Below are 72,089 nucleotides of genomic sequence, written 5' to 3'. Positions count from 1 at the left end.
TTTTCTATAGAATTCTAACTGCTTATGGATATTGTACGTGCTCATCAATGTGTACCAATGGCCTCGATTTTTCGTCCTATCAACTGACAAGGTGGAACCACGCCAGAAGATCCCGGCAAACTTTTACGGCCAACACCGGGATCGAACACGGGACCTCCAGGTTAGCGAGCCAGATTTACAATGGACCAAATGTTGAAGCTGAATCAGTGTCTACAGAAACGGGCCCAAAATAAATAAAATATTAAAGATACATTATGTTAGTTCGAAGCTAAGTCTCGCTCCTCCATTTTCATCTTAAATCAAAATATGGCTGAACTGTTATAATCTATTTAATATCGGAGAAATCGGATGCCATCGAGAGTTTATTATGGCCTGGATAAGTTAATTAATATCTAATTTATAATTTAAAAAACATTTCAGGCCTAAAGAAAGACCTTCAATAGACAGTTTTAGCTCTTGCATAATGTATGTTTACAGATACATTATGGGAGATTAGATAAAGAGCTGACAGTTCTCATTATAATAGTTAAAAACTGGATAATGTAAAGGGAATTTGCTGAAAATTTCAGTCAAATTGATCCACTCTGAACCAAGATTTTAGCGATTGAATTTTCGGACTGGCTTCGATCATCATTACTAAAGTCGGTACGATAAAAAATATAGCCTCGATTATCCAATTCATGAATAAACAGCAAATCGGAACCTAATCCAATAAACATCGCAGGCTAGCGATGACATCGAGAGTTGATTATGATCTGGATAAGTTAATTAATGTCTAATTAATAATTTAGATAACATTTCAGGTATAAAGAAAGACTTCCAAAGGATCATTCTATGTCAAGTGGGCCTGGGGTGGGAAATCGACCCCCTCGGAAAAATCTGGAAAAATATATGTTATTGTACATGCAAAAACTAGAAACTGTGCAAAATTTGTGGTCTGTAGCTTAAAAATTGACTGAGATACGGGTATTTGAGTTTCATGGGTTACCGATAAGTTTTCGAAACAAAATATGTATCGATAATTTACTTGAGTTTCAGATATCTTGTTTTTACCTTTCTAGTAAAGGTAAATTACGAATTTGCAATCAGATGGCAGGTGAGTAATAGGGTTCGCATGCTACTTGACCATGAACACCGAAAACAATTTGGTGTAATTGTATATATTTTGGATTTTGTAGTGCTCCAGGGGCTACAAGGCAATATATATAGACCTATCTATTTTTGAACTATAAAAAACGAAACGAAATAGGGCCCCCGAAAACAATATTTATATGTGTGTGCGGGGGAGGGGTGGGGTGTCAGCCCCTCCCAGTGTCACCGGGTAATATTGGGCTGGGTAATATTGCTAGAGTCGATTTGTAGCATGATTTTTTGCCATTTGCGAGGAGCGCAAAAACTCAAGGGGGCACAAAAGCTTAAAAAAACCATGACGTAAAGCTCGTAATTGCGCTCCGCAGTACATTTCAACGTAATCAATTTGTAACCGCGAAACACAAATACCGTCCCGAAAAAGGATTTGGGTTATTCGATATTGGGAACAAACAATCCCGTCTTAAATACAGCAGTCGGTTCAACTTGACACTACACAAAGGTACAAACTTGACAGTTGGAATTCGAAGAGGAAAGGGCGTCCGCCTTAAAAATAGGCCGAACCCTGGTGTCTAATAAAGTAGCTAAATATAACTCATTCATGTTGAAAAATTGGGTAATTTGCATAATTTTGTAAAAATATGTATTTTTGATCAAATAAAGTATTTTAGTGAAGTTTGAACATGATTGGGTTATTTTTTAGACGCCAGCAGGGTTGGGCCTAATCTTAAAGTAACTTTAAGATAGTCTAAAAATGACCTTGATAATCATTCAAACTCATTCAATACTCACTTTGGTTGTACAGATATAGGTCTGTGCCAATTTCATATGTTTGGGAATCCGAATCTTCAACGTCTATATTATATGTCTTGCACACACTGCTTTGTTCATTGAAGGAAAACGCGGTACAAAATGGTTCTTCTGAACATTCTAGGGCGCACACTAATTTACTATCGTAACTATAAGTTTCTAAAGTCGGTTGTCCGATCTTATCCGGTTTAGCATCATATTTTAATTGTTCCGGAATACATACTTCGCCCTCGCTAGCCAGACATATCGATGATTTAAAGATGGTAATTATCAACAATAATTTAAAGACATCAACCAACATGTTGTAAGATCGTGTGCACAGCTGAGTAGGTTGTCTTCTTTTCCAACTTTACTAAGCAACTGTAATCAAGATGTCTATTCTTTTCTCTTCATCGATATATGTTTACATGAAGGATATAACAATTTGTTGTGTTTCGCCATACTTCTATAAAGACTATTCCCTCTGGGCCTTACTGAAAGCCCATTGAAGTCATTTCATTTCAATTCATGCCCTAAGAAATAAATCGCTTGGGGGTATACTAGTTGCTGTGACGAAGTCTGTGCGCAATTGACTTGTTGAGATTAATCTGTACATTGAACAAATTGAATCTGTACATTGAACAAATACCAAAACAAGAACCCTCTCAGGAGCCATTAGATCTTTGTTTGATAGTTGATTGTTCAAAATAAACAACGCATATTGAGATCAATTTTAATTGTCTTGATAAACTTAAGAATAGGGCCCACGATCCCCACTTCGGTCGATTATTCATCAGTAATTGATACAAGTCACAACAATAAGATAATCCACATTCATCGATGAAGAAGCTGGACATTGAATTTGATAACACAATTAAAGATACATTATGGGAGATAAGATAAAGAGATGGCAGTTCTCACTATAATAGTTAAAAACTAGATAGTGTAAAGGTAATTTGCTGAAAATTTCAGTCAAATTGATTCACTATGAGCCGAGAAAGAAGCGGGTGAAATGTTTGCATAGTCTCGGTCATCATTACTAAAATCATTAATATAAACAGCATTGTCTCGATTATCCACTTTTTTTATATTTAATTATCAATGGCCGTTCGCGGCATATAGGAATCTAATCCAGCCAACATCGAAGGCTAGCCTTGACATCGAGAGTTTATTATGATCTGGATAAGTTAATTAATGTCTAATTGATAATTTAGATAACATTTCAGACCTAAAGAAAGACTTGTAATAAGCAGATTTTGCTCTTGCATAATGCATGTTTAATTGTGATTATAATGGATTTTTTTTTTATTTGTATTGGATGGTGTCTCATAAGTTGGGTATGAGGACTGATCTAATATCATCATAGCACTATTGAGATATTTTCGTTGGGGCAGTTTGTGATTTAACAGATTATCTCCAGCTGGGTATGGTGCATTCCGTGTATTATATAATTGAGTGCTGTGTCCTATATAATGGTGTATGGTGCCTTCCATACAATATAATGGAGTGTGGCGCAGTCCACACTATATAATTGAGTGTTGCGCGTCCATACTGTATAATTGAGTGTATTGCATTCCATACTAGCTATATAATTGAGTGTGTTGCATTCCATACTATATAATGCGATGTATTCCATCCTATATAATTGGGTGTGTCACATTCCATATTTGGATGAAATCCTTCAAGCGGTTTCAGAGCAGAAGTAAACATTAAAGTGTGTGTGATATATCTATCATTTTTGATTTTGTATCATGGATTAGGAGAAGACTGTAACTGACTATCTATATGATGTGCGCGCATTCTGTATTGAGAAATGAAATGAAATTGGGTCTAACGCTTTACTTTTCTGCGAAAACGCTACGGACCAAACGCTTCAAGCCGACATAATAGAGGGACAACACGACACCACCGAGTAACGTATGTATAATTGTCAAGTTGTCCGTCTATCACTCCATCTGGTGGCCGCCCCGTTGCGCTTAAATGTTGAGTTGTCACCCAGTCGTCCAAAACGTGAACTATATTCGCCACCACATCGCAGCCAGTATCAATTTACCCACGGCGCACGTGGAACACCCAAGGTCCTTGTGAAGTTAGAGAGAGAGAGAGAGAAATGGGGTTTAACGTCCACTCGACACAAACTAGGTCAATTCGGGACTAACATATGGTTCAATTTCATTTCAATAATTCGCTTGCGCGTAGGGGTCTTTAGCAGTGGGAGGAACCGGACCCGGAGAAAACCCACGAGGTTGGACAGGCGACCCTACTCCTTGTCACGTACAACCGGGATTTCGAAACCACGCCAGTTGACTCAATGACAGACTTAATGATACAGCGCGCACGTGCTAACCACTAAGCCATCCAACCCCCCTTGTGAAGTTAGAATACAAAAGTTATATCAGAAATTAAGTAAAATTACTCAACTATTTTTTATTATTATATAAGTGTTGCGTTTTTTTATTTTATTGACATAATTTGATTTGAATATTGTAGCAATTGTGCTTGTGTGATATATCATTTGAAAGGAATTAAATCAACTCAGTTGACCACTATGACGCAGAAATGACCGAAGTTTAGTATTGTTGGACACTAAAGGTGACTTTCTGGACCTTTCGGATATCGTTGCATAGGCCTGTACGGACCCAAAGAATGTTGGGGGAGGTAGGAACTGTCTTTGAGCGGACGATGTCCACTGACATTTCCTGTCTGGCTTTATATAGCCGCAATATAAAAATACGGTAAAATACCCCTCTTCCCCACCTGTGTTATCGGGCTGTTTTAGAACCCTAACCTTCTATTTTTCACCGCGATTCTTTATTTTCCGCCAAAAGGAATCATTTATCACTATATTTGACACAATTTTTTAATAATTCAACACCATTTTCAAGTAGAATTTAGCGATAAAATAAACATGCGGTTTGCGCATGTTCGGGTCTCGTAATGGCTGATCCATTCAAACGTATTTTGTGTATGTTTTTAATTGCAGAATTCTACTTGAAAATGGTAGAATCAAGGTGAAAAATGGTAGGTAAGGATTACAAAATAGCCTTAGAACAGAGGTGGGGAAGAGCTGTATTTTTATATTGCATAGGGCCCGATAGGAACTGTCAGTGGACATCGTCCGCTCAGAGACAGTTCCTAAAAAATCATGTTTACAGAAAGTCGCGCCGGTCATCAGTGCGTGCTAAATTTAACGGTCGTATAATCGGGTTTCCCTGCTATTCCAGGCTGTGACTACAGCAACTTCAAATTGGTCTAATGTAGCCTAACTTAGATGGGTGACCTGAATTCCAATACACCAATCAATCGTTTACAGTGCACGGAGACGCGACCGTCGGGAGAAAATTTTGAAAATATAACGACCCCGTAAATACTTGGGTGACTGGCCTGAATTTCAAACAACCAATCAATCGCGGGGTATGGGTGCCTCGCTTTTCCCTAGAAAATGTAACTGCTGCAAATGCGTTTTTCATCTATTCTAGCCCGTGAGTAAACAAACTTCAAAGCTGTCCAATGGTTTTGCAACCGAAATCGCAATCTATGCCAACCTGAATACCGACCATCCAATGCTACAGAAAAAAGTATTTTAATTCATAGTCAGTACATTAAAAATTCGTTGTACATATTCAAACAAAAGAAAAGTAAAATTAGTGTTTTATTAGATTTCGGGCACTTTACTTGGCAAACCAGATGGTATATTAAAGATACATTATGGGAGATATTTATAGAGAGTTGGCCATTCTTGCTATAACAGTTCAAAAGTAGATGATGAAAGAAGAATATATTGAAAAATTCAGTCAACTTACTTTCTGAACATAGTTATCATCGTTGTAATATTTGCCTAGAAATGGTAGCGAAATGTGTCTTCACCTTCTCTGAACGTTTAATTGACAGGCGTTAACTCCACCTACATATCTCGATTATCAAGTAAAGTTTTCAACTGACGTATTTTCATCAGGTTACCCCTTATCTGAATTAATCAATTAGTGAAATCCTATTTAAATCCGAGCTGTAGCCGAGCCATCCGTGGGTCTACAGAGTTGATTTTGGTCTTGTTGTTTAAATAAAGATCTAAATTATAATTTCTATAACATCTGAAGCCTAAATTAAGACTTGCAATAATCAGATATTGATTTGACAGGTTAAGGTCATTGTCAATGACCCGATAAAAATTCCATTCAATTTCTCGAGTTGAATGTGTCCAATTATAACGGATAGGGTGGCTATTCGTGGGCTACAAAGTGATGTATTCGAAAAAAACTGATTGATAATATTAGAAATTTTGAACCCTAAAAGTAAAGTTTTAAATGGAATTACATTCAATGAACTAATATATATACTTTTTATTTATTTAACAAAATACAATTTATATTTTGGTATATCTTATGTTGTAGAAATTTAATAATATTTATCATCGAATTGTATCTTGATTCGTATGATTTCTCAAAAATGGAGTTACCTCCCCTTGATAAACGACGATATAAGAGGACACCAAATTAGTTAACAAGATTTCCATTCATGATTGAAGGAATTAAATATCAGAAACTTTAATAGTAAGTACAGGGCGACCGCACTATACACGCAAACAAAACCCATCAACTATATCAAATCAAATCAATTGACCCGGGACCCAGTCTAATTGACCAGTGCGCAATTATAATACCTACAGTCCCGGGTGTGTAATGATACACAGAGAGCAGAGAGAGAGAGAGAGAGAGAGGGAGGTCATTTGGGGACTATGGTTCAATTCTATTTCAATAATTCGCTTGCGCGTAGGGGTCTTTAGCAGTGGGAGGAAACCGGGGAACCTGGAGAAAACCCACGTACAAGAGGGGAATCGAAACCACGCCACTTGACTCAATGAAAGGCCTTCTGATCCAACGCACACTCATTAACCATTCGACCCCCCAACCCCGCATGTAATAATACAGACTTCATTCAATTATGGTGGCTGATAGTGCAGTCATGTGAAATCTCGCCCCTTTCATATCCCGATAACACAACATCACAACATTATTAACGCAATCATTATACGACACCTTATTATTATTATCGTGGTCTCGACTTATCGCCTTTAGTCTATTTCTTCTAGACACACACAAGAAACAAAACAAACATATAACTTCTGCAGACACTACGACAGAATATATAAATATAAATTAGACTGGTACAAAAGAGATAATTGGAAAATGTTGATGAATTATATATTTTCTCAAACTATTGAAACATTTTGCGTTTAAAGGGAAATAATATTTGGTATTATATTCAAGGAATCTAGAATTACAATAGCAGGACTAAAGTTAGCAATGTAAATTCCTTGAATAAGAAGTAGGCCTATATCAGGAGGCAGACCTTGCCTCATGTACGACACCCATTAATAATTATCGATCACTGGAACGATAGTTTAGACCGGGTATATGTCATACAGTGTGCTATGAGTGAAATTTTGCCCGGACAGAGGCTGCTACAGACTACTTTTATATCGAATTCCAAATGTCAAGGGACCTTTTACGTGCACGCCAATGTGTACACGGGACTTCGGTTTTACGTCCCATCCGAACGACTATATGTTGTTCCTTGCCAAGCCCTCGGTCCTGCACCACTGACTAGGAGGAACCACGCCGGAAAATCCCGGTTAACTTTCTCGGCCAACGCAGAGATCGAACACGGAACCTCAGGGTTAGCGAGCCAACGTCTTACTCACTGAGCCACTCTTTAAAAGTAATGACCATGCCAAATTGGAACAAAATCCATTAAGTGTTCACAGACAAAACAAAAACCATGATGTTATTGACATGATTGATTATGACGAATTTGAACAAAATATGTTAACAATGTAACCTGTAGAATATTAACAGACATAATATTTACAAAAGAGTTGGCGTGACAAGACCACTGGGCGTAGGGCATGGACCAAAATCAATAATTGTTGTCCTTCGGCTATAAGAAATATTTCAACTTCCAAGATGAACCATTCAGTTCGGCGGTCCGTACGCGAGACACAAAATGCGAGTAGAGTACCAAGCGTTTCAAGACGATCGGTTAAGAGAGAGAGAGAAATGGGGTTCACTCGACACAAACCAGGTCATTTCGGGACTAACATGTGGTTCAATTTTATTTCCATAATTCGCTTGCGCGTAGGGATCTTTAGAAGTGGGAGGAAGCCGGAGGACCCGGAGAAAACCCAAAAAGTTGGACAGGCGACCCTACTCCTTGTCACGTACAACCGGGGATTCGAAACCGCGCCAGTTGACTCAATGACAGACTTTATGATACAGCACGCACGTGCTAACCATTCAGCCCCCCCCCCCCCCCGATCGGTTAAGAATTGCGGCCTCAAAATATTAACAAAAAAGTGGTTGTGGCACACACATCAATAGGTGCCGTCCTTGGGATATAAGGAATAAGTATGCCAAGTTAAAAACTACATTATGGGAGATTAGATAAAGAGCTGGCGTTTCTAACTATAATAGTTAAAAACTAGATAATGTAAAGGAAATTTGCTGAATATTTCAGTCAAATTGATCCATCCTGAAACGAGTATTTAGCGATTGAATTTGGGGATTAGCCTCGATCATTATTACTATTAAAAAAAAAATATAGTCTCGATTATCCATTCTTTGATTTAATCAGAAACAGCTGACCAAGTTCTAATCTAGTAAATATATCAGGCTAGCGATGTCATCAAGATACGATTATGGTCTGGATAAGTTAATCAATGTCTAATTAATAATTTAGATAACATTTTAGGCCTAAAGAAAGACTAACAAATGGCAGATTTAGCTCTTGCATAATGTATGTTTAAAAGATGATCAAATCAGAACGGCGGTCCTTACGCGAGACACAAAAAGTGGGCTTTTCACCAACCGTTCGAGGAAGGCTAGGAAACAATAGGTGTTGTTCTTGGGTAGAGGCGATTAGTGTGTCAAGTTTCAAGACAATCGGTCAAGAATCAATCTGATTCAAACGTATCCTATTTTGTTTCGTTTTTATAGTTCAAATTTTCGTTTTATTTCTCTGTACTACACTAAGATCTGGAAGAGTTGTTATATACTATTCAAAAAAAGTAGGGGATATTTGATTTTGGGGGCATAATACTAAAATATGCAAATGACTACGAAAAAAGTCACTATAGAACCTAACAGAAGAAACATTTCCAGTTACATGTTACGCCCAAACGCACCAATAGCTACCGCATGGAATGCAGGTGATGCTTGGGATCATCATGGGGGTGCAACCCAAGATTTGCACGACTCTGACTTTGAATGTTACAGTCACTGTGGCATTGAATTCCAGGGTGGAAACATCAGTTTAATTGTTTTAGTGACCAGAAAACAAATTTTGATATGCGTCGGCTTACCCAAAATGAAAGGTTACGTGCCCTTGGCATGCTACAGATCGGCACAACACAGGCGGTTGTGGCGCGGACGATGAATGTTTCTCAGTCTGTCATAAGCAGGCTATGGTCCAGATACCGTGATACACAATCTGTACAGGACAGACCACGCTCAGGTCGACCAAGGGCGACAACTCAAGCCCAGGATCGATTTATCCGTACCTTGGCCTTGAGAAATCGTGTCATCACAGCAAATCAGATCAGCGCTCGTCTTCAAACAGACACTGGTGTGAGAGTGAGTGGCCAGACGATTCGGAATCGACTGCATAGGGGTCACCTTCGCGCCCGACGTCCTCGCGTGATCCCTTGTTTGAGAGATCATCACATTCAGGCAAGACGTCGTTGGTGTAGGGATCGTCAACACTGGGATAATCGACGCTGGAGCAATGTGATGTTTTCAGATGAGTCAAGGTTCACTGTTGATTTTTTGGACAGACGTAGGAGGGTGTGGCGTCGTCGAAACGAGCGCTTCCAAGACGTTAACGTCATCAGACATGATCGATTTGGGGGTGGTTCTGTTATGGTGTGGGGAGGCATCACTGTTGCTGGAAGAACGGCTTTACATGTTGTTGCAGGGCGTGTTACAGGCCAGTACTACCGGGACAACATCTTGGCAGTCCATGTTGTGCCGTTCGCACGACGTCATGGCCGCCGTTTCATCTTCCAGGATGACAACGCAAGATGTCACAGGGCCAGGATCGTTACAGGTTACCTCCAACAACAGAACATCACCACATTACCTTGGCCAGCACTGAGTCCCGACCTCTCCCCCATCGAGCATGTCTGGGACATGCTTGGACAGAGGTTACGTCAACGTCAACAACGTCCTGCCAATGTCCAAGAACTTGCTGCTGCGTTGCAACAGGAATGGGACAATCTGGACCAAAATGACCTTAGACGTCTCATTAGGAGTATGCCACGTCGGATCAATGCTTGTTTGGCAAACAGAGGAGGATTTACCCGTTACTGACTTGGTTGTGATGCTGTGGTAACTTTGCTGTTTGACCCCGGGTATCATTTTACCCTTATAATGGTCAGTCTGTGCCTTACTTAGTCTAACGATCATTTGGAATAAATCGATGAATGTGAACTTCATTTCATTTTGTCATTTGTTTCTTCGTCAGTTTCATTAGGTGACTTTAATAACACTTAAAAATCAAATATCCCCTACTTTTTTTGAATAGTATATAACCTGCGTTCTGGATAGCGTAGGGGGTTAGCCAATGAAACCATCCGTTACGGCGACTTCTTGGCGTTTGATGCACGGAACTGAGGGTAAACCACTAGAAACGTCAACGCTGATTGATTAATCAATGCCTGGCGTCATAGGGTCAAAAGCAGTTCCTACGACCCCTGACGCGACCTTACTGTACAACCGGTCAGATCTTCATGTAGTGTAGGCCATCAAAAGTATAAAATAACGAAACGAAATATAGATCCTTATTTTAATCAGATTGGTCAGTCATTGCGGCCACAAAATAATAACAATGATAAATAGAGTCTTTCTTTTTAGACTATAACCATTTACATTCGGGTAATTTACTGTTTAATTATCATACATAACATGCGTGCATTACATAACTTTAAAGATAAATATCATGTTTATTTTAGTTATAAAATCGAATAAAATTAAACACACATTATGCAAGAGCTAAATCTGTCTATTGCAGGTCTTTCTTTAGGGCTTAAATGTTATGTAAATTATTAATTATTTAACTTATTCAGACCATAATTATTAACTCTCGATGCCATCGTTAGCAAGCGGAATTTATCGGATGTGATTAAGTTTTGTGCGGGATATTACCGTACCAACAGTAGTAATGATGATCGAGGTTAGTCTAGATCGAATCGCTAATATCTCGGTTCGTCAAAGTGAAGCAATTTGACTGGAATTTAAGTATATTCTGGGGTTTTTTTTTAAAACTTTTATAGCGAGAACTGTCAGCTCTTTATCTGATCTTACCTAATACCCCTTTAATGGGTTTATTCAAAACTATGTACAAAATATTGTTAGTTCAGTTGACTCCCACAAATGGAAACTAGTATTAAATTTGCCTTAGTATATAAATTTCTTTTTCGCGGGAAACTAATTTTGCCAACTTTCGGAAATTCGGCATCATCTAAAATCGTCCGTGATCGTGTTCGTTTAAATGCAAGTGGTGGTGACTGAGGTTTTGAGAAAAAATATGAACTAAGATAAAATTGTTAAATTTCTACAACAAAAAATAAACCAAAATATGAATTGAATTTTGTTAAATAAATAACAAGTACATTAGCTCATTGAACTTTAGTTTTAGGGTTCAAATTTATAATATTATCAATCAGTTTTATTGGAATACATCACCCACGAATAACCACCCTCAACGGTATAATTGGACACATTCGATTCGGGAAATTGAATGGAATTTTTGTCGGGTCATCGACAATGGCCTTAACCTATGAAATCGATAGTAATCATACACGATAAAGGATTGAAGCTTATATCCGTGTTACGTATTGGAAGCTTTGACTGTAGATTAGCATATACGGTGTATTGTATTAACACGATTATATCCAAGATTGTTCTGAACGTGACTATTAGGGGACGGAATTCATAACAAATCTCAACATGCCGAATTAAGATGCATAGAGGACGTGGCGCTCTAAAGTAAATGGAAGCCCCTGCCCAACCCCCTCCCAAAAATAGCTTACGTTTATATTGAAACTGATATTATTGACTATTCTTTGATTTTAATGGTAAAATCTCAAATCACTGGATTCTCATAGGTTAGCAATATTTGTCAAATATGAAATTGTTGTTCAGTAAACTTCAATCCAATCAGTTGTTTACGTGTCAACGATACATTGACACACGAGCCATTGGGGCAATCTAACTTTTCGGGCAGATGCGTAAAGTGAAAAATAAATTAATATATCATCTGGTTCGCCTCATTAAGTGCCCGAAATTTTATAAAACACTAATTTTACTAATTGAATACAGCGAATTTGTACTGTGTTGACTATCGGTTAAAACATTTTGTCTGGAGTCAGACTGATTTCCGACTGGGCCAGATGAACTACACAGCCATTACAAATGAAATAAACAACAAGAATTGTAATATCAAATCAAGTGAATGGACGCCGGACCCAGTCCTTAGTGACCCGTGCGCAGTACAGACGCCATATTTTTAAAACAATAATTCGGGCGGCAATCCGGATAGACTTTCGGAAAACGCTAAAAATTGATAAATAAAAAGTTTCATTTTAGACTATATAAATCTTTACGTTCTGGTATTTTAATATTTAATTTGTACATTACTACATAACTTTATAGATAGATAGCATGATTTAACTAGCTGTTCAAATTATGTAGATAAATAAAAGTACTGTGTGATTTCGCACTCCTTTTCTTTTTATCAGTTTTTATTTTTAGTTTTTAGTTGTATCTCCGTGTGAGATAGTCTCGGTGATTATGGAGATGACTAACTCACGATGTTCCCGCCTGATGTCCTCATTTTAGTCGTGCAAGACTGTGGGTCTACACATTAACCTGCAGTTGGAAAGCGAATAAAGAGTTGGCAGTGGTTGGTGCCTATGTATGAGCGATACACTTCAAGCTATATACCCGTCTTCTTCATTATCCCAGCTGATGCAGTACCTGGGTTAAATGACTAGTACAATCATATATTACCGGAAACTTTTTAGCAGTCTGTTGCCAAATCTATTAGAGTTGCCTCCCTTTAATAAGTCCTTTATTGTGGTGTTCAAAACGAATAACTGACTAGGTATACTTTAACGAGAGAGAGAGAGAGAGAGAGAGAGAGAGAGATAAATGGGGTTTAACGTCCACTCGACACCAATTAGTTCATTTCGGTACTAACACATGTGCCTAGGTGTCTTGAGAAGTGGGAGGAACCCGGAGAACCCGGAGAAAACCCACGAGGTTGGACCGGCGACTCTACTCTTTTCACGTACAACCGGGGAATCGAAACCACGCCAGATGACTCAATGACAGACCGTATGATACAGCGCGCACGTGCTGACCATTCGGTCATCCAACCCCCTACTTTAACTAGAAAATCGAATAAAATTAATGGGTTTATGGAGTTCTCAAGAACGAAAACGGAATCCACCTATGCACATCGATGTGAATGTAAGCGATGTCTTGTCAGTTTAAAATAGGTTACGGGTATAGGCGGAAATTCTAACGTCCGGTCTATGAACAATCAGGGTCGAATTAACGCGGCGGGAGGGGCAAGTGTTCAAATTAGAATTTTATTAATATAAAGCATACAATTTTATAATATTGTTGTCGATATATGCTGTGGCCGGGACGCTAAAATTCATTCCCTTCATCTGAACAAAAAGCCCACACATGGAAACGAAAGCAAATTGCAAGATACGCATTGTTTATCGCATTTTGTTAGGAACGGTTAAATTGTGTCTATCTTTATGTCGCTGATGATAAATAGAAAAAAAAGGCGTACATATTTCAAAAATTGTTAAAGTTAAAATTAGGAGTTAAGGACGGATCACTTAGCAAACTATCGTTTATTAGTAATCTACAATATATTTCATAATAATATAACATTACTGACCGATAATAATTTCAAGATTACAAGTTGGCCTGGGTGGTGTGGCGGGTGTGTTACTGTACTCATTGACGACTGCACTTGACAAATCATCTAGTTAGTTTATTGGTTAGTGCCGGCGTGGCAAAAGTAGCCTAACAATTAGCCAAGCTTGAGAAGAGACACGAAGACTTTTGATTCCTAACTTGACTTCTTTATTTTTTTATTCGAAAACGCTTACTATGTTTCGAGTACTTTAAGAAGTATATAATATAAGCTACCATTTGAATAAAATTGAAAATGTTTGTTTAGTCTAGGCATTTATGAAAGATGTCAAACGGATTAGGACCCAATTATTATTTTACATATGGCGGTCGTTCGTGGCAGAGATCTGTTTTCAAAGTAGATATTTATCTATGTGCAGTTGGGGCGGGGGGGGGGGGCTGCATTGAGGCGAACACCCAAGGTCCCGTGTACAGTTGGTGCGTACAGGGACACAGCGCATTTTAAAGACACCTACGGCAGTTGGCAATTTCTCCCATTATGCACTACATGGTGTATACCCATGTTCATTAGCCCGGGTGGATCAGCAAAGTAGGACGTTAAACACTATTTCCAAACAGAAACATTTACATATGATCAGAAATATCAACCTTAAAAAAATATTAATTTACAGGACCAGCCCAGAGCGAAATTTGAGCCCCAAACTATACATATATTCCTGAAGCAATGGCCCCAGAAATCCCTCTTTAGTGGGATTAATTAGGTCTAATCAAACGGAACATAGCGATGAGCATGCCAACTGTGCCGTCCCCCGTTTAGTGTAAAACGTAATTAACAATACCATTTATTTGGCGTTAATTAACGTTTAAATCATAATTTCGAATACAAAAGCAATATGCAGCAATACACTATAATAATTGCCTTTCCTGGAATCCGAGGATGAATTGTTCACCTTCGTCTTTAAAATCCCCCCCCCCTCCGCAAAGAAAAAAAACCCCAAAACGAACAAATAAAAAAAACAACACAAAGAAAAAAACAAAACAAAGATATGTTATGATTTTACGATAATTATTTTAAAACGACATTCTCATCAGTATACTAAAAAGTACAATTTATTTGACATAAATATTCGCCGCTTAAAAAAGGTAAATTTTTGATATAATATTAAGAACTCGTTTTAGAGAGATTGTTATCATAGAATTTGCATGACGTAGAGTTAGGTAGCTTATCAACTTTGTAATTCATTGCACTACAATTCTATATCATAAAAAACATTATAAATTGTGACATTTATGTGAAATCTATAATCGGGTTATCTCAAACGTGAACTAATTACTAAATTGGGCAGGTGCGACAACAGTGGGCTGTTAAATAGAGTTATCGCTCTTATAAATTCCCATAATTCCCAAAAGGTTGAGGGTGCGGTAGTGTTTTGATGAACTGTCTGCACAAGTTTGTCGGATGTTAAAAGTCGAGTATGGATACTTAAAAGCAAGGGAATTGTAGCAAAATTATAAAACAATTCAACAATGTCTTTAAAACTTGTTGTAATTGGCGCTACAAATGTTCCTAACCCAGAAACATTTGGTCAATGCGATCCTTACGCATCCGTGTTGTTTCAAGGTAAGGCTACCGGCATTATGTATGATGAGTATTCATTCATGTAAACAAAGTTCGCATACCGACAAAAATGCGAGAAAAAAATGACAGCGGTGTCTATCAATAATTGATGAAACCTGAATTACTTTTGTTATCATTTATGTTTTAATATTTTGTACTTGCAGGACAGAAAAAGAAAACACAAGTTGTCAAATCGGAGCTTAATCCAACTTGGAATGAGGTAGGTTTAGGATAGTGAGAATTTGGTGTTGAGGTATGCCGATAACTCATACAGTGTCGGTAAAGTGTGGCGTTATAAGCCGGGCAAATAAATATAACCTCAGGCGATTTATACCTGGGAGTTGTAGATATTCACTGAGACGTATATAACATCATATATTATCTTTATCCCTGAGTTTAAAACAAGCAGTATAAGCCCTTCTATACATGTACAAAAGGCATTTCCACACGGTTTCACTTGTTAATATGACTTAAAGCATATACAATAAATTAAAAGTACTCACAACTATAGCTTTGTCAAGCACACTAAAAACAAAAGGCATTTACACATGGTTTCACTTGTTAATATGACTTAAAGCATTATATACATGTACAATGAATTAAAAGTACTCACAACTATAGCTTTGTCAAGAAAAATATGCAACATTGTATAATGATGAATAATGTTATATAGTTTATTCAATAGTATCCATAATACACAAGCAAATTGATTGAATAGTAGTACCAGGAGGTCATAAAGAAATATTTCTTTCAATCTACAAATACATTCAGAAATTGCAAATCAATAACACACATCTATAGATAAATATATATGTATATTTACATAAATGATGTGATAAATATAAAACTATATATACCCAAAATGTGCATAGAATTACTCTTAATTTTTATAAAGTTGTCTTGAAGAGCTTTAATGATTATAATGTGAAATTTTATTTTATTTTAAAGAACTTTTCCTATTTTTCAACACTAGAATTAACTGACTACAAAATAGAGTTTTATTATTTTAAAAGGGATTTTTATATGTTTGTAACACTTCTTAAAGAGCTTAACTGACTATGAAATGGAATTGTATTGATTTTACTAGTAATTTTCGTATCTTTTGACACTATCTTCTATTAATTTTAAACATACATTTATCTTACATAATGTCCCAATTTTCATAGATAAGGATAAACATATAATAAACATGTAAGCTTGACTGAATTTATTTATTGATTACTATTTATATATGCATATTAACTTTGACTGAATGTGCGCAATATACATAGAGCTCACTATTATTGTTACTAAATGTATTTTATATAATTCACAGCAGTCGTGATGTTTTAAAAATACAATAATTAATATTTATTACACATTAAAATTGTGTTTATTTTATAATAAAGGTTGAATTGAAGAATTATTTTTGCTTTTGTAGTTAATAATACTTAATTAAAATTTGTTAAATGCCTTATTTTTCATGAAGTACTGGATCCATTATAATGATATAAAATATGCAATTTAATTAAGAGTTTTTTTTACATAAAATAATGTAATATATGCATGCACTACAGACCAAACATGTACATGTACACATGTTCAGTGTACTGTCAGGTGCTACTTTGAGAACATAAATAGAAAGATAATTCGACCCCAACATGAAGACAAGCTACCTTAAAAATAAAAATTACTGTTAGACTAAAAATGATTAAAGTAGATTTATTTGATAACATTTTGAACCGTTTGGTTTATGGAAGTTGGGTTATGTTTATATATATATATAAATCATTGATCATAAGAATGTTTAATAAAATGAAGGTTGATCTTTTTAGTAGAAACTTGTAAACACAATATATAAACTCCTCTACTACACACATAAATAAAAGATGGTCTTTTATTGTAGAAGATTGATCATTGATTAAATCTTGCTAGGTTTTTAGTCAGGAGAAATAGGTCAGTTAGTATTGTGTGGGATGAAAGCAAACTTATGTTACTGAAGTGTATGTTGTGGTGTAGGTATGTTCATGTACCAGTAGTCAGATTCATCCTTTGTACAGTTACACACTTAATTTTAACATGTAGTAGGACTGCGGATGTAGGCTTCTAGTTTTGGTAGTTTGGGTGTACATACAATATGTGTAGTTTAACAAGCTGGGATCATAATATATAAAATTTAAATGGCTTCTGGTTAAGTTTTACCATAGTTTTACAATCCTTGTGTACCTACAAAAGTGGGAGTATATATATATATATATGAATGGATTAGATATTATTGAAATGCCTTCTGGTTAAAGTAGCTAAGTCTCTAAATCAACCAGGAAAAGATGAGCTTCTGATATCCAATATTTAAGACAATATAAACATTTTACCACTGGTACACGAATCGTGTACCATAATGCATTTCAGTGCCATTTGTAACAAAAGATTCGAAGAACGAGGTCAGACATATTCCACAAGTCATGTCAAACAGTGACGCCATATTCTTACCTGGGGAGCATGCACAAAAAATGCTATCAGTGTAGACTGAAATAACCAGACACTAGAGATTGCCATTCGATTGAGACTTCTAGCGCATTTCGCCAAATATAACTGATTTAAAATTGGAGTAAAAATGGAAACGACTGAATGTAAATCAGTTTATATACATTCATATTACATTATTATATGCGTTGTGACCCATTTATGTCAATTTATAGGTCCCAAATATTAGCGATTTAGCTCCTTTAAATTTTGTTGTCTGGGTGTACATATATAGTTGGGAGTATAAACAAAGGGAATAGAATGTCTCTGCCATGTTTGTTTTTCTGTTTATTTCTTGTATATATACATGTATGCAAATACAATTATTACTGCATGTAATATCTGCTAGTTACGTTTGTAAATAATTATTACTTATTACTTTCATTTTTAGCAAAATCACTTTTAAGACGCTGGCTCAAAAATATCACTTTTAAGAAGCAAACATTATCGTAAATAAAGCTATTTCATACACACAGACTTCTTTGCCATTCTTCAAATTGGGCTATAAATGAATGTTTCACACACTAGGAGACAAAGTTTATTTATCTATCATATCAAGAAAGGGTAATTCAGTATAGAATTGATTACTGGACTATATATCATTTAGATATCCACTACTCTATACTCCACAACTGTTTACAATATTTAAACAATCATAAATAACTTATATATTATAACTCGTATTTGATCATGATTCATTTGAAGGGGACGAAACTCTGAAGTCTCTTTTACACATTAGCAATAGCATGCATGTTAAAAGAACCCTTGACAATTAAAAAAATTAGGCCATAGTGCCGCTGTCTGGGCAAAATTCCCCTGATAGTGCACTGTATGCGTATTTCCCATCTTCATTAGCCTTGTTGCTACAGAAAAATGGGACGTTAAACACCATTTCATGATCATGTTTCAGTTTAATCACTGGATGCACTATGAAAATAAACTAGCCAATAGATTATATAAAGCTACGACCGTTTAAAAGTTTAAACTTTCTTCTGGCTTCAAATTTAGACATTTATTCACATGACAAGCTCTCTTCTAGACCATCGGATTGCTAAGATTTTAAATGGATTTAAATCATCCCCGCCATACAATCCCTTAAGGCTTTGAATCAATAATAAAGGATTAGAAACTCTTTCATTCTCCATCAGAATAATTGTGAAGGATTTTCTAATTCTTTTATTAAAAAATCAAAATAATTATGAAGGCGTGTGCAATCCCTTCATTCTTCTTGCCTGGGTTATTTTATATAATTATATATGTGTGTATATATATATATATACGGTACATGTATGTGAACTTATAGTTACATCTGTATGTAGATATTTATTTATAACTGGCCAATCTGTATTAATTATCTGACTAATTATAATGTCATGATTATTGATTTCCCGACATATTTAAGCATTAATTAGACTACTTGAATAAATTACTGATGACTGATTGTATTAAAGCACTGATGCAAAATTAATGTGGAAGATGATCAATTTTTATACGCCCACATCCACTCAAATTAGGTAATTTTGCTACTAACATGAAATATATGTTTATGTCAATCATTCACTTGCCCCAGATATGAAATCTTAGCATGCATGTCTGATGTCTGAAAATAGTAAATTTTTACATGCCCACATCAACCGATTTTGGTAATTTTGGGACTAACATGAAATATTTTTATGTAAATCATTCACTTTGTTCCAGCTGTGATATCCCGGCAGGCTTGCTGGATGGCTGAGTAGTCTAATTCTGTGCTAGTCTGTGACCAGGAGTAAGAGTTTCTGCCTAATCTTGATCACATGTTTTCTGTGCTTACTCCAGTTTCCTTCCACTTCCCACTTCTAAATGCACCTGCAATACAAGTGAATTGTTAAAATAAAGACTATGTACCACAGTATTATAGATTATCCCAAAATGGACAGCAATGGTGAATGGGAGTAATGTTGCATCCTTGGCAAAATACTCTCGTTCATGACACATTTATAAATGTGAAGTTAGTTTAAAAGATACAATTTTTATGATAATAGCATATCAAAAACATATAAATTGACAAACTTATTAGACAATTTGTATATGAATTTGATTACAATACATGCATAAATATACATGTAGATATGAATTTTTGGGGAAAACTTGTATTCCGCAGTTGAATTCCTCACTCATTATTATCTGTTAGCAATTTACAAATCTTATGTCATACAATATTTTATCACTTCCTATATCTTTTTCTAAATAAAACAATGACAGGTTTGTTCACGCAAATGATTCATGTATCTTTACATATACATAGTTGTACAATATATGGGGTAAAAACCGATGTACAACGCACACTTCCCCGTCTGAACTAGATTCATGTGTATTCATGGCAATAAAATTTTGGATCATTTTGCTGTTCGTTTGACATCAATGCATTTCATACATATATGTAAATGCAATTTGAGAATTATCCATTAAGGGAAATGATTGCACAGTTTAATGCAAGATATTCCTAAACATACACTGTAACCCAGGTATCATTTAATCTTGTGTATCTAGCACTAATTTCTTTCACATTCGTTTAATATTCAAATCTTTGTTTAAAGAATTGTAAAATTCATAAAATATTACTTAGGTTAGTCGTACATGTAAATGCAATTTGAGAAATATCCATTAAGGAAAATGATTGCACAGTTTCATGTGGTACATGTACTGCAGTTGTGCACAAAAAGCTCACTTTAAAACTGATTGGAAAGACCAAGCAAGAAGTTGTATTTTTGTGTACAACTACAATACAACACGAAACTAACTGCACAATTCTTTTCCGTAATGGATATTTCTCAAACTTCATTTATGACTACCTGTGGCTTTCTATGTGGATAAGTATAATAGGTGTATATATATATCTGTATTATGCATATTGTGTTCTATTGCATGTTTATAATTAGTGGCCTACATATTTTAAATATTATCTTACAAAAGTAACATTAGACCTGCATTATACATAGACATGTAGATACATTTACATCTTAAATACAGAATCGGAACAAACCACATGGTAGATAAATAAGAATTTATTTCTTGTTTTTTTTATTCTGAGCTTACTACTTTCATTTTGTAGAGAACGTATCTTCTTTAAAATGGGAAACATGCCAAAATGAAAGTCAAATATATAGTCATTTTAATATTAAGTCAATTTCTGTTGAGTTCACTCAAATATTGATGTGTGTCCAAGTCAATAATAATACTTTCATTCCATTATTATTATATAATTGATTATGTTCTATATAGCTAAGTTATTCAATAACAGTCTTTGATATAAATATTTTGAATTTTTAAAAATATTTATTGACTGTATTCCCTTTACATTTTATCCGTTTATATAACCATTCATATTATACATGTAATATATATACATGTATGTATGCATGAATGTGGCCAGAAGTACATGTAATAGTTTAAGATTACTCATTACATTCCAGTGTCAACCCATACTTGAAATTTGTACTTATGTTTAATCAGGATGGTATTTATTAATATGAATATATGATATAGCTGAAGTGTAATATCCTATTACATGTAGGTACACATTACTCTTTCACTCTACCACCCCCCAACCTTTTAACACGATAGCAGTCTTCATTAGCCCAGTTTTTCCAGAACAGTAGGATGTTAAATTAATTGCATGTAAAAGAGCCCTTGACTGTTGAAAATAAATATACTCTTCAAAAAAAGTAGGGGATATTCAGAAACAATACAAAACTGTGGAAATGCACTGCTGTTTTTATTAGAGATAACCAGTGTATGTTAATAACAGGCCAATTGCCTACACATGAACATAAACAGTTCATATGGGCGGCTTATCTGACGGCCCCATTTCACTTGCAAAGAGATACACTGTCAAAAGTGAAAATGGATGTTTTTGATTTTTGTCTTAATAATGAGTAATTGCTGTATTATAAGGTTTTTTATTGAGTCAACTGGCGTGGTTTCGATTCACCGGTTGTATGTGACAAGGAGTAGGGTCACCTGTCTAACCTCGTTGGTTTTCTCCGGGTCCTCCAGTTAAATCCCACTACTTATAAAGACCCCTACGCGCAAGTAAATTATTGAAATAAAATTGAGCCATGTGTTAAGCCCGAAATGACCTATGTTAAACACATCTCTCTCTCTCTCTCTCTCCCCCCCCCCTCAATCCCTCCCTCTTGTCACCTAATTGCATACACCTTAACTTTTTCATTGATGCACAGTTTTAAAGAACTTTCATTATGTTGAATAAATACATTACATTTATTAAACCTACATTCCCAAAAAAGTATTTATCGGATGCTTATGTCCAATAAAAGTATGGCAATTTTGGTATATATGGAAAGTAGAAATATCCAATCTTACTAGAAAAATAATGGATTCCCTGAAAAACCCTCATGGAGTGCATACAGGACAAAAATGTACGGGTTTCCCTAATCGACAGCCCGACAATTAGGAGTGTCTGCACGCGTGACGTCGAAGGTTGCACGCGGAGATTGAGCGCTTGATGTACATGTTGATAAAGTTTATGAAGAGTTAGACGTACACGACTTTCTGAGATAAAAATCACGGAAAAAGACGCGGGCAGTGGATAATCCGAGAATTTAATTAGACTTCGATATTTGTAATAAATAGTCAGTGATAAACGCAACATCGTCTTTTGTATGCAATGAATTCTCGAGACTCCAACATCGCACCCGTTGTGTCATGTGACACAAACATGACCTCTTTTGAACGAGTTTTTATAGCCGGTATTCCCTGACAATTGCATTTTTTTGAGAAGGATTTGAAGCAAAATTATGATAAATTAATTAGTTTGAATATGTTTTTAGTCCAAATATATCATCAAATCACCCAGTTTGTACCCGGGAATGTATCTTTAAAGGATGATATAAATAAGATTATATGAGGTTTCAGAGTTGAAGCAATATTGCTATTTGTTATCCATGAAAGCATGATAGATTGTCCATCTTTGTTTGTTTACAAGTCTAGCCCACTATTGTTTTATATGTATTAAATTGTTTCTTGGTTTAAGGCCATGATGAATAAAGAAATGTTTCGACAATGAGTAAGCTTGTTTTAAAATAATAGCTGGAAAATTCTTTTAAAACTTTAAAGATTTTTTTAAGAAGTTTGTTACCAGTCATTGTTTGTGGTTTTTTTTTAAATTGAAAGGGACTGAAGTCTGGTTGACATATAGATTACTTGATATTGATTAAATGATTTATCTTTATGAAACATTTAGCACTTAAACCACCTAGAGCGACTGCATCCACTATTGCCCCAAACTGTCAGAAACGACTGTTCAAACATGTGCCTCAAACCATCCAAGTCACTTGAATATCTGGAAACTATTTAAAGATACGTTGTCCAGAAAGTATTTATCGGGTGGTTATTTCCAATAAAAGTATGGCAAATTTGGTACATGTATGGAAAGTATAGACACCCAATCGTACTAGAAATATACTGGATTACATGAAAAACACCTATGCTGCAAGCACTGGGCAAAAATGTCAGGGTATTACTAACTGGCAACCGAACTGTTGTCTGCCAGCTTATAGTGTGGTGGCTTGACTCCAGTGGCGGCGCCAGGGGGGGTGGGGCAATCTGGTCTGCCCTCTGTTTCCCCCCCCCCCCCCCCAATAATTTTAGAAAATAAAAAAAAGTATTTGTGATACGTTTCGGTAATCAAAACCTTCTACGGTGAATAAATCCCACATCCCCACTCAGTCATAAACTTGCATGTTGTAGAGCATTTCCGACAGTCTATTTTTCAAAATTTTCTTGGTGAGGTCCCCAATTGACTCGCTACTTTGGCATTCACAAGGGGAATTCGTTGAGGTTCGCAAGTCCGTTCGTTTGACATTTTGTTCTCTAGTCGGATAAACTAGTGATCAGGCGACGGAAGGTATCTGGTCAGATCTATTTATCTCGTCGATCGGTGCCCCCTACCCCTAGTTGAAGCTTGTGCCTTTGCCCCCTTAACCTTGGACTTTGCCCCAGCTTTGCCCCTCCAATCACCGACGGCTGGCGCCGCCACTGCTTGACTCAGGGATCGGTTGTTATTTCTTGATCAAATGGTTAGGAAGTTTTGGGAACATTGAGGGGTTTCAACGTACAAAAGTCTCTGCAATGAAATGGCAGAAAAAGTTGTTGACAGAAAATAGTTAGGAATCTACTTAGGCCTCAATATGTATGGTAAATGGACTAAGTAATGAAAAATACATTCTGAAAAATGGACTCAAACAAGCAAGATGACAAACATGGCCTTTAACATCAGTTTATTTATAGCTTGAAGAATTTACCTGCCTACATGTATACAAAGGTTTGGGATGGATTTTTTAGTCCAAATACATGTATATCATCAAATCACACAGTTTGTATGCGGGGAAAGTATCTTTAAAGACTGTATATTAGTTCTGTCACTCCGGTGGTTAGCGGTGGTCTAGAGTGCAGTTGTGTTGGGCAGTTTCGTAAATAAGCTGTAACACTCACATAGAAAACATTTGAATTTTTTCAAGGAATCAAGGTTGTTGAATAATATGTACATGTACCAATGCAATTTAAATTGGTCAGTTTATTCCTGGATACTCCCCACCCCTGCCCGTCCACTGTGGCGTAAATAAAATTGTGGATGATTTAAAGCAGTGATTCTCAACCTGTGTGCCGCGAAATTTTGAACGGCACACTAAGAAAATGTGAAAAACCACGTGAGCCCAATTGAGTATTCACTAGTGTCTACTGGTAAGTTCATAGCTGTGATTTTCTTTATTCAGTTTGAGTCATTCTATGTGTCTATGACTAGTCAGTGTCTACATTTGTATGCCGTCTATAAGTTGCCATGTTTTTATTTTGCAAAATTCAAATATTTTTCGTATATTATTTAGCCAGGTGTGTGCGCTATTTTTTCATATGTTCCAAGGTGTGCCGTTGGCAAAAAAAGGTTGAGAACTACTGATTTAAAGTCTTTTATATATTTTGCGGGAAACATTGGATTCATGAGCGGATGAACCCTATCAATTTTCAACATTCTGCGCCTTTCTGTTTCTGATTTCCACCTCTGCATCACATACATGTAGAGGGCCTGGCAAGGACAACACCTAGTTGTTCACCGCGGATGGTACAAAAAAAAAACCTAGGTCCTGTAGACATGTTGATGTGCATGTAAAAACCTTGACAGCAGTTCTTTTATAATTTCCCTCATAGCCAGATGAAGAAAAGTAAAACATTAAACCCTGTTTCATACATTCCTAAAACAGCTAAAACCTGCCTTGTCTTATAATTAGTCACCCTATTCAGATGGCTAACATAAGCCAGCTCAAAAATAAAGCTATCTTAAAGACAGGTAGCAAGCTTTTTTTTTAAAGAAAGGTTCAGTAATTACTTTGCTTTCAATTAGCATACTTGTAAAAAATGATTTTTTTGGGCATTTGAACATAAATTTAGAGATCAGGCTCAGAGCTACAACCAATAAACTTCCAAAATACAAAACACAGCTGACATTCACATGAAATTAGTTTGTTTATAGAACATTTTAAAATAATACATGATTCTGTGTGCACCCTTTAATTTTGTCCTCCACCTTTCAAAGAATGGAGGGAGCCATGGTGAGTCAGTGAGTAAGACAATTGGCTTGCTAACCTGGATGACCCGTGTTTGATCCTGGTGTTGGTTCGAGAAAGTTCATCTGCATTTTCCGGCGGGATTTGTCTTTGTAAGTGGTGCAGGACATACAGCCGGGCTAGGGACAAGGTACATGTATAGTCTTCAGATGGGACGAAAATCTGATGTCCCGTGTGGAATGCACATACAAGAACCCTTGGCAGTTGGAATTCGATGTAAGTGTAGGAATAGTACCACTGTCTGGGACAAAATTCTCTTCATAGCCGTGTGATGTGTATGCCGGTCTCCATTATCCGAGTCAGAGCAGAACAGTAGGACATTAAACCCCATTTCATTTCAAAGAAAGCTGGAGACTAATAAGATTGGTTTGTTTGTTGGTCGTTCTGTCTGTCTGGCACACTTTTTGGAACACAATAAATCTGTTGCTAAATGAGGTAAAATGTTCATTAGTTGAATACATCGACTGGGTTATATAATGAGCATTTCCCACTGAGGCTAATCAGGGACGAGCAGTTGTATTTCTAGAAAAAAATGTTTGAGTATGTAATTAATGAATTGACTATTGGCTATTGGTTTTAAACAGACCTATTATTCGGTGGTTAAATCTGTGCAATAAAATAATAGATTATGTGAGACTTTAAGTAATATTTTGAAACAACAGAATGAAATATGTCACACAGGGCCAAAATTTTAACTAGTATAAATAATGTACGCTTGGCACATTGCCTGTACCATTATTTTAAATAATGATACCCCAACATCAAAGAATGTCATCACATCTGTATTTTACAACCTTTTAATGTATGTATCTTACTTATAAATTTAATAAATGTTATAAAATATCACATAAAAACAATAAAGATACACACATTGGGGAACAGTTAGAGGTAAGATGACCTAGAAAAGAATGTTTTATGTTTAGTTAATTGTAGGTGGGACATATAGGAGATATATGTATATACTTTTACTGGTGTATATACAGTGATATCAGATAACGGTATATAAGGGTGTGGGATACTTAACTATATGTTTAATAGTTTATCAATGATGTTTATACTGCTATAAACCTCTTTATAAAAATACAATACTGCAGCTTTGAATTGTCATACCATATTTATCAGAGGGAGTGGGTGGGGTGGGGATAGAAGAGTATGAATGGTCATAAGATCTTGTGGATACAACCCTGCAATAAATGTGACAAACTAATTGGTTTGGGGTGGTTATAATTAAGGTCTTGTGAATTCGAACTAGTTCGCGACAAGCAGAGGTGGGTATTGTAACAACGGTCGATACATATTGTCGCCATTATTTCGGTCCATGCTTGGTTGAATACTAGGCGGAAATGCAGCTCTCTGCAAATTATCCTCCCAAGTATTGCCATATCACAAAATAACTATATGTTAGTCTCGAAATAACAGAGGTATTGTGTTAACAAAACGTCATTACAATCTGTGCCTCAGTGAAGAATAGATCGAAATCATCCCTAGCATTGCATATACACCTATACAACAAAATAACTGAAGTGTTTGTCTTGAAATGACCAGGGTATTTTCTTGAAATCGGCATTACAATCTGTTTCATGGCCGAGAATATGCAGAAATTCTGCTCTCTGTTCAACATTATCCTCTGTAGCATTCAACACATATTATAACAAGACGTAAAAACAGTTACTTTTTTGTTACAATATTGTGTATTATTGATTTGACACCTTTACGCAAATTTTTTAACCTCAATAAAACGAGTTTACTATTGCGGAAGGCAGACATCAATATGATTTGATTTTTTTTTACGCTTTTATTCTTATACTAAAATCTGTTTCCCCAACTTTTAAATATTCATATACTTATATCAATAAATTCTAACTGAAGAGAAAGATTAAATTTGAATAATAACAGCTGTGGTTAATTGTACTTGTTATATACAGATTTATAATCAATAGGTATATATTGTATACTATGGTGTAAAGCACATTACAAAGTAATAAATTTAAATTTAAATCTTGTATTCTTTGATGAAAGGGAAAATAAGGAGGGAGGGGAGATAATGCTTAATGAGAACGGAAATCTAACATGTAACATGTTCAAGCCCTTTTTTCTATGATAAATGACAGGGATATAATACTTTGAGAAAGGAAATCGAAGGAGACATACCGGTACATGTAATTCCAACCGCGTGGGTTTTCTCCGGGTCCTCCGATTTCCTCCCACTGCTAAAGACCCCTACACGCAAGCGAATTATTAAAATAAAATTGAACCATAAGTTAGTCCCGAAATGACCTAGTTTGAGTCGAGTGGACGTTAAACCCCATTTCTCACTCTCTCTCTCTCTCTCTCTCATACATGTAATTACATGTTTTAGCCTATTATTTTATCACAAAGGAGGGGGATGCATTATAATCACTTGAAAGGAAATCTAAAGAGACATCCATGCATAACTTGTTCAAGTCCTGAAAAAGGATAGTAAGGAGTACATGTAGGACATAATGCTTTTAATAAGGAAATCTAAGGAGAGAAACATGTACCATGTTCAGACTTATTATTTTATCACAAACGAGGGGGACATAATGCTTTGAGAAAGGAAATCTAAAGAGACATTCATGCGTAACTTGTTCAAGTAAGGAGTACATGTATAGGACATAATTTTTGGAGAAAGGAATCTATGGAGAGATACATGTACCATGTTCAGGCCCTTTATTCTGTGATAAAGGAGAATAGGGAGGGGCACATTATGATTTAACAAAGGACATGTAAGGAGACATACAAGCAATATGGTCAAGCTCATTATTTTATCATAAAAGAGAATAGGGATGGGAAATAATGCTTTAAGAAAGTAAATTTAATTCTTCTATGATAAAGGAGAAGAGAGGAAGAATTTGAACAATGCTTTGACAAGTGCAATCTTATTGTAGTACATGTAACATGATTGTAATCAAATATTTAAATGAGTTGAAATGTTGAATCTGATCTGTGGTATTTCAGTTATGGGTTGTGGCCTTGGTGTGGGGGACAGTGGGGTGGGTGGGGGAGTTGGTGTGCAGGGTGTTCTAACACATGTGTTGTTGATTATGGTGGCTAAGTGGGTAAAATGCTGGCTTGCAAGCCTGGGGGTCCCCTGTTTGATCCCTGCATTGGCCGAGAAAGTTATCAGGATTTTGTGATGTGGTTTCCCCTTGTGCCGTACAGAGGGCCTGACAAGGACAGCTACATGTATCTAGTCTTTCAGATAGGACGAAAACCGAGGTCCCTTGTATACATGTACATTTCAATTCATTTCTGTAATCTGAGGCATTGTTAAAGACTTCTGTGCACAAGCTATTTATTGAATAAAGACCTGCCAAGTGACAGAGTTAGTCTTGAGTAAATCCCCTCTCTCTCTCTCTCTCTCAGTAGTATTGGACAGTAGTATTGGCTTGTGTCGTTCCGATTATAGATTTGGGAATTTTTTTTTTAAGTTGTTGGTGGACTTCTCTGCTACTGAATTTTGAGATTATTTTTATCGTCTGAGACATCTTTACCTGACATGTATTGTACCGGGTGACACAAAAAAAGCGTTCATCACCTAAACTTGGTCGACGAAGAGGGGTCTTCAGGGACCTCCAGTGGTTCCAGCAGGATGGTGCCACCCCCCACACCTCAAATGAATCATTGGCATGGCTACAGCAGTGTTTCCCTGACCGACTGATCAGCCGCAGGTGTGACCCGGAGTGGTCGCCGCATTCACCGGACTTGAACGCCCCAGATTTTTATCTGTGGGGATACCTTAAGGACAGGGTGTATGGCAACAACCCCCAGACTATCCCTGATCTGAAGGCAGCAATCACAGCAGCAATAAAAGCGATCCCAAGGGAAGAATGTGGGAGGGTCATTGAGAACTTTGCCCGCCGGATCCAAATGTGCTTGCACCACCGGGGAGCTCATTTAGAGCACATTTTTTGAGCGCCAGTTAAACAAAGAGTTTTTGTGGTACAGACTTGAAACTTTGGAGATGTCTGCTACATAGACCTAACCTAATGTAGCTGAATTTTTGTGTTAATCTAAATAAAATTTTGGAAGTTATTCGATTTTTATTGATGAACGTTTTTTTTTGTGTCACCCTGTACATGTAAGACATCTTCTGCTAAATTATGCAGTGCATGTAATGAACAAATGTTGCGATTCATCTTTAACAATACCATTTGACATTATTGTGCAACATGCACAGGTATGAGAAATATAGATGAAATGCAATTAAATGAAGTTGAATGTTTAATAAAACATCTTCATCTTTTATTTCAGACATTAGATTTTGATTTACAAGGAGTACCAGCTAGCAGTAACGATGAAGTGGTTATAGAAATCAAAGATTGGGAACGGGTTGGTAGAAACAGGTAAAAACTAGATCAGTTTTCTCATTTAACAAATTACCAATAAATACTTCAGATAATCTCAACAGTTCTATGAATGGTAATTGCAGCTACATTTTTATATGCCTAAATTGAAATGTGGTTGTTTATTGTCGTTATCCCTTTCTGTCAGTCTGTCTAGTATCCGGCATACGCGATTAATTGTGGACAATCTTAGCTGGAGACTGAACTTAATATCTGATTGATATTCACATTTATGTGGACGCTTAGAGACCCAAGTTATCATCTGATTGACTTGAAATTAACACACAGTGTTTAAAGCCATGAGATGAAGAATCCTATTGATTTCCAACAATATCCAATAATTTCAACAACTAAATTCTTATGATTTCTGATAATTACTTGATGGGTAAACACTCTTAATCAAAGAAAAGATATGACAACACTTGTTGACAGCTTGGACGACCCGTCAGTGACGTATGCTTTGTTGCCAAGCAACCTTACAATTATCTCTTGTCCTTAGAAATATTATTATTTTAACATGTTAAATTTTTCATTGCCTCTTAATCAATAAATAAATAATTCATAACTTTAGCTATAGCCATCTTTAAATTTTTATGACAGGTAGGCTAACGAAGAAGACAAATTCAACTGCTACCCCTGTGAAATCCTTCCTTTAATACTGGACATACCATATAGATATTGAATAAAACAAAAAAATGTATTGTTCTAGACAACAGATATAGGATGTATTTATTCTGCTATGATATTTATATTCTAGAATAGTTGTATTGATTTTAAAGCAGGTGTTGACAATATCAGTTTACTATTTTATTAAAAACACAACTGTCATTTGTTTACGTCACTATAACTTTCTCAATACATGTGGGTTTGAGATATCGATCAAAGTAAAATTACTAATGCACTATGCCAGGATTTTTCTAAGTGGGTGCTCAAGTTTGAATGACTGCAGGTCATGTAGTGAGCACTGAAGGTGCAAGTTTTCTTGTGTGGATGAAGGGCATGTTTAAGTTTTGGCATCGTTTTGTGCAATTTTGGGTAGAGGTGGGCGATATCCTTGGAAACGGATATCGCAATATTTTCAGACAATTTTGCGATATAATTATAATGAAAAAAGGACTGTTGTTTATTTCATAGTTTATAAATTTTATATAAAAAATTGAAAACCTAAATGGGCATTGTTGTTCAAGTTTGTGATCTCTTATTTCTTGTATAAAATCCCTTCATGATGACGTACAATATCAACATGCATTGAAATGGGATCAAAGAGAGGTCTGCACGACATACTGCTGCATTCTCTAGTTCTATCTTTTTGATCATCATGCAATGGAATTATTCCATATTCCAGTGGCATGTTTTATCAGTTTCAGTGTTGTATATTTATGTCTGTTTGCACATGCGCAGAAACAGTGTTCTTAAAAAAACCGCATTGTTGAGAGACCCAAACTCTCAAGAGACTCAAACTCTCGAAAAATGTGTGAATAAGGCAACTAAAATAATCGTACCGAGTGTCAAGCAAATTAATGATTTAATTGTTCACAACTCAAATAATATTTTAGAGTTTTTTTGCCAAGTTCTTTTAAACAGATATCGGCGACTCCAGTATTTGCAAAATGACTGAGTATCGGCCAATACTGACTTTGAAACCGATTATCGGACCATCACTAGGTTCACAGATCTATCAAAGACTTGCTAAAAATGTTGTTTTTGTACGATATGAACTAATATTATAATTAAGATTATTTACATATGATGTAGAGAGCTGGACAATATTTGTTTTTTCGATATAAAGACCGTCAAAACTACCATAGCGTTTGATTAATTTTATGGAGTTGTTGTTGGGTTCCAATAACATGTACTAACATGAATGAAAACATTACAAATTTCATTTCAATAAAAATGTCATTGCTACGATAAAAAACAAAGTCTTAGTTTCCCATTTTAACTAAGCTGATTAAATGACGCAGGAGTTATAATCCACTGAATATCCCAGCCATTAATTAATAGCCTAGAGAGTTGATTAGGGGCTTGTCATGTAAATAAATAACTAAATTATAATCTATGTAACATTGTGCAGAAGATCAAGCTATTACATAATGCATCTTTAACTATTTGAGTGGGTATTCTTTTAGCATCTTTTAAGACTATGTTGACTCATCGTGAGGAAGTTGTTTACAAGACATGAAGATTATGAATGAAAGCTATTGTTTTCATTGCATAACTTGTTTGTTAGTTTTTATCATGTGAGACGTGATGCATCATTAACTTCTAGTCATTTGACATGTTCATGTTAAAAGTGACTAATCTGGTGGTCGGATTATTGAAATTTCTTTTACAAGGGAAATAACTGCGTTATAACTCACAGCAAAATCTTACATAAATTGTTTAAGCAGCATTTAGTAACTTATATTGGATATATTTGTGTTAAAATCATTTATCACCCAATAATACATTCTTCAGTAGATATCGCTTTACATGAATTTGATTGCTCTGCATTGAGTTGTCACCTGGTCAACATCACATCATATTGCCAAAGACGTGGGTCTGTCACAGTTAAGAACTCCTCCATGGTCAGTGATGTAGCCCAAGAAGGCCCCGAAGAACATGCTTCTATTGTTGAAGATGCCCCAGCACCTTCCCAGATGGACATAGTGAATGAGGTCCATCAGTCAGCAGTGCAGTACTCTTGTGACAGTGATGAGCATCCTTCCAGTAAGGCTGCAAAGTCCCAGAAGAAGCACAAAAGAGAGCTGGGGATGGCTGACTTCACTGAGGAGCAGGAGATAGTTGTCTGGCTTTAGGCCCCCAAGCAAGATTACCTCCACAACAAGAACCCTCAAAACTACATGAAGAAGGAACTGAACGATTCACTGTTGGAAAAGAAGACCAGGGAGATGGGCAAGACCGGTGACCAGCTGAAGAAGCAGTACTCTCTGACCAGACTTTGGGCAGTATTTGGGTAGCAATTGAACCACATTCGAAAAACATTCTTACATAGGTGTAAGAATTTAGATCAATTTGAAATTTGCTCTTGAATGTGGCACAGATTTTGAGAATTCTTCATTTTTGATTCCTACTGTGACAGGGTACTATAATTTGATAATGCTTTCCCAGTTATGCCCCTGATGATAACATGATTATATAAATGTATTTATTATGTATTGTAGATTAGGACCACTGATTATTAAATGATTATAAATATGTATTTATTATACATTGTAGATTATTAGGAACACTAAAGGTAAAGTTAGGTGACTTAACACGTGGTGGTCTTCAATCTAAAACCCTCAGTGAAAATCTGTTAGATGCTAATGGCAGACCACATCAGGTAATAAATAATATATAATTTTTAGCAATAGAATCTTTATGATAATATTATATTCAATGTAATAAATTCTCTGCTTATTAAAGCAACCCCCTGTTACAATCTTATACGTCCAGAAAGTCGTCCAGAAATCAGCTTCCTTAAACATGATTTAGAACCTGGATTAAATAAACTTAGTTTTCTGACTGAACAGAGTAAATGCAGATGTTTGTTGTGTGGGGCTCAGAGATCTGCAAATTGTCCCAATGGGTCAGCGAGTAGAAAAGGGTTATAAACTACTGTTAATGTGGTTTAAACTACATGTACATGTAGCTAAGTCTCTAACTCAATATCATCCAAAGTCTTCGACATTGAAAACACGAATTATTTGTCAATTTAAATCAACATTGATGTTGTGATTTTACTGGGAAAAGATGGGCTTCTTATATCCAATATTTAAGACAAAATAAACATTTTACCATTGGAACACAAATCGTGTACCATAATGCATTTCAGCGCAATTTGTAAAAAGGGACTTGAAGAACAAAGCTAAACATATTCCACAAGTCATGTCAAACGGTGACAACATATTTTTATCTGGAGAGCATGCTCAATAAATGCTATCAGTGTAAATTTGAATAACCAGACGCTAGCGATTGTCATTCGATTGAGACTTCTGACGTATTTTGCCGAACACAACTGATTTGATATTAGAGTAAAAACAGAAACGATTGAATGTAAATCAATTTATATACATTCATATTACATTATGTGCATTGCGACCCATTTGTGTCAATTTCTAGGTCCCAAATATTAGGGATTTAGCTCCTTTAAGTTAGATTGACTATTGTAAATTTTGATTACAATTTTTTGGCCTACACCCACACCCTACTTGCAGTTATTGAAGATAATTGTGAGTTTTTAAAGAATTTATCATGCTAGACTCTATATATGGTGCTGTTACCATTGTTGAAGCATTCTGTACATGTATATAGTTGAAGATGTATGATAAAAAATATTTGCATCACAGTAATAAACAACTCCAATAGATCTCAAAGTTATGTAAAGACCCTAAATTGATATAGCCATCCATAAACTGTAATTGATTAAATTATTATTTAGATATTTCAGCACCATAATATATTCATTTATAGTAATGAATAATGTTTTTTATTTATTTTCAGTCTAAGTTAAATTTTAAAATTACGTATATTCCCCCAGCTGGTAGTCAATCTGGGGACTCAGAAACACAAGGTTCACAAGGTTTGTATATCTTTACTACTGTTTGATTGTGTGTGGTTATGTCTTACAGGTATTACATGTTAGATTTGTATTGTTCGTTGGGTAGCAAAGTGGTCTAAAAACATGTGCTTGAAATCAGGCAGGGCTAATCAAGATGGTTATACCTCATAGAGTGTGCTAAAAGGAAAATTTTGCCCGGACAGTTACACTACAGTCTACTCTTTTTTCGAATTTCAACTGTCAAGGGTTCTTGACATGGCCGTCAATGTGTACACAGGAATTCGGTTTTCCCTACCATACGATTGAATATAAGGTGTCACTTGCCAGGCCCTCCGTCCTGCACCACTCCCAATTAATGTTCACGGTCAGCAAGCCAATATCTGACTCACTGAGCCACAGCTCCCCAGTCAGAATCCAGTGGCATATTTTTTCTACCCTTGCCTTACAATATGGGGTTTCTGTGCACAAGCCATTTATTAAAATAAAGATATGTTAGTCCAAAAATAACATAGTTTGTAATGTGGGGACGTCATGATCACTCTCTCATTTAATGTAGAACTCCAGGAAAAAAAGTGCCACAAATTATTGTGACATTACATGTGAAGAGGCAAGTTATCTCCTTAATCCTGTATTTATTGTTTAGACACCAACTCAAATACATGTAGAATAATTTATTTGAAGCCAACGTATCACTGCCCTTGAAAAATTGAGTACTTTGAACTTTAAAAAGATACTAGTATATAATTAGAGTAATATTAGTTGTTTTTAGTTGTTTCTACTTCAGGGATAAAATATTGAAATGACTGTATAATAATCTTCAGGATTGTTAAGCCTGCTTATAATTATTGTCATATATTAGATCTGTTGGGCTGACAGGGATATGCAACAAGTTTGTCCCAATAAAATGGATTTAGACTGATTGAATTCGGAAACTGCTCCAGGGAAATTATGCTCCTGTGTAGCACAATAAATTCCAATTGTCAAACAATTATTATACAAACATACATTGGGGCCACATTATAGTGCAGTGTGCTGTAAGGCAGATTTAAGTATAACTCACAATAGTGCTAATAGCCAATTCGTTATTTGGTTTTTAGGATGTGTAAATAACACATTAGAACTGTTTGCAATGAGTAAACCCTAACAATAGCATTATAGAAAAACCTTACTGCATTGTGAGGATCTGAAAATAATACAGTGTTTGTGAAATAAGAGTTCGGGGGGGGGGGGGGGGAGGTACCATACTCAATATATCCTAACATTTGTGTTATAGAAAACCCTCATTTTATTATTAGTAGTGTTTGCTAAAAAGGGGTGACAACCTCAGATCCCAAATTTAGCATTATACATATAGATAAACCTTACTGTATTATTAGGGGTGTAATGAGTGTGCCCCAACATTAGCGTTAAAGATAAACTTACTGTATTATTAGGGGTGTAATCAGTGTATCCCAACATTAGCGTTATAGATAAACCTTACTGTATTATTAGGGGTGTAATCAGTGTACCTCAACATTAGAGTTCTTGATAAACTTTACTGTATTATTAGGGGTGTAATCAGTGTACCCCAACATTAGAGTTCTTGATAAACTTTACCATATTATTAGGGGTGAAATCAGTGTACCTCAACATCAGAGTTCTTGATAAACTTTACTGTATTATTAGGGGTGTAATCAGTGTACCTTAATATTAGCTAGATTTCTTGATAAACTTTACTGTATTATAAGGGGTAAAATCGGTGTACCTCAACATTAGAGTTCTCGATAAACTATATTGTAATTATTGTTAGTCTGATTTATGCTAACCAAATATAATCGATTTCATTAGATGGTTTGTCAAAGGAATTTATCACAACTGACATTTTACATTATATTTGAATATTCATCAGATTGGTCTGATATTTGTCAAATTATGATTTATTAATTGTTCTGTCATTATGGCTTCTGTATTGGTTGAAGACGGTACATTTTTATACGGGGTTTGTGAATGATGGTTGAGACGATGTTCATTTTCAAATGAAATAAGTTTGGTCATATGAAGTTTGAACTGTGCATTTTAATATTTAAAGGAAGTTTGAATCTTGAAACCAGTTTGTGGAGTTCTTTATCGTGGTAGTGATGTTTGGTGACAGCTAGTTTAATTTCAAACGTTTGATTATGGCTAGATTCATTTAAAAATTGAGTAATAACAGGATTTATTTAAATATTTCGGATTTTAGTTATTACATAGTGTGTACTTGTGTTTTCAATTTGATGATTGTCTGTTATTCAGTTTAAAGGATGTCTTTGTAATGTAAGGATTAGTGTAAGTTTTAGAGTGACAGATCGTATGTTTTTATTTGTTTTTTAGTCTGTTTTTAATTTCAAATCTATGTTTTAATATTAATTAAAGTGGCATTAGGCAAGATAAGATAAAGAGCTGGCAGTTCTCACTATAATAGTTAACAAATAGATAACGAAATCAGAATATGCTGAAAATTTCAGTCAAATAATGATTCAATTTTAGGCTAGCCTTCAACATCATTACTAACGTAAGTGCGGTAATAAACCAAGTCTTGATTATCCATTTTTACATTAAATTATCCATCACAAAATGTATTCAAATCCAATAAATATCGCAGGCTAACGATGGCATCAAGTCTTGATTATGGTCTGGATAAGTTAATTAATATCTAATTATTAATTTGAATAACATTTCAGGCCTGAAGAACGAACTGCAATAGGCAGATTTAGTTCTTGTATTATGTATGTTTAATGCTTGGTTAGCCATTAGAAACAGACAGCAATTAATTATATCTGTCAGTCAATTTAAATTATGACAAAACTAGAAATAAATGCAGTTAAATTTATAATTTTTATACATGTATATGTAAAAAGTCTTCAAAATGAAAATAGTAAGTAGCTACATACAGTGTCCATTGTGAATGATTAGCTTTGTGAAGTATGGTTTAACTTCTGATCAAAACAAGTAAGTAATTTTGAGACCAAATGAATACCTTTATTTTATTCTGAAAATGGCATATTTCAGTTTGGTAGCTGTAAAAATGCTTCTGTCACTGAGTAGATTGTAGATAAATGGCTCAGTTTTGCAATATTTCCCAAAATTTGGGCTAATCAAATTTTTTCCAGAAATTGCATTGGAGGAATTTTCTAAAATTTTGTAAAAAGTGAAGATATTGTGTTTTGTTGTTTATATTTGTAGTATCTATTTAGCTTCATTTCATCCATCCCGAGTACATTGTTTATCTTTTCCTTTTTGTAGCTTTTACATATTTGTGTGAAAAGTTGAAATTGCCTGTTGTGTAGGTCACATTTGTTTGTTAGATTTTACATAGATATTTCTATGTTTTCTCATAAAATGATACTTTTCTATTCTTTGTTTTGCTCAGTTGTGTTAAGCATTTAAATTTTGTTGGGGTATTGTTTCCCAAGGAAACTTTCCTCTACAAGTTCACTTCAGTTTGGACCACATACTTACAATTTGAGACAGGTCATTTCACGTCAGTAGTTTCTTCATTAGTGATATCTCAATAAAACTATTCTAATGATTTCCTGTCTGGTTCTCCAAAAGTTTCATTTAATCGACAAAACAGTGCAGCTTGTGACATGGACTTCAAACAGAGCCAGCTGCCCTTCATTGTCTATCTGTGGAACGTAGGACAGATCATAGAATCCTCACAACAGTCTACAAGGCACCTCACAAACATATTATTGTTAGTTAATACTTAACACCCACCAAACAGTATTATTTTGGTTAAGTAAGGAAATTATTGAACCTTTTACTGCTCTTTTGATGATTTTACATACCTAATTAAAGTTTTTGATGGCCGAGTTGATAATAAATGATTTTAGATTTGACTATTCAGCAAAAGAAAGCATTTTTAAAATTAGATTGTATGCTAAATTACGGATGGTTTTGCCAAGCCGTTGCCGAGATTGACATATTTTAACATTTAGTTTATGAGATCTGTTAATGGATTAAGAGATTAGCAAATGATTTTTAGAAATTCTTTACAGAATTTTTGTTCAGATGAATCTAAGGTAATTTTGAATATATTATTCTGATAAATTGATGTTGATTATTTGATACATGTATTAGAACAGAACAGAGGTATACATGTAATTACGAAAAAACTCCTTTGAGTAACACAGCGCAACAACTTTTTTTAAAGACACTGATCATCATTTGAGATGATTTCAAATCTCCTGCAAACTGCAATATTGTGAAATTGAGTCTTTAAGGGAATATCAGGCCAAAAACGATTCACTTCTTTTCAGTATTTACAAAGATGTGATGAATTAATAACTTAGCAACAATCAGCATCTTTTTGAGTACAGATAATAAAAACAGTCCAGTGCAATCTATTAGTGTATTGTAAAATCTTCTGATGGGCCTCTTGAATCCAAGCTGGGAAATTATCTACTGTCAATATTTCCTTTTTCTTTTCTTGAATAAACAAGCATCATGCAAGCGTTAAATCTGTCTATTGCCGGTCTTTCTTTAGGTCTCAAATGTTATATAAACTATTAATTAGACATTTATTAACATGAAAAGACCATAATCAACTCTCGATACCATTACATTTGAATCCGATCTGCTATTCAATGCTCATTGATGATTAAACACAAAAATGGATAATCAAGACATGTATTTTATCATACCGACTTTAGTAATGATGATCGAGGTTAGGCCTAAAGTTCAATCGCTAATATCTCGGATTTAGAGTGGAGCAATTTACAGCATATTCCCTTTATATTATCTAGTTTTTAACTATGATAGTGAGAATTGCTAGCTCTTTATCAAATCTCCCATAATGCCCCTTTAAATGAATTTTGAGTACATTTTAACGTAGGTGAAGCCATAACTATTAGATATTGTCTGTCAAACGCAAATAAAGATCAGCAGCTTTAAACCTTAAATTCTGCTCTTATCTGTGCTTGTATCAAATATGTTAATTTATTTTTATTTTGAAGTATCTACGAAGAAAGTTTTTGTATATGTATGAGATTTTATTGATTTAAAAGTATAATAGATTCGCTTTGCAACAGATTGGATTGATTTCTTAATATGTATTACTAACACATATAGTTTGTTGAGATTGATGAAAATAACACCTATTCGTGTAGAGGGGATACAGATTTAGTTTATACTACCGTGTTCATATCATGGGTAAGTTTTACTAATAGCTTTTGTTTCTTAATTAGTTTATTGAACAGTCGAAAAAGTTTCGTCCTATTTAGTATCATTTTGTTATTAACACATAACATATTTTAATATAAAATCTGTAAATTTAATGCTGTTTTCAACCTACTGCGATCAATTATTCTAGATTTATGGCAAGTCGTTTAAACTCAATTTGTTTCAAATAATAGACGCCCAGCATACAAATTTCAAGAAAATTCAATTGTATTGTGTGATTCATTTAAGTATTTAGTTTGTGAAAAGGAATTATTTCAAAGGTGTTGGGAAAAGTTTTAAGAAAATTGTTTGGTGAAAAAATTGGTGGTGGATGTTAATGCATTCTTCAGTTGAATTTTTTAATAGGATTGTACATAGTTTGCTTCTTTGTCTTTTCTTGAAATGTTTTATTAACGTCAAAGTAGGTTTTGAAAGCAGTTATCTGAACATCTTATGAATATAATGTGTCCAACTAGTTGATTTCAGAGCCAAAATTGGGTGAAATATTTTATGTGATATAATCTTGTGTTCCTCGTATTCAATGATGTCTTGAACATCGACAACAGGAATGCATGTTATTGTTGATTTTGAAAATAGTTATCTGAAAATATTTTATTTATACAAGCTGATTTGATTATCTAAAATTCAGTGAAATATGTCATCATTAAAAGCTACTTATTTGCTGTTACTTTGATCATCAAGAACAGGAATGATGTAATGTTGATTTTTTAAAAATCTTTAATTTATATACACGTCAAACATTGTGATTCGCTGAGAGTAAAGTATTTTATACAATTGATGATACTGGAATTAACTGACATTTTAAACATCAAAAAGGAATTTATGCATCTTTTGTACATAGTGTAAATTGTCAATTGTGAATCTACTTTGATTAAAGAACAAATGATATTCTGATAACTGAAAAAAAAACCCCCAAAAACGATCTAATACAATATGTCTGAAACACAAAGTGATGATCCTGTAAAGGTTGAACCTGAAAAAGTTGCAGTAGTAGAAAAACCAATAGCAAAAACTGAAGCTAAACCTGAAGCTGCTGCGACACCGCCAAAAGCACCAGCAGCAGCCAGTAAGTTCAGTCATAGAAAAGTATTGGCATGTATCAGAACGTAACTTATTGCCGCTGATTGTACAAAAAATTACTTTTTTTAGCTTGTGCACACTCTAGAGGTCACAATTTTTGACTGATTTTGATGAAGTGTATGTTTATAATCTAAAGATCTTGGATCATTTCAATACTGGCACTTCTTATATTATGGCCCGATTGTATGAAAAATCATGTTTTTAGCTTGTGGAACCTAAAGGTCACAATTTTCTTTGGATTTTAAAGAGCATTTATACACCAGAATTACGAGTAAGTTCAAATTTGGAAAAAAACTTCCCATGGCAGCTCCAGTTTACAAAAATAAGTGTAAAAGTACATGTATGTAATATCAAGGTAGTGGACCCTTTAGAGGTCACAATTTTATCCAGTTTTATGAAACTTAAAATATATGTTTATATACCAAAGATCTCAGTTTATTTTGATATTGGCATATATCGGGCCGTAACTGTCTAGATTATGGCTGATTGTATGAAAAATCGTGTTTTTAGCTTGTGGTCTCTCTAGAGGTCGTAATTTTATCTGATTTTGATGGAACTTAAAACATAGGTCTATATCCCCAAGATACATGTAGCGGTTCTGTTCGATATTGATGCATGTCAGACCGTAAGTAACATCCTGGATTATGGCCCCTGATGGTATGAAAAGTCATTTTGTGGATGCTCGATTGAATTCTGTCAAATCCAAAACTAGTGACAATCGAGTAAAAATGAGGATTTGGGGCAAAGGCATACGACGACTGCATGAGCAAATATCTCAACCAACCATGACAATTGAAACAAATTTGTTGTGTTTATTTACATCACAATTCTACTAGCACCACCTCCGATGTCGGGCCTGACAGAACTGTGACAGGACTGAATTTCACGTCACTCGATGGCAATTCCGTCAATTCGGGACGTTCTAGACTAACAATCGAGCACCCCCATAATTTCTTACTTTGTTCTCTATCCACCTCCTTCAAAATGGGGGTGTGTATCTTGCATGGCAACCACATGTTTTGATCTTCATTGGTCAACTAATGAAATTAAATCAGTTTCTTGATTCCAATAGGAAATATATTATTTTATTAATGAAAAAGCCCTTTTGTGACAGAAAAATAAGTTAAACAATATTAGACTTAAAAGTATCATTGCATAATTTTAGCGCAATATATATCCCTTGCACACTACAATATTGTGAAAGATTATTCTCTAATATAAATATCGGACCAAATATTGTTCTATTTCGTTCAGTTTATACCAAAATATGTAGAATTGAAACTTCATCAATCTATTAATTTAAAGAAAAATCACTTTTCTGAAAAAAAATAAGTTAAACAATGTAGACTTTAAGGACGTATTTTTATCGAATAAACAAAGACAGATAATTTATTGAGAAATATTTTGAATATATACGGAGTGTTGACCCTTTTCTCAGAATTGTTTTGTAGCAGTCATGAATATTATTCATAATATGATGTACTACACTATAATTATGCACCAAAAATGCTGAAGCCAGTTGTTATGGCCAGTTGATGTAAAAATGAATTAAGAGCCTGCGTTCTGAAGATTCTTTCATTTATTAATGAATGATATCACTGCTCTTGATAAATCTTTAGACACAATATTTTAATGAATATTGTTATTCAGACTGCATATAATTTTGTGGTGAATCTTTGCCATTTTTCTATTGTGATGATCAACTCAGTACAAAGAAATAAATATAAGAAATTTTAGTTCATCATTATCTCCAATGGGACCAATATCATTCCATTCTGCTTGTGTCCTTCTTGGATTCAAAGTTAATTAACAATTGGTAGTATTTGTAGTGGTCATTAACTTAATTCTTTGCAGTCCTTTTGCCCTAGTCCAGTGTTGGACAAGAAAGTTTAAGATTTTCAAGACTGTTTTCCCTTTGCCATGAAAAAAGATGAGATCTTGTGTACCATTGACAGCATGTTAAACATCCTTGTCTGTTGAAAATAGAAATAAGAGAAGGCGATAGCACCGCTGTTAGGACAACATTTCCTGAATAGCATAATGTATGGTGTAGGCTTGTTTTGGATAGCCCAATTGGTGCAGAGAAGTAAGATGTTAAACCAAATTTCATTTCAATTTGCATTCCTTCAGAACACCCGGGGTTCACTAAATAAAAGAACATGGGATAACATTGGTTCTTAATTTAATTACAGGACAGGTCGTAGAACAGGGCGATGACGATGATTCAGAAGAAGATGAAGAAGAAGCAGCAGGTGACCAGGGGGATGGTGGTGGTGGTCCTGGAGTATCGAAGAGAAAAAAGAAACGTAAAATGGGCAAGCGCAAGAAAACAAGATCAAGTCTTTCAAACAAACCTCAAGATTTTCAAGTAAGTTTAATTTCCTGTTTTCTTTAAACATAAATTATGCAAGAGCTAAATCTGTCTATTGCAGGTCTTTCTTTAGGCCTGAAATGTTATCTAAATTATTAATTAGACATTAATTAACTTATCCAGACCATAATCAACTCTAGATGGCATCGCTAGCCTGCGATCTTAAGTGGATTGTGATCAGATTTACTGCATAACTTTCCTTCTCGATTAAATGGATAATCGAGACTATGCTGTTTAACGTACTGACTTTAGTAATGATGACCGAGGCTAGACAGAAATTTTATTCCTTAGTTCTCGGTTCATAGTGGATCAATTTGAATGAAATTTTCAGCAAATTGCCTTTACGTTATCTAGTTTTTAATTATTATAGTGAGAACTGCCAACTCGTTATCGAATCTCCCATAATGTATCTTTAATAAACGAATGACATCATTGTTCTCCAGAATCAGATTAAAACACAGATCTATATTTCATTTCGTTTTTTTTATACTTTCGATGGCCTACACTACATGAAGAGCTGACCGGTTGTTGGAATAGGTCACGTCAGAGATCATACGAGCAGCTTTTTACCCTATGATGTCAGACATTTGATTAACTAATCAGCTTTGATGTTACTAGTGGATTACCCACAGTTCCGTACAAAACATGTCTGTTTTAATCAGATTGTGTTCTCCTGAAAAATTGGTAGATAATTTCCATACTTTTTTCTTTCAAGAAAATATACATTTCTGTTTAATTTTTGATGTGTAAAAACAAAACAGAATCGAGTAATAATTGGTTGCCTTCACAGGACATTCTTTAAAAATTTAATCATTCTCAATATGAAAATTAGTGCAAAGATCAACAGAAATTTGGCTATAACTGTACAGCTTTTCATATAGTCAACAGGTACCATATATAGTTGACATCACCTTTTTTACTAAAATTGATCCAAGTTATAATACCACTAATTACTCTATCACCATATATATATGGCCTTTTATCTTTGCATGTCTGATAATATTTTAAAGGCATTTAGTAACTAGATAGAGCAATACACAAAAACACATACTTATAGAAAAAACAGCTACCTGTTGTCATGTATGGTTTTATGAATTGTTCTTGTATTTTTTTTTGTATATATTGACCTCATAATTTTTGTATTACTGTATTAGCTTGATAACATTGAGAGAATACTCTTCGAAACGTCGCCCAAATAAATAAGAAGCTGTTTTTTCCATAAATATGTGTTTTTGTGTATGCATGTCTGGGGTCCGATTTTGGGGTTTGTACATGACAAGGAGGAGGATCATCTGTCTAACCCAGATTGTTTTCTTAGTGTACACCTGCACACAAACTTTAGAAATATACATGTACCATTTGTTAGTCCCAAATTAATCTGCTTGCTATATAATGAGTGAACTTTAAATCCCATTCTTTACTTTTAGTGCTTGAATAATATTGACGATTCTGCGCGTTTGTTTCATGCCGCATTTGATTTAAACAAATGTTTTTTTTTAATAATTTCGAAAGACCGGCTATTGATTGACTGCCTACAGAAAGTTTGGGTATATATTGAATAGAAACTGTTAGAATTAAGTTAACCACATTAAACTGATAAAGTAACAGCTGGGAACTTATTGATTTGATAATTGACAAGCTTTGCACTGGAGACCAACAACATTTAATCACAACATATACATACTTATATCCATGTAGGTGTGTTTAATCGTATGTACAGGTGCACAAATATGGAAAGAGTCTAGATTGACAAATACCATTTACTCTTCTGTGAGAGTCAGTTTACAATAAACAGGAGATAATATCAAGACATTGGTACCAATAGAATTATACCTTTACATCCATAAAATGTGACAGGGACAGATCAAGGATTTTCAGGGGGGTAGTGTGGGTGGGGCAGAAAATGCAGATGAAGTGTTGCTGTGACAATTAGCAAGTGTCAAAGGTGACAGCACACAAAGACTCCCTAAATTAAGCCTAACAATCCCACAACCGGGACTGGGCCTGCAGGAGGTGATATACTGAAAAAACTGCCCTGTCAATAAGTTATTTAAAATCTTAGCTAGCAAGTTAAAATTTGAACAGTTTTGTACATCTGCACAAGGGGGTCATGGATCGTCGGTTGCTATTGGCACTAGACATCCAACTAGAATGTCCCAGGTTCGAATCCCAGGCAAAATTCTAACTCGAACATTACACATATAAATATTGAAATAAAAATTGTTGACTGAATTGTTGACTTGACGAGTCCTTAAATCCCATTTAATTCAATACATCTTCAAAAGTTATTTGAGTTAAAAAAGATACCCCCCCCCCCCCCAAAAAAAAAAAAAAATTAGTTAACTACATGAAATTTTCAAGTCAAATATAATATCAGGTATTCTAGCAAAAGTCATAATACCCTGCCTCTTGCACAACACTCATCCCTACTTAAAGCTAACTGTAGAGACAGTTTGGATTTCAGAACAAATGAAATGAAAATGGGTTGAACGCCTTACTAGGATTTCAGAAGCCAAAAGCTTCTGAGTAAATGATAAAGTCACCAGCTCATGCAGTGGTTTAAATAAAAAAATTCTTGAGCCTGGATATGTTTAACGAGTCCACTAAACATAACATCTTTTGACAAATATGAAAAGTTTCAATGACTAGAGTTCTGTTTGATTGCTGTTTATTGCATGTTCTTTAGATTGTAAGGTCTGTCATAAGTGTTATGGTTTTCTTAAGGGTTTTCTCTAGATTGCTGGTATCATCCGACTAAAAGACCCCCATACTCAAACGAATAAAGATATACCATATTATGTTTTAGTCCCATAATTGCCTTAATATAGTAGCGATGAAGAGTACCCATCTTGTAGGTCAAGTGAGATGTTGGCAGAGATCTGACATCTGCATTCAGAGCCTCTGGTGGTATGTTGTCTGGACCAGGTGTTATTGGATATTGATTTTAGAATATTGCTCTTTGACTGTCATCTTTAGTAATTGATACCAGGTCATCTTCCTCATGCTCACAAGTCGACTTTCTATATGTGTAGTTGTGATGCTGATTTTTCCATTGTTATCATGTACAGGTTTACCACAGGTAGTTTTTAGTAGCATCAGAGTAGGATTGTTCTTGAGATAAGTTATCACTGCAGTTTTCTTTATTGCCCTTGTCGCTACAACAGTTGTGCTGGTCATTTCTAGCACCTTTCTTGACAACCTTGTCTTTTATGCCAAACTCAAACTGTGTAAGGAACTATTGCTTGGTCTTGTATTCTGATGTCTCCAACTATATCCATGGAAAGTGTTTAAATGGACTGATATATTGAACAAGGTTTTCAACACAATAGACAACACCATGTCAATAATAGAACACCGTTTGGTGATGATTATAATAAATTGACTATATTAGTTTATGTATTTATGTATTCAATGATTTGTTTCTATTGTACGATGTGTTTAATTTAATTCTATGTGTTCTATTCATTGTAAATTTATTACAGTTTCAAATAGAAATGCATCAATTGATTATACTTCTATTGACATTACAATGTTATCATAAGGCAATAAGAGATGAGTTTGTTAGTACTGTATTATGAATATTTATAGATTTTAATGCTTATATATATTTATAGTCGATATAGTTTGACGATAGTACATGTACATACAGTACAAAGTATGTTGGACTTTTTGAAATAGCTTTCTTTGTCTCTAGGATGTAGTTGTGTGCTCTTGCAACAGGTGTATGGGTTATTTCAAACTCTTATTTGATGGAAATTTAATTTATATTTTATATTTAGATCCTGGATTGGACATTTATATGTAGTTTACGTTATATATTGTACAAGCTGTCTATATGCCTTGTTTAGTTATTATGGATCTATTTTGAGGAGCAATTCTTGTGTTCTAACACGTGTAAAAAATTTTGTGGATTGAGTAATCTTTTTTTTTCATTTTGGATTAATTCTCTGTGGAATTGTCTTTCGACTAAATATCTTGGAATGCTGAGAATTATTTTAGAAAATTCAACAGAATAGCCAATTGGATTAATTTATGTGATGGATAATCTATAAATGATCCATCTATTTTTTCATTCAGCGAATTTGTGTCTATTTGTGTAAGGGTATAGACATTATAAAACCTGTGTTGGATGCTACACTGGTACTGAAGGATGAAACTGGTTGGATGTGTAGACACTTGCTGCATGTAGTATTTAGTAATATGTTTATTAAATGTGTAGCTATTTCATTTGTTACATATTCATTTGTCGGGTTAAGTATATGGCTTTGTTTGATAATTCTCTATGAAGAAGAAAAAATAGCATCAAGAGATCAGAGAGAAAGGATATCATCAACTCTCCAAGGAAAAACTTCAGTTAAAGACTTGGATTTTTTGTGTATATAATTTAAACATGTTTACTGTCATTTAGGATTCAGAATGGCCGTAAAAAATAGCACTGTACCATGAACCAAAACATATATTCAGCATGAAGTCTCAAAATAAATTGAATGACAAATTAGGAGATGGACATTTCCACTGAAATGTGTTAAATTTATTGACATTCCAATAGCAAATTAGTGTCACCAAAAGAGAGATTTGTTGATTTGTGTAAGATTATGTTATGATATTCAGAGTAAATCAAAATGATGAGTCTACCAAATTTTAGTAAAAAACAACCTGCTTCTCCTCCTGCATTATCTCCAGGAGAAAAACCAGAACTTAAAAAACAGGAGTCGAAAAAGGATGAAACCGAAAATGGACAAGTTGAGTCTGACGATGGTCTCATGGCTGCTTATGCTAGGCTTAATATTAGAAATAGAGATATGTTCAATGCTAATAAAGCTACAGATTTTCAGGTTAGTTATTCAATGATGACTTGAATCATATTCAAAGGTGTGTCCCTTCATCTACAGAGCTGCTGTATTTCTTTTCATTTATGCATCTCTATTCCCTTTTACCATTATGCATAAGAATGGCCACTTGAGTTAATTTCAGTTGAATCCCAGAGCCTCAAGATCTAGGTGGTGTCTTGCATAGGTGTATAATATTTTTGACACTGTTATAAGTCTTTCTTACATGCACTGTAGTCTTAAACATTCATCATCATTCTCTTATTTGGTTAATTGGATTTTTAAAAAAAAAAAACAACTTTAATCTTCCTCTACTCTTGAGAGTGGGAGATTGGGAGGGGCCTCATAAGTGGAATAATTAGGTCTTCTTTTCGTCTAAATCTGACAGAGCATGTTATGTTGTTTGTCTTGGGATATTCTGAGCAAAAATGGATGTTGCACATCTACCCAAATTTAAGGTAGAGTCATAATTGTGTAAACAATACCCTACCTGATGCATATAACCGGCGACTTCTTAAAAAACTGATATTAATCTGCTGTCACATGTAAATGCAGGTAGGCCTATATCTTTTTGTCTCCCGCCTTTCGAAGAAAGTGGGGAACTATTAAAATAGGTTCGTCTGTCCGCCACATTTTTTGGGACACAATAACTTTCCTTCTTATTGAGCTAGAATGTTCCAACTTGGTGTAGGTGTTTATTAGGTGAATGCCTTGATGGAGTTTGAAGATGAGAAGCAATTGATTGGTTGATGCTTTGGGACATGATAACATTAGTTCTAATTAAGTGAGAGTGAGGACACTTGGTGTATAATTTTATCACATCAATACCTTGACTTAAGTTCGATAGTGAGCATTTTCTGCTCAGAGTAAGCAGAGCGATAAACAATTTGATTGGTCGATACTTTGGAACACAATAACTCTCCTTTTAATTTAGGTAGAATGTTCAAACTTGGTGTAGGCGTTTATTAGATGAATACCTTGATGGAGTTCGATGATAAACATTGTCTGTTTATGGTAAGCAGAGATAAGCAATCTGATTGGTTAATGCTTTGGGGCACAATAACTTTAGTCATAATTGAGTGAGAGTGATGAAACTCCGAGTATAAATTCATTATATCATTACCCTGACTAAGTTCGATGATGCGAATTTTCTGCTTAGGCTAAGGAGCGATAAGCAATTTGATTGGTCAAGAGTTTGGAACATAACAACTCTGGTTTTGATTAAGGTAGAATGTTTAAACTTGATGTAGATGTTCATTAGGTGAATGTCTTGACTAAGTTCAATGATTAACATTTCAAACTAAAGCTAAGCAGAGTTAAGAAATTTCATTGGTTGATGCTTTGGGACAAGATAACTTTGATTCTGTCTGATAGAGAGTGATGAAACTTAGTGTATAGTTGATAATCAGTTTGATTGCTTGATACTTTTAAAAGGTGGTCAAACAGTCATTATATATACTGGACACTCGATTAAGATATCAAGGAGTTTTCTAGCACTGTTCCCCCTTCTTAGTGGTAGTGACTTTGGTATGACAAGGAAAGTGTTGCTTGTGAAACAAAATTGGGGCGATTTTCTGGCTTTTATCTCCCTTTCCTTAGGCCATATTGAAATAATAGACAGACACCAGTAAAATTTCTAAAATGAAAAAGATACTTCAGAGATTTAGAGATGTAACAGCTTAATGCAAGGTGTCCTTTTGGATTTTAAGGGGTGGGGGGAGGAACAATTTTTTTTGATATGTATTTGTTATTTATGATCAAAATTGGAAGATACAAAGTGAACGGAATGTTTTATTAATAGCCCATTTACATCATGACGTATTGGTTGACATTGTGTTTTTTGTCTATGGAAATTTATCGTAGAGATATATATCTCATTATGTTTAAATTCTCCACATAAAAACAAATTGAATTTTCCTACGACAAAATCAATAGAATTCGTCATATTAAGGATTGTAATGTGTATGACAGTACAATAAGTTTGGCAACAGGTGTTACTTGTATTTAGTTTAGATTATCCAGGTTGCTTTGGTTATGTTTACAAAACTGTAAAAACCTTCTGGAACCAATCATTGCATACTGGGTAAAATTATCCAGTGATATGAAATTAAGGATTCATTGTTGTAAAATTTGAATTATGAGAAAAAATATATTAACCCAATTTGTTTTACAATGATGAAATACGATATTTATCCAATTTGTTATACAATGTTTTATGCTTTCCTGATATATCTTAAAATGATTTTCCATGATACATCTTGACAGGATTATTCCCGATACATCTTGATGGATTTTCTCTGATACATCTTGATGGATTATCCCCGATACATCTTGAAAGGATTATCCCCGATACATCTTGACAGGATTATAATCCCTGATACATCTTGAAAGGATTATCCCTGATACATCTTGACAGGATTATCTCTGATACAGCTTTACAAGATCGTCATTCATAAAGTACACATATTTTGTAAACAAAATACATGTACATTGAAGGCATGATGAATCATTTGAATTTTCGCTAAAATATCAAATTTCTCATTTAATTAAGAATTCAAATTCATAATACCAATGTTAGATAATCTCCCAGCTTGGATTCTATCAGATTTAAACTAGGCCGATCAGGTTTCTCCACTACTAATAAAAGATGGCTACATCTTCTTGCATAGCGAACAGCATAGATCGATGAAATTTCAAATTATCATAACTTTGTAAATACTAGATTGATAGATATTTCTAATAGAGATTTTAAAGATGAACAAATCTCAACTTTGTTTCAAACTGACATATTTGGGAGATCTAATTATCTACAACTTGATCGACACAGAAATGTACTCCAATTGGTTGTTGAACATTTAATTAAGATAAATTCAAAATATCAGTGGTAGCTAATATCCTCGCTTGAATTCAATCGAATTAAAAATGGCTTCTTCAAACGATTATTACAAAGATTACAGGTCGTGTTGACTTTTGACCCTCTAGCAAGGTTCTTATATGTCTACTGTTATCTTTGGACCACTCCCACTTGAGCTGTGATTGGCAACCTAGAATAACCAACAAGACACCAAAATATCTGCAATTTATGTTGTTTGTATGAATGCAAACTACTGGTATCATCGTTAGCATCCAACTCTTGTCAAATTTCAATTTGTTATTGTCAGTGTGTATACAGCGAGCTACAAACTCTGTAACTATTTTTTTTTTCAGGTTCGAATCAAGATTCTGGAGGCTCGGCAGCTACAAGGGGCCAATATACAACCTGTCACACGTGTCACATGTTTTAATCAAATGAAACAGACTAGAGTTAAAAAATCAACTAACAGTCCATTCTGGAACGAATCTTTCTTTTTTAATTTTCATTCTTCTCCGGCAGAACTTTTTGATGAACTTATAGAATTTAAGGTAATTTGTCATTATTATTCTCTATTTGATTGGTCTGTGTTTGTAGAGCACAGGTTTCTATTGGTACAGCTGTATAGAGTTTAGAATAGATTTATAATATGAAACCGTGCTGAGTCGAATCACGGGGTGAGACAAGAAAGTACCTCCAGATTTTCCAGTATTGTTTCCCCATGCTGGTTCAGGACAGAGAGCCAAACAAAGAACAGTGTCTAGTCATGGATGGGATGAAAACAGAGAAATTCTAGAAAAAGTTTCTTTATTGAACACTGTATGGCATATGCTTTGTCTTCATTAGCCCGGTTGGTGCAGAAAAGTAGGATGTTAAACCCCCATTTAATTTTATATGAAACACTCCATGGAATAATGTTGTTTTAAGTGTTTTATGTCCCGTTTTAAACAAACATTATGCAAGAGCAAAATCTGATTATTGCAAGTCTTAATTTAGGCTTCAGATGTTATAGAAATTATAAATTAGATCTTTATTTAAACAACAAGCCCAAAATCAACTCTGTAGACCCACGGATGGCTCGGCTACAGCTCGGATTTAAATAGGATTTCACTTATCAATTAATTCAAATATGGCGCATCCTGATGAGAATACGTCAGTTAGATCGAGGCTAAATGATAGAGTGTACTTAGCGAGGCCGCTGTAGAGCGTTTCCGCATGCCATTGAAAACTTTACTTGATAATCGAGATATGTAGGTGGAGTTAACGCCTGTCAATCAAACGATCAGCCACGGTGAAGGCACATTTCACTACAATTTCTAGTCAGAATAAAGTAATTTGACTGAAATTTTCAAAATATTCTTCTTTCATCATCTACTTTTGAACTGTTATAGCAAGAATGGCCAATTCTCTGTAAAAATCTCCCATAATATATCTTTAAATAAACGATGTTCCACATGGTATCAGGGAAATCCCTGAAATTCACTCGCTGGGCACAGTAAAACAGGGATCCCACTCAAAAGCATGCTTTGGCAGTTGAACAGTAACAGAACTGGACCCACAAAAGCAATGTCCCAAAGTGGCATGCACTGATAAGAAGCCTTTGATAGCAATGCCCCAAATTGTGGCATTCGCTAGATATTTTGTATAGTAAGAACCCTTTCATTTTTCAAGCCCATTTATTAGGGTTAGTAAGACTAACAAGGAAATTGTTGCATATAATTCTTTACATGCTATAGAAAACCCAGATCCTCTATAGTCCTTGACAGTTGGATTTTGATGAAGATTAGCTTAAAACGCTGTCCAGGAAGAACCCTGTTCCCTGGCAATGCTTGTCGTAGCCATATAAGGAAACTTCAATCCTTTGCCATTAGACATCATCCTGCATTATTAACTGTAGTGAAAGGCCAGTTGTCGGATAATTATAGTATTATAATGGTACATGAGAAAACCTATGAACAGGACACAATATACATATGTTCCTAGACATCACCAACAACAAACGTATATACAAGATCAAATGAATGGATCCGGGGGCTAGTTGTTACTAATTTCTAACAGTCTTATTTTGAATGGTATTTCCAGGTATTTAATTCAAAGAAACTTCGGTCAGATGCTTTAATTGGTGCTTTTAAGGTAAGTTTTTAATGACTATCAATCGAAACATAAAAAAAGTCAAAGCTATGCATCAATATATATATGCTTGAACTGAATATGTGTCTAATTAAACTGTTTACATGTTTTGTGCCAGATCTCATATAACGGGCATGTGACATGTGTTTCATTTAGCCGGTGTTGAGCACATATTACAAAACTTTATTCAGCATGGTTGATTGACACATGAAATGGAATTAAAACTATTTAATATCAAAATATAATTTCAAAAGTTGTAATATGTCTTTAAAAATGAAATTAATAATTATTAGATATTTAAATCCCCCCACAACAGCAGCACAAAAACAGACTTTAGGTTAAATAAGAGCTGGTGTATTCATCTTCATAAGATTTGGGGTTATAATACCCTTTTATTGTTGTGCTGTTATTTTTAAATGTCTATTACTGTCTGCTCTATCCGCCGGCATCATCGTTTGATCCAGTAGCTACACAGAATTACCAGCCTGTCCATCCACTGTTACTCTTTTAAGGAAGTGTTGCCGTCTCCCCCCCCCCAATTCCTAAAAATGAAATTACTTATTGCGAAATATACAAGTCATCAGAACCTTGTGCACATACATCTTGGATTTTATATATTGACCCTGGTTCTTGTCTGTTTGCTAAACACCACCACATAAATTAAGAATAGGGATTGCTAATCTCCTAAATGTTACAAATACAGTAATATGCATTTGTTAATATAATTTGTATAATACTTGTATGTTTTTATATTTCAGTGTGATGTGGGTTTAGTGTACGATGAAAATCAACATGCATTGATCAATAAATGGCTGTTACTTAGTGATCCAGAAGATACAATGTCTGGTGCTAAAGGTTATTTAAAGATCTGTGCTGTAGTACTTGGACCTGGGGATGAAGCACCCGTAAGTTGACATTTCTGATTTTCAGGATCTTATATGCCACCCCTTTTCAGATCCAAATGTACGGCATTGAGGCGAGTGGCAATGTTTTAGATTCCAGTCTTGTATATGACATGGAGTGAACCTTAAATCCCATATAAATTTCCTGATCAGTGTTTTGTTTGAAGAAATCTTTTATATCATATAAAAGAAAAGTAAAAGTAGATATTTGTATGTTTATTAACATGGTATCATATTTATTACAGAGTATGAAAACATCATCACAAGATGATTCGGGTGACATAGAGAGGTAAGATAAATTATGTTTATATCTCTCATACTTTATTAATTATTATGGTTTTACCAAAAGCAAATAAAAGTTTCAGACCAAAATTTGCTTTTACTCTGATGACAGTTGTGTAATATACAAAATGAATTTCTGAGTTTTTGAAACTGCAAAAAAATGATATATTTTAAACAAATTCCTCTATGATACAGAAAAAATTTAATCTGTAAGCTGCCATAGTGCTGCTGTCAGAGCAAACTGTTCCGCATAGCTCGCACTTTTGGTATGCCCGTCTTCATTAGCCCAGTTGGTGCAGATCAGTAGGACATTAAACCACATTTAATGTTATTTCAAAATGATCTTGTTAATAATATTCTTCTGTGCAAATCATGATATGATATTTATTAGTAGAATACATTTATTTTAAAGCATGTGATTGTCTTTTGGATTGTTCGGGAAATATGAAAATTTTACGGTTTAAATTGATTATCTACCATTTAATTAAGAATTGCTTTGAATTCAATTGGATTAAAAAGAGAATCATCAAACGATTTTTACCTAACTCTTATAGGTAACAGTTGCTTGTTTATATCATCTCCATATCTCCAAGGTATTTTGAACATTGTAAAACTAAATCATGCTTGAATTGATATTCTTTTTCAATTTTCACAATATTCAAAATCCCTCATATGACAATGAGCAGCTTGAATAGTTTATTAAATGATCTGTTAACTTTCTTTCAGCAATTTACTTAGACCTGCTGGTGTACAGTTACGACCAGCATCTTTTATTTTGAAATTATACAGAGCAGAAGATATTCCTAGAAGTATGTATCATATTTTATTATTTTCTATCTGAATGTGTTGAGAATCTCATTACTTGTTAACTGCTGTTGACTAACACTGTATCATGTAATATAGGACTTACACAAGATGCAGTTAAATGGCCGCATGGATGCAGGACTTGTGTGAATACTGCAGTGATATTTCATCTGAAAGTATGATAGTAAATTCCCCATATCACCAAAGTTTGTAAACAGTGCTCATTTAAGACTTAGAGTGATTAGTTGTCATGGCAACATTGTCTGAAATATACATTTCAACATGTGTAAACCTAAATAATGTAAACTTTACTTTACAAGAATCATATTTTTTACTCACCAGACTTCTAAATTTAAACTAATAAAGAAAACTGAAATATCAAAATAATTTAAGTATCTAGGTGGTAATTAATGTCGGTACATTCTGTTCTATGAATCACCTTGTATATTTGAACTGATTTTTTTTGTATTTTTTAGTGGATTCTGCATTTATGGAGGGAGTAAAGAAAATTTTTAGAATAGGAGAAGAACAAAAAGAGTTGGTGGACCCATATTTTGTATTTTCTTTTGCTGGCAAAGAGGTATTCATTGTGAAATACTAGAATTGAGATTAAAATCCTGATAAATTTAATCTGCTATCATCATACTTGTCAGTTTACATCATTATCCTATTATAACTGGAGAGAGATCTAGGCTATGGTTATTCCTCAATTTTCTTCAATCTTTATTGGGACGGGTGGTCGACAGGGAGTGGTAGACCCGAATGTATTGTTTCTCAGCATTGACCATTAAGAACCGTCAGTTTTTCAAACCTGGTACTCATATGTCAGGGGGGACACCTGTAGGGTCGACAAGGAAAGTGTGTGGCTGGTCGTTTTATTGTAACAAAAAGCTGAGGTCCTGCTCTGTATACACTGGCTGAGACGTGTAGGTGGAAATGCTGCTGTGCTGGAAAAATTCTCCCTCTGATGTTGAAAGTAACCATTGATATGAAAAACACCATGTTAGTCTTGAACTCATGCATGAAACAATAAAGGTCACCGGAAAAGCAGTCTACATTAACATTCGAGATCGTGTTATACTTATGGAAAGGATATGTTGACATAATTACTTCCATTATTTAAAAAAAGTATGAAGCTTTTCCGGTGATCTTTAAATCTTACTCCTTTCTTTTCAATATTTTAATACAAAATAAATAAAATGTATTATTTGATTATTACAGTTAAAATCTAAAATTATGTATTGCTGTGATCATCCAGAATGGAATCAGGAAATGCGTCTTGGACTGCAGGTAGGTGTATATATTTATTATAACCCCTTTAATATCTATATACTTTATAGGGATATGACTAGAGCCAAATATAAAAGTAGTCGGACCAATATTGCCATTTTGTAAGTTTAATAGATCAGCAGTACAACAAGACAAATATAAAATAATAATGATAGTTGTGCATAAGATCTAGAGTTCAGAGAGGGAAACTATGTAAGAAACTTAAGATTAGGCAATAAAAGTCATTTTGTTATCCTATCACAGTTGAGATAATAGTTGGCCAGACTCCATCTGTATATGGCTTTGGATATGACCGTGTTGATTTGAGGGAAATAAAAGTGTCAACTTTGATAAATTGAAAATTTTGATATAAGTTGAAATTTGAATGAGTGACAAATAATGTAGTTAAAATAAATCATATTTACAATTTTCAATTCTATATTTACTTCAAGGGTTAGATGGTGGTTTAACACCATTTCTTCCTTTTATCTTTCTCCATTTCTAATCATTTTAAATTATTTGTAGTTTCCTTCAATGTGTGAACGGATTAAATTTATGATCAAAGATTGGTAAGTAAACCATTTATACTGTAAGATAAGAGTTGTTTTTATGGAAAACTATAATGCACTGTTTATAAGTTGTATAATATACCTGCCATGGGCTCTGTATAATTATGTGTATAAGGCAACTTTCAACTTAAGGTGACTTGATTGTGCGTGAGAAGCAGAACGATAACTTACCTGGGCACTTGTGCATTTTGTCAGGGTTCTCCAGCATTGCAAAAGAAACATGCTAATGAATTGAGAAAATAAAGACATAACATGTTAGTTAAGGAATGTAGTTTAGCTTCCAATTAGTTCAAAAATTTCGGTAATTACGGACGAACATAATGGTAACAAGTGCAGTACAAGTAGAGACAATTTTCACCTACTTTTACATGGATATTTGATCGACTAGCATATGCTAGTCCAGTAAAGAACTTGTTGGGTTCGGTGAATTATAGCTCGGTTAAGTGTAGTTGTATTCAGTTTTGTTAATGCTACATGTTTTGTATGTAATATGTACATTCATGCTTAATTAAAACAGCACACAATGATGTATACTTGTATATAAAAATATTATAGAATGTTTGCAGTAGCACTGGTGGAAGGTTTTCATATACATTTTTATTTTATATCATTTTGTTTTTAATATTTCATGATTCAATGACTTTTAAAACGAGTACAATATGAACGAATCTTGAAATTCATGTATTTCACCCAAAACTTGATAAATTATCTATAATTCAGTTATGAACAATGGTGTTGTTTATTGTAATTCCTTATTTAATCCATGTCAGAATTATTTTTGGAAAGTCAAATTTAGGAATTTCACCCATGCCAGAAAACAATTACATAAATTCGTATTTTTGATTTTGAAATGAAAGAAATGAAATGTAATAATTTATCAAGTTTTATAATCAATATTTATACACAATTTGATTGGTTAACAGGGATCGGGTAAACGATGATGACACTACAGGCTCCGCCTTTCTAAACCTGCCGAATATTTCTGCCTTTGGGCCACAGGGTTTGTTCTTTGTATTTGTATTGTCTTGTTTAGATTAGATATATTACCTTTACTGGAATAAAATTAAATTAAAAAGTCACTGAGTGCATTTTTAAAAGACACAGAAACTTGCTTAGTGTCGATTACCATGTCAACATTTTATTATGACATAATCATTTGGTGAAACATAATAATGAAAATAATTAAAAAACATTGCCAATGCAGGTGATATATCTGTTCTAATACAATTGCTGTGTGTGTCATATTTCATTTGAATATCATTGTTCCCCTGCCCCATGTAAAATGTAAAAGTTTATCAATGTTTTTTTTTATTCTCATCATTTCATTCATTTTCATTCATTCATTCATTCATTCAACCTTCTTTTAACATCTATTTTACACTGCCTTTGTATCAATATGTATATTATTATACTTTTATCTATATATGTAAACACTCCATACTCAGGATCCCCACAAACTTCTCTGTCCAGCAATACATATATATTAATATACTGATCAATGAAATATATTTTTTAACTCTTGTTTCTGGGAATGAAACACATCAATGGAAGTGAAGTCGACTACAAACACTGTCTTTGCATTTTGCATGCACACAATGTGAAAAATTGTTAGCAATTCCTCATGTTTAGTTCAAATTTATAATACATTTTTGATCGGTTATATTCTATATTTTTTCTTCTTCATAGTCTAATCATCATATCAGCTCATAAGTTCGTTTGTTTTTCAGTCGTAGTCTTTGTGCAGCATTTTTAATCATTTGGTATGGGAACTAACCGATGCATTAATTTATTTCAGCTAATGTTAGAGGAATGCAGCTTTTGTAGTAGATGTTTAAATTAATGTGTAATTAGATACTGGAATTGAATGGCTATTTTAGATAGTGGCAAAATGTCATATTTACTTGTCCATATCATTTTGTCTTTTAAACACCATGTGTACAAGTACTAAACACATTTAGTACCTTTATTTTGGCTTTATTGAGAAAATGGATTTTTTCTTTCATATTTCTTATCACTATTTTTTAAAACAAAAATATGGACAGTTATGAAAGTGTATGTTCATGTTATCCTTGATACATGTATTAGAATAATTGTAAGTTTCAAAGTTAAAAAAAGATGGATAAAAGGCCATTGAATGCAATTATATATATAAGAAAAATTGATCCATTTTATTTCCTTCTTTGAAATTCTCCCATTTTGGATGCAATATAGCAAAAATTGATTTAAATTACTTAAATACTAAACTTTTCAAATAGTCTTAGATTTGCATTCCTGTTCAAACAATTTATCGTTTTGATTTTGAAATTTCTAGACATTTATTTTGTAAATCAAGTTTTATCTGCATCTTATCTTATAACAGAGACATAGACATTTAGTGAAATGTTTCATATGTTGTCTTAACACATTTGGAATTTCAATTGAAAATCGTGTCCATATATAAGATTCAGATATACATATTGTGGTTATATATTTGCATGGTTAACTAATAGTTTTAGCAAGGGGATGCATGCAGTTATAGTGTCAAGTTATTAACTTACCAGTAGTTATATTGTATTCTTTATTTAAATATAATAATATAGTCTTCTGTTGAGGAATATCCACCCAAGATTAAAAGAAACTGGCATATTTCCTTGTACTTTGCAAAAATTATGGTGCATTACATATACCAAAAGGCCTTTTGTCTATAACTCTAGAAACAATTACTTATTACATTCAATCTTATCTCATACTAAGAAGAAATACATTCTATTTTCGATTTGTCTTGTAAACTATGTTCAGTTTATTTAATTGAAAATACTTTGGTGTTTTCAATAAAGATACACACAGTGTACTTTGGTGTTGAGAGTTTAATTTATTACGGTATTTTAAGGACTTATATTTTTATGAGTTTTTGTATGACTTTCTTTTATTTGCAATTGATTTTTGGATCTGTGGGATGACATGAAGACTAAATATTTGTAGATGCTTTAAATTGATAGTCTAACTGTTTATATGATCTTATTCCCCATACAGGGATCGATTGTCTGAAGATGATACAGTCGGAACATTTTTACTGCCGATATCTTTAATCTCTTCTTCTGGAGATACGGGTGAATGTCTTTAATCAATTCTAACCAATTAAATATTTCGTATTTAAATGTAAACAGTTTGCTAAAATGTATGAAATAGATTTAAGTACCAATACATATTGTTAAAATATGTAGAACAAAGTCATATTCATCATGAGCACAAGCTGATGTTTGCAAGCTCAATTAATGCAATCTAATTTTATAAGGAAAGATTTTCTTGAGTTAAAAAAAAATTTGAATTTCCTGTTACAGAATTTTGTAATAAGTTTTAAAACTTTATTTTTAGACCAAGATGAGGGTAAATTTTTGAAAAAAAAAATTATTTCAAATTCATGGTGGCCAGGTTAACTACATATGGCATGAGTGTTAAATTTGGAAACATTTTATTTTTCAATTTCGTAGTCAAGATTATACTTTATATTTTCATTTTGTTGTCGGTGGGGCATTTCAGCTCTTGGAGAAATCAGTAGGTTAACTATAAGATTGCAATAAATGCAGTGCTTCTTCTAAAACTATAACCAATCTTTGCGTGATTTGGCAATATAACATTTCGCGTGGTGTGCATTCATGTTATTCTTTTGTGAAATAATCATTTAGTGTTAAGATAAGAATTAACATGATGAAAACTCTTTTTTTGTACAGATGCAGATTCAGTGTTTAGAGGTGTTTAGGTTTACTGTTCTTATAAAGAATTAATTTTTTTTCAAATTGTGAACTTTTTGAATAACAAATGAGATAATATTAGCACATAATAAGTTTATCAAATTTTTATAATAATTATAAATATTAATTGTAATGATTGTAAGCATAGTTATTTTTCTTAGCAACGCTTTCAGCTACATTGTACATCTCATAGCTATGCTAGCAATATACACTAGAAAGACACCTATACTGAATTCCAGAATATTTATTTTCTTCTTGAATGTTGTGTTTCTGTTAACAGACATTGTGTCACTACATGCTTCATTTATATTGAATGATATTTTGAAAATGGCGCCAATCTTTTCATTCATGATAGCGAATATATATGCGCATTTGTTTTTAGAAAATTTTGTTAAATTAATATACAATACTAACCAAAAAAATACTAATAAATTCACATTAACTTATGAACTGATTATCTCCGTCTTTCATTTAGGATTACTTTTCATTGGAAGTATGAATGAGCGGGTATATGCTCTTATTAGGAACTGAATTTATCGTTCTTCTTAAATCTGTTAATCCTTTATTGGAGTATATTCATTAAATTGTTTGAAATACTTGAAATTCTAAATTATGCATTAATTGAAAATAAATATATTCTTGAACTACTCCAAATTTCAAATTTATCATTATTGGAATTCTGATATACCGGTACCAATTAGGGAAAAAAATGTTGACAGTACCTTCATATATAAGGAAAACAAACGTTTTGAAAGAGTTACTACCCTATTCATTTTATATTCCTTTTGAATAGACTTTCGAAACCATCTTCATTTGTGTGTTTTTCATTCTCCTTTTCACTCTTCTATTTATTCATTTCTCTTTAATAGTTGTGTGTAGTATGATTTGTTTCATTCTTTATTGTACATACTTAACGTAGATGTAGATTACCTTCTTTTTGGATTTCTCCGATATGAAATACTTTTGAAATTTAATTCAGTCTTTATTTTTAAATTTTTTTAATCATGAGTAAAAATTATCAAATGTAAAGTTTTAAAATTAAAAACATAACATTTTTTAATGTCTCATATATGTTATCTTTATATTATTGTATTTACATCATTGGTATACAAATTTTTAGGTTTTTTACCAACATTTGGGCCATGTTATGTTAATTTCTATGGTTCTACCAGAGAGTATTCAGACTTACCTGATGAGTATGAAGACCTTAACCTTGGAAAGGTAATTGTACCATCCCTTTCACCTGATCTAGACCTATTGTCTTAGATTTGAATCAGATTCTGGGATATATAGCATATTTAACCCTTCAGGACTTCGACTAGCTGTGGTGCTATAGACTGACTTGGGTGGTTTGAAACCATCAAGGCCTTGTAGTTTTGAATTATTTCAGGCAGTCCAAAGCCCATATATCGTAAGAACTATACCACTTTTCTCTAATTTGTGTCAGGAAAACAATCTTTAAATGCAAAGGGTTCAACAAAATAATATTTTTCAAAAATAGGATGACTTATGTCTAAACAAAAGTAATCAAATTGAATAAAAATAAAAAATAATAATTTATATTTATTTATTGCCCAGGGAGAAGGGGTTTCATATCGTGGCAGAGCATTAGTTGAGTTAAAAACAGAACTTGGAGAGTTACCTGAAACAGCTATAGAAGATATTCATTCTGATGACTTACTCAGAGTACAGGTAGATATCATCCTTGATTATACGCATTGTTAATGATGCCTTGTTCCTCTACCACCAATGATAATCATTTGACAGATTATAATATTATGCACAGTATTTATTGTTTGATTTCTTGTTTTGCTTACTGTTAATCATCTGTGATTAGATTTAGATGGATTATATATTCTGTGATTGTATCTAAATTGTATGAGATATATATATTCTGTGCTTAAATGACATCTGAAGGGTATGGGATGTTCTGTGATATGTTCAGATGGGATATTCTGTGATTGTGTTTAGATGGGATGGGATATTCTGTGATTATGTTCAGATGGGATATTCTGTGATTATGGTTAGATGGAATGGGATATTCTGTGATTATGTTTAGGATGGGATATTCTGTGATTGTGTCTAGATGGGATCTTCTGTAGTTTCATTTTACCTTCCAGAAATTTATGAGAAGACGGAAATACAGACTGCATGCAGCATTTTTAAATGCTACTATGGTGAATGCTATTGATGCTCCCATAGAATTTGAAGTCAGTATTGGTGAGTGGCATGTTATAAAATTTGTTATTCATAATGAGATGTACTATTAAATTCTCAAATATACCTCTCCAAATTCAAAGTATTTATATCAGCCAAAGTTATAGAAGTAATTAAAAAATGTTATGTAATCCTGTTAAGCAAATCTAGCCAATTACGAACACTGGAATATTTTTATTAAATATTTATATACTACCTGGTTATATTGTCACATGACTTAAATCCATTACTGTTAACTATATCCTATAAAATCTTGGCTTTTAATTTTGATAAGGGAAGTGTTATACAGATAACAGTATTGATACTTTTAAGTTATGGAACTTTGATATTTGTAAATTTTAGGCAATTATGGTAATAAGTTAGATGAGAATGTTGCACCTTGTGCTTCTACCACTCAGCCTACTAATGCTGTATTTGATGGTGCCTGTTACTATTTCTTACCATGGGGTGGAACCAAACCTTGTGTTGTTGTAGATAGTTCCTGGGAAGACATCAGTTTCCGATTGGAAGCTCTTAATTTACTTTTAAAAATAATTGATTCATTGGTGAGTACTAGATCGAGGTTTCTTCATCTTTAGATGGAACTTTAATTACTGTTAAAATATAAATCATTGTTTCAATGGCATTTGAACTGGAATTTACAGGTCACAATTCTTTGGAATACAATTACTGCTTATTACTGTGTGACTGGCCTCTCATTGCTTAGTAATGACTAGAGAAGCCTCGGCAATAAGCTGTAATTGTATTCCACAGAATTGTGACCTGATATTAAAATATAGTTCCATTGATAAAAAAATCTCAATTTTATTTTGTCATAATCTTATCAATGTGTTTATATATGATGTTATACAGTATAAAGACTTTGCTTTTTATTCACCTGAAGATTCCCAATACAATCTATATAATAATAATAATTCATTTATTTTAAGTACACTTACATTGATTTAAAGAAGAATAAATAAATCTACAAGTAGTGTGTACAGTGAACAGTAATCATAAAATAACTATTCTATACACAGAAAGTTTAGAATTTCATTAAGTTTATTCACACCTTGGTTTTTGTGATATTGGCTATCTCGCATTAATATAAAATCTCTGATATTACCAGCTTTTATCTTTTCATCATCACTACTCAAATTAGTATCTTGTTTATTAACAATATTTAATAATTCTGATATGTTTGTTTTGGTGAAAAGATTTATATGTCTGTACTTTTCCTCAGTCTGTCTTTACTTTAATTGTAATGTAATCTTCAGGATGCTAACATGGATAGAGTAAAGATAGGAATTAAAGCTAAATTACCTGTACCAGAAGTAGCCCAATTATTGATATCACTACTAGATCAACTTGTTCTAGACTGCAGGTAAAATATTTACATTTCTATATAGGCATTTCTGGGAGAGTGTTATTAAACTATCAAAACAGACTTCTTTTTCTTCAGGGGTTATAAGAGACCCGCCAAGGAGAATATTGCTTATCGATTCTTCTAAAAAAAAATAACCAACTCCATTCCTTTCAATAATCCATGTTTGATTGCAGGAAAGAATTTCCAGACCCTGTTAAAGGCCACCATCAAAGCAACGAACTAGATAAACTAACAAGTCAATATCGTAGATCAGAACTGGACATGATCGGAGAACAAGCTGCAAAACTACGAGAAAATGCTACAGATATCAACGAAGCCATGTCTGAGATAGAAAACTATCTGGCCTTGTTGCAAAATTTGGCTGTTGAGGTGAGTTGGTTGGAGTTAATTTTTCATTTGGGGAAATGAAGATGTTTTAAAAATGAGCTTTCTTGGATATGATACATGAAGATCAGTACGACTTAAATCTCCAAAAGTTGTTATAATAATCTGCACTGGCTCACAAACTAGGAGGTCTCAGGTTTGTTCAGTGATGGCAGAGAAAAATTCCTCAGGATTTTTCCACCCAGGTTTTCCATTTCCCCAGTTATACAGTACAATGTGCCTGAAACGGAAAGTGTATATTATTGGAAGAACAGTAAAGATTCTAATTGCAGCGGGAAATAAAAATATGAATAGGCCATAGCTCATGATCAGCTTCCCAGTCAAATCAGAGAAAATAGAGACAAAGGTAGGGAACAACTCTGTTGATGATGAGTTAATAAAATGATTTATTTTTTTTCAGCCTCAGAACAGTATGCCTGATGTATCTATATGGATGATAAGTGGTGAAAAACGAATTGCATATTTCCGTATTCCAGCTAATGAAGTTTTATTCTCAAATAACAGTAACACAATAGGTCGACAATGTGGCAAATTACAAACTATTCAACTTAAGGTAATAATTTAAAAAAAAAAAAATTATATTCTGAATAAATGTTGAAATTATTTTGAAATTACTAAATGCTGTTTAAACATGTTGTTTGCAGTTTCCTGGTTTGAAGTTAGAGAAAGAGAAGAAATGGGAAATTCCATCCTTGCTTCAAGTTCGTATCTGGTTAGGATTACAGAATCAGGAAGAAGAATGGCATAAGATGCAGAAAGAAGGAGAATTAGCTGTTTTTGCTGAAACGGTAAATACATTTTCCTTTAACCTAATTATATTTCCTGCCTCAAAGACAGGCAAATTAAAATTGGCTTTGTTTGTTCTTCGGTCTGTCGTTCTGTCACAGAGTATATATATTTCTATCGAAAGAACACTTCCCAACTGTTATTTTTGTTCCAGTTTGAGAAGTAAAATGTTTACTATCAAAACTGTTTTCAAAAGGGAAACTCATAAATGGCCAAGATACATCAATACAACCAAAATGTATTTACTATACATGTTGGGGATCACGTGGCTAAGTGGGTAAGACGCTGGCTCGCTAGCCTGGAGGTCGGGTGTTCGATCCCTGTATTGGCCGAGAAAGTTCATCCAGATGTTCCGGCGTGGTTCTCCCTTGTCAGTGATGCAGGACGGGAGGGGCTGACAAGGAAAGCTATCTAGTCGTTCGGATGGGACGAAAAACCGAGGTCCTGTGTACACATTGGCGTGCACGTAAAAGATCCCTTGGCAGTTGGAATTCGATTTAAGAGTAGGCCGTAGTGCTGCTGTCCGGGCAAAATTTCCCTCATAGCACACTGTATGGCGTATGCCCGTCTTCATTAGCCCAGTTCGGAGCAAAACAGCAGGACGTTAAACCCCATTTCATTTCATTTTCATTTGCTATACATGTTAAGCATGCTAAATAATAACTGATATCAGATGCTTCAGAATTAGCTGTAACCAGCTACCAGCATATTAGTTCCAACTATATGATTTAGAACAACACATTTAAAATGAAATAAAATCCTGTGATTTATAGTATGTTAATTGTCTTTTTAGTATGAAAATATGGTCAGTATTCTTGGATCCTGGACAACAAAAGGACCAACTATGTCAAGACCCAAATTTTCTGACAGTCAAGGAAAGGTAATTAGAAGATAGGTTATTTTCAAATATTTCAAATTTTTTCCAAATAATTTTAGATCAATTTTGGATAAGATACAGTTTATTGGAGTCATTGAAAGTCTATGGGAAAACATTTCAATCATTATTTTGAAACAGTATGGTTGTTCAACAAAAAGTACCATTTATATGCCTGTAGTGCATTTTGGGGGGCTTCTTTGTATTTTTGTTTTTAAGAAATAAAATTCATGTTTTGACAGATTGCTCTCCCAAAAGAATTTTTTGTACCTCCACCAGGCTGGAGATGGGACAGCGAATGGTACATTAGTCCAGAATTAAGGTATGCGCAACCTTTATTTTTATATGCTAATCAGTTGCAATAAGTTGTAACTTTCTATTTATGATACTTCATTATTACTTGTGGGGGTGGAGTGGGGGAAATGGTTGAATGGTTAGCGCGTACGCGTTGTATCTTAACGTCTGTCATTGAGTCATGTGGCATGGTTTTGATTACCCGGTTCCATGTGACAAGGAGTAGGGTCGCCTGTCCAACGTTGTGGGTTTTCTCCAGGTCCTTTGTATTCCTCCCACTGCTAAAGACACCAATGCGCAAGTGAATTATTTTAGTAAAATTGAACCATGTGTTAGTCGCGAAATGACCTGGTTTGTGTAAAGTGGATGTTAAACCTCATTTCTCTCTCTTATTATTACTGATAGTAAAGTGGCCATGTTTGATCTAATGTGCACACATCCAATCCTATGTTTTGTCATTTGGTCATGTGGCTCAATGTTTACAAGCAGTAATAATTACTGGATTATTCTTACTAGATTTTAACTTTTAAAATTGTATATTTTAGTATGATGTTTGAGAAAGATGCTGGTCATAAGAAATTTATTGAAGATATCTATGAATGTCATTCTCGAGGTATACCTGGTGGTACATGGCAGCAAGCTTCCCGACCTTGGTCTGACGTGGTAAATATACATTTGAATTTTGATACTTTATTTTGGAAACACAAACACCCCTCTTAATATCATTGGTGTATGATGCTGATATGATTTCAAATTCAAGGGGAAAATTCATGATTTTCCAGTATATTATATAGAAAAAAGCTCTCCATCTTACCTCCAGGACCTAATTCTGCCATATCAACCAAAGTAGGATCGTTTTCCAGTATAAATCTTGTTTAATAACATGGTTATTTATATATTACACAATATTGAGCACAATATTTATGCATATTAAGCATACAAGCACATTTGTGAAGAATTTGTTATATAAGTATTACCATTATTGATATGTAATAGTATATTTACATACATATACTTGTTTGTTTTATAGAAAGGTGATCAGTGCCCTGGTCGTGATGAAATCGTTCTACAAGAAGGTTGGAAGTGGGATGAAGATTGGCAGGTAGATTTAAACAGAGCTGTAGATGAAGAAGGTATATGAAAACATTTGTAAACTGGATTTTATTTTATAAAAAAATAAATCCAATAATTACTTATAACAGATTTCATAACAGAAGTCCCCCCAAATTGTCATCAAGGTATTGACCCAAAAACAAGAGCTTAGTAATGTTGTTTCTGTAGATTAAAGCCAAATGTTGGTGAATATATTTGGCACGGAGTGGTGTTCAAGGTTTTTACTGGACATAATGTATTAGATATTTGATTATAGCTGTATATAATGTACTAATTGTGTAATATGTTTATTAGGTTGGGAGTATTGTGTTGAATCAACTATTGGTGGATATGGTCCAGTAGAAAAGAATTACCATCTTTGTCGAAGAAGGAGATGGCTTCGATCTAGAACATTAACAATGGATGTCAAGAAAAAAGCAGAACAGGTACTTCTTAAAATTATATCCTGTATTATCTGCTATTAGCTAGCAGTACAAGGATTATAGTAATACAAGATTATATTATAGCAATACAATATTATATTATAGCAATACAATATTATATTATAGCAATACAATATTATATTATAGCAATACAAGATTATATTATAGCAATACAATATTATATTATAGCAATACAAGATTATATTATAGTAATACAAGATTATATTATCTGCTAGTAATATAAGATTTAACCTTCTTATTTTTGTTGGTTGTCCTTAGTATGCACGAGTATTTGTTGACAATGTATTGGATTTCATGAACTCTGAATAATATATTACTTTTTATTTTAATCACTCCACCTTATTTACATTTCAGGAGAAAAAACAAGCTGCTGCAGCTGATGGCTGGGAATATGCTCCACTGTTTAATATGAAGTTTCATGCCATAGAGAGAACTATGGATTTAGTTCGCAGAAGGCGTTGGCATCGTAAAATGGTAGCCGACAATCCCAAATCTTCATGTTTCTTTGCCAGTCAGGCATCAACAGTAAGCATGTTATCTAGGTTTCAAATAATTTGTAAAATCTTAGTCCTTTGCAATTCCCACACAAAATGGAATAAGTAAAGAGTGAGAAATGGGGTTTAAAGTTCACTTGACACTAGCCATGTCATTGAGCATCCATTCATATCCTGCCCTACACGTTATACCTTACATAAGTGTCTTGCTTTGTATAAAATTAATGAAATGAGATGGAGTTTAAAGCCTTGCTTTTCAGCAACCACCAAGCTAATTACTACGGGCATACACCGTACATTGTTCAATGAGGGAAATTCTGTTGGAACATTTTCCATCCCACCCAAACAAGTAGATGCTGTGTCCGATTAAGCCAGGCTGGAAAATCCCAAATAACTTTCTCGGGAAAAACCCAGTACCAAACTCGCTGATGAGCCACCAGCTAAATGAATACATAAACTGAGTTAATGTAAAAATTTTATAATTTTCTTCAGGATGGTGAACCAGCTGCCGAAAATGCCTCTCTAACAGCACCTAGAATGTTTCTCACTTTTGATAGTAAGTTTTTATTTATTCCACAGTTTAAAATATATCTATATTTTGTTATATCAATAGTTGAGGACTCTATTAAGAAAACAAAACAAAAATACCAACTGTAAATGATCTTCTTTGTTTGGTTTCATTAGGATTAAAACGAGACCCATTAATATAATTTACCCAACACTTACAGATGGCACTGGCAAATGTTGCAGTATTTTTAATTCATCATAACTTTGTAAATGCTAAACAGAAGTGAATCATTTAGAGATTCCGTTTTCACAATATTGCAGTTTGTGATACTTTAACCCTTTCACTGCGTATACCCGGTAGTACCGGGTATTATAAAATGTCGGTAAAATGCGCGTACCCGGTATTACCGTGTACTCAGTAAAGCCCTCGCTAAAATTAGTACCGTAACTGCAAGTGCCATCTATACACTAGAACATATTTCCACGTGTTTCAAAGCGGCAAACCGTAAAATGGCGGAGTGCATAGTGACAACGTAGACGATGCACTCTCGACGAAGTCGTGAATGAAGTCTTGCTGACCAACACGTGGACAATTTCGAGGCGGGTGATACACATAATTCGTTTCCAGTTACTTGATAATGATAGTAGTCAGGACAGTGATTGGTATTATGAAGTGTGTGATTTGTTGCGCGACGTTCCGCCCATGGCTAGCTATGTCTCCCGTGCATGATGAACAAGCCCAATGTGAACACGATAGCCCTGTGTCTGCAGTAGATTCTGACAATAATTCTGATGTTGATAATAATGCTGGCCTGCTGGATCATAAAAGACGTAGGCAATTCCTGAGTCCCGAACGTGTAGATCTATTAACTGACTATATTAATAATGATATGGGACTTGGGGATGAAAGTGAAAGTAAAAACAAGGTATTGCAATCCGCACGTGGTCATGGCAGCGGGAGACGTGATGCACGTGTTCGTGGCGGCGGCATTGCTCATGGCTGCTATTGATATTTTTGTTCATTTTATATATCTTTATCAAAATCCAGTGAAAAAAACAATATCTTTTAAGTATTTCATGGAAAAAATTCGTTTTCTTGTTAACTTTAGTGAGAAATGAGAAATCCAAAATGGCCGCCATGACGTCACGTGACTACATTATTATGCAAATTTCCAAAATTCTATTTTTTCCTCTTAGAAAAACCTTATGCCCATCCCAACAGACAAAAAGATTTTTCATAAAAGCTTCCATAAGTACTGCTTGGCATTCAGTTCCAACCTCCCTTTTTTCCTCAAAAAAGGGTCTAGCACAGGCAGTGGATTTACGTCTAGCATTGAAAGGGTTAAACATACATTATGCAAGAGCTAAACCTGCCTATTGCAGGTCTTATTTTAGGCCTGAAATGTTATCTAAATTATTAATTAGACATTAATCAACTCTCGAAGGCATCGCTAGGCTGCGATGTTTATTGAATTAGGTTCCGATTTGTTGTTCGACTTGCTTTCATAATTAAATCATGAAATGGATAATAGAAACTATGTTTTTTATCTCTAAAATCTTGGTTCATAGTGGATCAATTTGACTGAAATTTTCAGCAAATTCACTTTACAGTATCTAGTTTTTAACTATTATAGTGAGAACTGCCAGCTCTTTATCTAATCTCCCATAATGTATCTTTAATAATATTTTGTTATTAAGAATTACATGACTTTTATTTTGTAGAATCATTCAAGTATCAACTACGTGTTTATTTATATCAAGCTAGAGGATTACTAGCTGCTGATGATTCAGGATTATCTGGTAAGAATATTTTTAAAATATGTTCATGCCGAAAAAAAACTGGGTTTATATTCATTAATTATGAAAAAATGGGTTTACTTGCTGTGCTGTGAGATGACTAAACAGTTATATTGTGGGGAGATTTTCAAAATGTACCTGATACCACAGTTCTAGGCACACATCTGAATTGGTGCCACTGTGGTTTATTTTATAATATATTTGTTATATTGTGTATTATAATATATTGGCTTTTGTTTTCCAGATCCATTTGTCCAAGTATCATTTTTGACCCGGAGTATGAAATCAGAGAGAGTAGAGAAGTCTCTGTGTCCAACGTGGGATCAAACGCTGATATTTGAAGATATAGAGATCCATGGTAATCCGAAATCAATAGAATCACAACCACCAGATATATATCTAGAATTGTTTGACCATGATACCTTTGTAAGTTATACTCTTTTAAACTGTAAAAAGAATATAGACTGTGATAGTTGTGATAGAATGTCATAGATTGGATTCTTTTGGTACTCAGTTGCATCGGTACTCATCCAAAACGCAAAATTCCATGTACTCATTGGAAATGCATTTATTTCTCCCTCTAGAGCCCCATACTGATGCAAGTCACATGAATATCTGTTAACTATTGAAGTACTGGTAATTTGTATCGTTTATTTTTCTAGGGAAAACCAGAATTTTTAGGTAGGACTAAAGCCCAACCGATGGTAAAACTTGACCCAGCTGATGCCAGAACACCAGTATTACAATGGTACGATATTATGCGCTATGGTACAGAAGGTGGAGAACTATTAGCAGCATTTGAATTATTTCTTGTGAGTACCTCAAAAATATAACTTAAATACTTTCATTGATTTCTAGGCCTAAAAATTAATATTTTCTGAAAGGTTGAGACTTCCTGAAACTGTTATATACAAGAAACAATAGATATGGCAAGACAAGTGGGTCCAGAAGATCCAGTTTATAATTCCTGGGGTTAGACAAGAAACTTCCTCAGGATTTTCAAGTCTACTTTGCCATTGTCATTGGTCAAGGGCAGAATTCTTGACAAGAAAAGTGTCTAGAAAATCATCTGGTTTGAAAAGATAAGGTCTTGGCAGCATGTCAAAGATTCCCTTGACATCTGGAAATCGAAATAAGAGGAACCTGTAGCATTGCAATCTCAGGGAAAATTTCTCAAACAGCACACTGCGCCTTCATTATCCCAGTTAGTGCAGAAGAATAATGTGTTAAATATAATTTAATTTTCAATGATCTTTCTACCGTGTGGATGGCTGTAATATAGCGATCAATATTATTGATATCAATAACATTTTAGTGAAGTA

At 34.1% G+C, this 72,089-nt stretch overlaps 1 protein-coding gene and 1 long non-coding RNA gene across 2 annotated transcripts in view; one reads left to right on the top strand and one right to left on the bottom strand.

Moving 5' to 3' along the window:
* LOC126816394 (uncharacterized) overlaps nt 1-2,134 on the bottom strand; it is a 9,627-nt gene extending 7,493 nt beyond the window's left edge. The window contains exon 1 of the long non-coding RNA XR_007678330.2: nt 1,882-2,134. This is a non-coding gene — a long non-coding RNA (uncharacterized LOC126816394). The remainder of the gene's footprint in view (nt 1-1,881) is intronic.
* A 13,104-nt stretch (nt 2,135-15,238) lies between these two features.
* LOC126815120 (myoferlin) lies at nt 15,239-67,990 on the top strand. The gene is made up of 29 exons (XM_050540660.2): nt 15,239-15,447; nt 15,609-15,664; nt 29,841-29,932; nt 33,152-33,257; nt 34,418-34,496; nt 42,947-43,122; nt 51,162-51,356; nt 52,888-52,938; nt 53,694-53,840; nt 54,083-54,126; nt 54,846-54,928; nt 55,400-55,503; nt 56,145-56,213; nt 56,718-56,761; nt 59,774-59,850; nt 60,472-60,492; nt 61,613-61,713; nt 62,071-62,184; nt 62,613-62,712; nt 63,052-63,254; nt 63,966-64,072; nt 64,249-64,444; nt 64,860-65,012; nt 65,104-65,247; nt 66,039-66,125; nt 66,362-66,441; nt 66,959-67,076; nt 67,444-67,546; nt 67,821-67,990. Exons 1-29 carry the CDS (start codon nt 15,354-15,356, stop codon nt 67,988-67,990), a joined length of 3,114 nt encoding a protein of 1,037 aa, XP_050396617.2. The 5' UTR covers nt 15,239-15,353.
* Nucleotides 67,991-72,089: the final 4,099 nt, after the last annotated feature.

The sequence above is a fragment of the Patella vulgata genome, chromosome 3 (genome assembly GCF_932274485.2).
Source record: "Patella vulgata chromosome 3, xgPatVulg1.2, whole genome shotgun sequence".
NCBI lineage: Eukaryota > Metazoa > Mollusca > Gastropoda > Patellidae > Patella > Patella vulgata.
This window is presented reverse-complemented; position numbering and strand designations above follow the sequence as displayed.

What these genes read in the sequence shown, in the direction of transcription:
- LOC126815120 (XM_050540660.2), top strand. Translation starts at nt 15,354, where the DNA reads ATGTCTTTAAAACTTGTTGTAATTGGCGCTACAAATGTTCCTAACCCA. An exon ending in CTAATGGCAGACCACATCAG is followed by an intron (nt 33,258 to 34,417) that starts GTAATAAATAAT and finishes ATTTATTTTCAG; the next exon opens with TCTAAGTTAAATTTTAAAAT. An exon ending in ACAAACCTCAAGATTTTCAA is followed by an intron (nt 43,123 to 51,161) that starts GTAAGTTTAATT and finishes TTTTTTTTTCAG; the next exon opens with GTTCGAATCAAGATTCTGGA.